Source organism: Gymnoscopelus microlampas (genome assembly GCF_963454915.1).
Source record: "Gymnoscopelus microlampas genome assembly, chromosome: 1".
NCBI classification, from domain to species: domain Eukaryota; kingdom Metazoa; phylum Chordata; class Actinopteri; order Myctophiformes; family Myctophidae; genus Gymnoscopelus; species Gymnoscopelus microlampas.
In genome coordinates this window covers 2,708,705-2,780,793 of record NC_139962.1, presented here as the reverse complement: position 1 = coordinate 2,780,793, position 72,089 = coordinate 2,708,705, and the positions used below count along the sequence as shown (strand labels likewise).

Here is a 72,089-nt window from a genome sequence, read left to right as displayed (position 1 = left end):
AAAAAAAAACTGTTCAAACGTAACTTTGATTCTTTTTTTTAATACTTTTGAATAAATTAATCATTTTTATTTTTCACTTCAATGTATATTTCGATCTTGGAGTACTTTTTTTTTTCAATTGAATTCTATTTATTTATTTCAGATTCAGATCAGATTTTTACGGATTCAAATCGTTTTTTTTCGGTTGCGGATTATAATTTTTCAGATTCAGATCTTTTCTTTACGGATTCAACTTGAAAAGTTTCAGGTTAACTTTTGGACCTGATTTTCTGTGTGGGCAGGCCCCCGGACCCCCGTGGCTTCCGTCGGGGGTCAACGGGGGTCCGGGAGTACACGGGGGGGCGGGGGGGGGGGGGGGGGGGTACTCCCGAACCCCGTTGACCCCCGGCCCCGTGTACCCCTGGACCCCTGTTGTTGACCCCCGTGGACCGGGGACCCCCGGCCGCCAAAAGGCAAGCTTTTCACTTGTAGATCTTCGATTTAAGTGTTTATAATTATAATTCCAATATTCACATAAACTCCTCATGTTTAAGCCTAACTGAATTATATATTTATGGACGTATAAATTAATTGCATATTTTTGGACAACTTGCATTTAATTTGTCGGCAATATTTGGCCACGCTTTCTCCCTGGATCTATATTTATTGCAGCCGTGTTTCCTTTCTTGCTTATTAATTATACATTTTACTTCCTTGTATGATTCCATGAGCTGCTGCAGTGCTGCTGCTCAGCCACAGAGAAGAACACCGCTCTGGTTGGCCTGTCACGCATGACAGACCACGCCCCTCTCAGTCGAAGCCCGCCCCCACAGAAGATCAGGTCCAAAAGTTAACCTGAAACTTTTCAAGTTGAATCCGTAAAGAAAAGATCTGAATCTGAAAAATTATAATCTGCAACCGAAAAAAAACGATTTGAATCCGTAAAAATCAGATCTGAATCTGAAATAAATAAATAGAATTCAATTGAAAAAAAAAAGTACTCCAAGATCGAAATATACATTGAAGTGAAAAATAAAAATGATTAATTTATTCAAAAGTATTAAAAAAAAGAATCAAAGTTACGTTTGAACAGTTTTTTTTCATGCATTCTGGGATTTGTCAAAGTTCAATTTAGAAATTCAAGACTTTCAGGTACATTTTAATTTTTTTTCAAGTTCAAATCTTATTTTTCCACTTAACTTTTAATTTTTTCACTGACACTTTTTTTGATAAACAATCAAGACTTATGAGCCTGATCTGCTTCCATATTACTGAGCTAAGGGCAACTCTCCCGTGCGCAGCCCCCACGTTAATGAGCTCTTGTGCTAGATCTTCAAAGCCCTCTCCATTCACAATATTAAAAGGCCTAATATCTTTACAGCAAAAGCTGACACATTTTTCTGTGATATTTTGTTTCACCTTTGCGGGCAAGGCTTTAGGGGCAGTTGTGAAAAACGATTCAACACTTGGTTGACTTGCCTCGACCGGCAGTCCAGATTCACACCGCTCTTTGTGCCTGTTAAGCGAGGAGGTCCCAGTGTTTTTGCTGCTGTGACGGAGCACAGTTTTGCAGCTTTTGCATTGTACAAAATCCAACTGATCATTGTTCTCGTCATGCACTTTGTCAAAATAGTTCCATACATCAGACTTTAGTCTTTTGCTTTCTTGCACAACTACACCATAATCACCAGATGCCAGTCTCCTTTTCACTTCAACAGAATCCATTTTTTGCTCCATTTTTCACCTTTGCCGCGCTGCTGTTTGTTATTGTCGTTTCGCTGACAGCTGACGTTCAGATCAACGCATCTGCCAGGTTATTGGCCAAGCCTAGGCAGGTCATGAGGGAGAGGGAAGGGCGGGCACCACACACACGCGCGCGCGCGCAGTCACACACACACACACACACACACACACACACACACACACACACACACACACACAGAGTCAAGCGCACTTTTAGCGCAGCAGCAGGCAGCTGCAGCTTACAACAGTGAGTGAACAGTGAGTAAGTCACGTCACAGACAGAAGATAACTTAACATTCCGCGCTTATTGTTGCTTTTTGTAAACACAATAGGCAACTAAATTAATACAAATTAATTAATACATACATTTATTTGTAAAAAAAAAAAAAAGTTTTATTTTGTTGCCCAGCGGCCCCAGCCCAGCCCGACCCAAAACCCGACAAATACGTGACGAATTGGACCCGGCCCGGCCCGTGCCGACGGGCCGGGTCGGGTCCCGTCGGGTTCGGGCAAAAATCTTAAGCTCTAATCAGTGGTGCTCCAACTTTTCCATGTCAAGGACCACCCAAAATTATATGTAATTTGGCCGCGGACCCCCATCTCAAAATATGTTGTTCCAGTGACCCCCCAGAAGCATCGGAGCTTTTTTGAAGTCATAACTTAACAAGGAAGTGGATTGGAGTCTAAATCTTCGTAAAATCATATCTCCTGGTGCTGTAGAGAAAAAAAAGATTTTTTTTTTTTTTTTTTTCTTCATATTTTCTCCCAAAAACGGCCATAACCGTTTTTGGCACACCTTGTTAGGATTATGAAAAACGGTCCAGGCCGTTTTTGGCACTCAATGTGTTAAAAATGTTCGCTTTAAAACACAAATGTTCACAATTTTCCCAGCAGAAATACAAGCTCATAGCGTGGCACTCTGTGCCGTGCTATGAGCTTGTAGATCTGCTATTTTTTGGAATAGCCAAAGAAATCTAAAATGACACAAGATGCTTTCCTGGTCTAAATAGGTTAAGCTGCTTGAGCTCAGTGTTACGCCATCTGAGGCTTGATGCCAAACCACTGGGTGAGGTTTCAGGAACAGAGAAGGGTGTCATATGCTGACCTTATCTGGAAGATGAGTTGTGTTTGTGGAGTTCACCTGCTGCTGTTTATTATTATGCACCTTACAAAAGCTCCAATACATCCAGAACAGCTGCTAGGATCCTGATGAGAGTGTGTACAGTAAATACATCACACCCATCATCTACTCACTGCACTGGCTTCATCTCCTCCCTGACAGAATACAAGATCTCTCTTTACCTATCAATGCATCCACAGTGGTGATTCTGTATCGTAGCACTTTGAGATTTGTTTCAAATATAAAGTGCATTATAAATAAAATGTATTATTGTTAACAAATTGAAACAGATTTAAAATTCCATGTATAAGATGCTTCACCCACAGAGTTTCAGCAACGACTTAATGTTCATTCCTCTTGGTTTCAGAGAAACACTTTGTCAACCGACACCGCAGTGCCCTGATTCAGAATGTGACCGAGGTGAGACCCATCCTGGATCTACTCCTTGAGGAGGATGTCATCACCAGAGAGGGCTACAATGATGTGAGGTCTAGGCCCATCACTCAGGAACAGATGAGGGAACTCTACACACTCCTGAAGTCCAGAGGAGCCAGAGACATTTTCTACAAAGCTCTAGAGGAACACGAGGCGTTTCTCCTTGATGATCTGTAAGTAATTTGCATTTCAATTCATGTTTAGACCAAACACTGCATTAGTAGAAGAGGTGATTTGTATGTATGTATTATTGATTTAAAAATATAACACTTTGTGTTTTCACTCCATCTCTTTGTTACGTTACTGTTGCATCCTGGGAGCCACAGAAAACATTGACATTGTATGTTTCTGTAAACGTCTGATAATTAACATTATGATGTTTCTGAACACATTTAATATTAATATTGAAGAACTACACAATTTAATAATATATTATAACTGATTCCTTACCTTGTGATAAATGGTCTTCTGATGAATAGGAAGGTAGAGCTTTAGAGAATGCTTTTTATCTTTATCAATAATAGATCCTCATCATCACCAATATTATCAATGTCAATATTATTTTTTTGCACAGATATGGTAATTAACAGTAGCCAGTGGTGAAAAGTAACTAAGTACAATTTTGAGGTACTTTAACTTAATTGGAGTATTTCCAATGTTCAATACTTTTACTTCTACTCCACTACATCTCAGAGGCAAATATTATACTTTAACTCCACTACAATTATTTGAAAACTTTAGTTACTAGTTACTTTGTAAAACATACATTAACCAGTTTGAAAATAGCAGATCTACAAGCTCACAACGTGTCGACACCTCGTGAGCTTGTAGATCTGCTATTTTCAAAGGATTTTATACATTTGGAAACTTGTGAAATGGGACATTGTGCATAATGAGTACTTTAACTCTTAGTACTTAAGTACATGTTGATGCCAATACTTTTTTATTTTTACTCAAGTGATTTTTGAGTACTTTTACCACCACTGACAGTAGTGTTGTTCTTTTCCTCTTAGCTGGGATTCTATGAACTGATAAAGCAGGAGTTCTGATGTCTGAGCTGTGGACTGCCTGTTCCTCCAGTCTCCTCCTGTACTTCCATACTTGTCCACCAGATGTCGCCTCATCTCGTCCCTTTGTAATCAACACATGTGTTGATCACCCATTACCTTCACCTGTTCTTTAGCCTGTGTCTCAGTGTCTGAACAGAGCTTCTTCATGGCCTTTTTTACTGTCTCTGATACTATAGCCTCGTGTTTAGGACCACCAGCAGAACCTCAGAAAGGAGGACAGGCACAGCAAGGACCCCCACATTGATATGTATTATAGCCACGGACCCCCTTCTCAAAATATTTAGTGCCAGGGACCCCCTAAGATTATTCCAGATTTTTCAAAATGTTTAGAAAATACAAGCTACTGTATGAGCTTGTAGATCTGCTACTTTAGAATAGAGTGTAAAATAGGTTCAAAGGGGTTAAAACTGATTTTGATGCTTTATTAACTCTATTAGCTGGGGACCCCCTTTATTTATGAGCTGGGGACCCCCTTTATTTACGGAACCAAATGTCACATAAAGTGAATATTATATAATATACCAGGTGTTCACTGTGTGTGTGAGTTGTGGTTGAATGGCATATGGAATAAATCAGTCAGGTGGTGGACCCTGTGAAGCTGTGTCATAGTGTCCTGTGTGTTCTAATCTAAAGTGATTACGAGCGTATATGAAAACATGTGGTGTTTTTTTTATTAGTTTATTGAATATTAAAATTCAAAAGGATAAAAAACACAAGAAAGCCCGTAGGCTTGTTTCAATTGTGGTCCTTTGAAGTGTCAGAAGTTAAAGGGATAGTTCACCCCCAAAGTGACTTTTTTTCTATGGATTAGTCACCCCATGGAGACTTGAATTGTTTTTGAGATGTTTTTGACAATAATTTGATGACCGGCAGCGCTTCCGGTATAGGAGACACAAAGAGTCTCCTTTGTGTCTCCTACCGGAACCGCTGCCTAATGAAACAAAAAATACAACATATCCAAGAATTCAAGTCTCTATGGGGTGACTAATCCATAGAAAAACAAATATTTTGGGTGAACTATCCCTTTAACATAAAAGTTGGGAAAGAGAAAGATTAGTAACTTTGAGTCATCTGAACGTGTGTGCATCGCCATGGTGACGTTTTCCCCTCCGGATCAGCTGGTTTTTACGAAGCCAAGTACATTTACTCAAGTACTGTACTTAATTTTTAGGTATTTTGACTTTACTGGGATAAATTTTCAGTACTTTTACTTCTACTCTTATTACATCTCAGAGGCAAATATTGTACTTTTACTCTGCACTACAATTATTTGAAAACTTTAGTTACTTTGTAGATTTTTATTATTATTACAAAACATACATTAACCACTTAAGCCTTATATACATTTCGGCCATTTTAAAATAGCAGATCTACAAGCTCACTGTGTCGCATCGCGACACATTGTGAGCTTGTAGATCTGCTATTTTCAAATTATGTTTTTGAGAATTTGTGAAAACTTGTGAAATGGGACATTCTGTATAATAAGTATGTTTACTTTTGGTACTTTTGGTACTTTAAGTACTTTTTGATGTCAATACTTTTACTCAAGTATTTTTTTTAATTCCAGACTTTTACTTGTAACAGAGTATTTCTACATTGTAGTATTGATACTTTTACTTAAGTAAGTACTTTTCCCACCACTGCAAACAAACGACAGACAGACAGACAGACAGACAGACAGACAGACAGACATGCGTACATACGTGCGTGCAAGTGTGTGCATGTGAGACAGAGAGAGAGAGACAGAGGGAGGGAGGGAGGGAGAATGTCAGAAGGCCCTACAGTATCTTGAGCAGCATTTTTCACTCTTTTGAAAAACATTGTAATTCTACATCAACGTGTTGTGAGCTTGTAGATCGGCTCTTTTCACAATTTTTTTTTTTTTTTTTTTTTTCAAAATAGTAAAACATGCGTGTGTGGGTGTGTTTCTGTGTGTGACAGGGTTAGTCAGGGAGTGCATGTGTGTGTAATGTATGTCTGTGAACCATAATGCACCATAATAACATGTAAAGCTTGGCTTGGAACACGATCTGCAGCTCAACCTGCTGATCTCAGCATGACACTAACACATGCACGCACGCACACATGCACGCACGCACCCACACACACACACACACACACACACACACACACACACACACACACACACACACACACACACACACACACACACACACACACGCAGTGTACAGACAGACATATTCATTAGTTAATTAACTGAGTTAAATCATTTATTTCTCCAGTTTGAACAACAGAATGATTTTTGTGTTTTGCTACTGAGTGAGTTTCTGCTGAAGTGTCGTCGACCAATCAGTGAGGTCCTTGCTGGAGTATTGACCAATACAATCCATGTTTGCTCTCGATGTCCATGCTCTCGATGACCATGTTTGGTCTCGAGCTGAAAAGTTTGGGAACAACTGAGTTCACGCACACACACACACGCACGCACGCACGCACGCACGCACACACACAGACGCAGGAGAGGTAGGATCTGTGTGTGTGTGTGTGTGTGTGTGTGTGTGTGTGTGTGTGTGTGTGCGTGCGTGCGTGCGTGCGTGCGTGCGTGCGTGCGTGTGTGCGTCTGTGTGTCTGTGTGCGTGCGTGCGCGTGTGTGTGTGTGTGTGTGCTGGGTAGCAGCTTGTAGACTCTGTAGGCGTGGCTGCCTCTCTTACAGCTCTGCTCTCTGAGCTCACAGACGTCCGGCAAAGAGTTCAGAGCACAGCGGAAGTTAGCCTTCCAGGTCAATCTTTAGTTAGTCTTCCAGGCATCTTTCCGTGGTTTTGTCTGCTCCACGGACGCTATTGTTAAATTAGTTCCGGTTTGTTTCGAGTGGGGAAGGATCGACGGACACGTGAATCCCGCCCACTACATTTGATTGGGTAAAGCGCGGCCTGCTTCCTGATCTGAAGGCACGCCCACTTGTAGGCCAGTGCGTACGCGATATGACGAACCCCCCCCCGACCGATTCAAACGCAGAGCAGAATCTGTTCTTGAGAGATTAGTGTGTGTGAAACGTTAACGTAGCAGAACCAACGCTGTGAGATGAAGCATGGTTCTCACCACCAATGATCCATGACACGCCTTCATGGTCTAGAGAGAGAGAGAGAGAGAGAGAGAGAGAGAGAGAGAGAGAGAGAGAGAGAGAGAGAGAGAGAGAGAGAGAGAGAGAGAGAGAGAGAGAGAGAGAGAGAGAGACAGAGATAGATAGATAGATAGATAGAGAGAGAGGCGGACAGGCCGACAGTGGCTCAGGGGTAGAGTGGCCCGCAAGGTTCCCAGTTCGATCCCGGACTCCCCCAGGGTTAGTGTAGAAGTGTCCTTGAGCAAGACGCTGAACCCCTAATTGCTATGAGCAGGTTGGTGCCTTGCATGGTTTCCTCCTCCATCGGTGTGTGTGTGTGTGTGTGTGTGTGTGTGTGCGTGCGTGCGTGCGTGCGTGCGTGTGTGTGGCTCTCACCCTGTGGATGTGCATGTTGCAGTAGGTGTTCTGTCTCCACCTTCACACAGGGTGTGTGTAGTGTGTGTTAATGTGGAGTGTGTGTTTCCCTGGAACTAAATATTTTGAGATCGGGGTCCGCGGCCAAATACATATAGTTTTGGGGGTCCTTGACAGGAAAATATTGAGCACCACTGATATAGATAGAAACATTGACCGGATTTAGGAGACATGTAGAATCAGCTTCAGGTCTTAATGGGTCCAGCCAGAATTAGCAAGAATGAAAAAGATGCACCTACAACAATGCCTTCATCAGGGTGACTGTGACAGGGTGACCAGTAGTTTGTTCCCACTTTGTGTCGTGAGCTTGTAGATCGGCTATTTTTGAATAGCCTGCCCTATAAGTTTAAAAAAAGAGTTAAAGTGGTGTAAATGATTTTGATGCTATATTAACTTATTTAGCTGAGGAACCCCTACCAGGACCCCTGGGGGTCCCTGGTCCGCACTTTGAGAACCACCAGTGGCTACCAAGTCAACACAGCTGTGTGGGAAACCACTGATTGGGTCCAAATTGGATCAAACCAACTCCTTGTCTGTGGACAATTGTTAAAGTCAGTGAAAGAAGAACAATGGACACTGTGAAAGCAAGACAATATGTTGACAATTAAAATGTTTACTGTGTGTCTTCCTATGTTGATGGTTTTATTTAATAAAGGGGGGTAAAAGTGACAAACTATTCTAAATTAACCTGTTTGGTTTGGTCTGTCTGGTGGGAGGAGCCACGTGTCTATATAAGGAGTGAGCTGGTTATCATTCTGTAAGTCAGCGTGTGAGGATCTGTTCTCTCTCTCAAGGAGGTGAGGTTGTGTTACTCTGAGTTAAAACCATGGTTTGTTTTTCTTATCATATACTTGATTGACTTAATCCTTATCATTAGCTGTGTTTTGTTTTGTCAGTCATGTTCATGTGGACATTTGATCATTTGTATTTGTTTTGTTTGAATACCGATCTACAAGCTCACAATGTGTCGCATCGCGACTCATTGTGAGCTTGTAGATCGGCTATTTTCAAATGGCCGAAGGGCTGAAGTGGCTGTGAATGTGAATGTATTTTTTTGTAATAATAATAATAATCAAAATCTACAAACTAACTAAAGGTTTCAAATAATTGTAGTGGAGTAAAAGTAAAGAAAATCGGAAAAGTAAAAACACCTCAAAATTGTACTTAAGTACAGTACTTGAGTAAATGTACTTGGTTACTTTCCTTTACTGTGTGTGTGTGTGTGTGTGTGTGTGTGTGTGTGTGTGTGTGTGTGTGTGTGTGTGTGTGTCACCTGAGCATGGGTCTTGCAACTTTGTTGAGTGTGCGTTGCTCCAAGCAGAGCCATTTATTAGAGAGTTACACCAACCCGGGGGCAGAAAACAGCACCGGTCACGTTGTTCATGTAAACTCTAAATAGTGACAAACGCTCATAGACTCAGTACATTCCATAAAGTCTAGTTCAGGGATTTGTCACTACTGGCATAAAGAAGGCTCTGTAGAAGACCTGTCCTGATGAAGTTGAACATAGGTGGTGTAACTCTCTAATATATGGCTCTGCCTCCAAGCATCAACATGTCACGTTTGTCCCTTCAGGATAAAGCTCTGAAATCTGAGCTTTTGTCACATTTCTTTAGCTGTGTTGATTATTCTATGAATGAACCATCCTTACTAGTTGTGCCTCGTTGTAAAAGTGACTAATAAGGCTTTCCAACTACATAAAATACAATGCTCATAGCAATAGGAGTCCCTATTGCAATGGTTCCCACACTGGGGGTCCGCAACTTTTTTGGGGGGGTCCCCCAGATGATTAGCTTAATGTGCAATATTGTTTCCTCACTCAACAGTAAACAGACCAACATACAGTATGTTGGTCTGTTTACGTATACCCTGTATGAGTATCCACACAACAAGGACCTTTTTAATACCTAAAAAAAAGAAGAAAAAACTAATAAGACCATTACTACGTCAAACTACACTATAAAAATGGTCAAACATTTGGCCAAATTGTCAAATATTACCTAAGAAAGAAGCAACAATTTTGAGAAATAGACGATCTACAAGCTCACAACACCTCGCAATGTGAGGAGTTGTGAGCTTGTAGATCGGCTATTTTCAATATTGTTGCCACAATAATATTTTCACAATAATTATGTATCTGTGGAACCGAGTCAAACTAAATGTAATGCCTCAACTCCTACAATTCCAAGTGCTTGTCAGGCTGGGGGTCCCCAGTTCAAATATGATTATTTTGGGGGGTCCCCAGTTCAAATATGATTATTTTGGGGGGTCCCCAGTTCAAATATGATTATTTCGGGGGGTCCCCAGCTGGGGGGTCACAGCCTGAAAAGTTTGTGAATCATTGCCCTATTGCCGGGGTTTTCAACCAGTGGTCCGCGGAGGTATTGCAGGTGGTCCCTGGCCAAATGTAGAAAAATATGTATATATTTATAATTTTTTTTTTTTTTTTTTACTTGTACTTTTACTGTTATTTGCTACTCTTGTTTCTTGTTTGTGAATAATTAACTTAAGTTGAATCTAACATTTCAAAAAGTCAAGTGACATGGCTGTTACGATGTAGACAATAGACATCCGGTTGCTGCTTATTAGTTTCAAGCAGACACGTGTGTACAGTGTATTGAATGAGTCTGAGTTTAGACTTTAGAGACTGTGGTATATTGTACTTGGAGGTAAACTTGCAACTTGCTACTGAAGTTGATCCTGGAGTTGGCCTGCAGTGGGCCACCATGGATCGTTTTGTGATAAGAAAAAAGCTGGTTAATACAGAGGCCATGGTGGTCGTGGAAGAGAAGGAGGGGCAGGATGCAGCAGCACAGGCAAGGCAGAAACGGTGAAACGTAAGAGGGAAAGGGCGACCAAGGCCAGAAGAAAATACACTGATGATTATATAAAATTTGGATTCACATATTGGTTCTACATTGACAAAGCATCAGGAGACGAGTTACCACTGTGTTTCTTATGCTCAACGCATCTTTCAAATGAAGGAATGAAGCCATCAAAACTGTTGCGACATATGAAGACACGTCACAGTGATTTGATGGACAAGACTATTGAACATTTTCATGAGATGCTGCGCATATTCCAAGGACAGCAGACACACATGAGAGAGACTGCAAAAGGAAGTGAAAATGCATTAAAAGCGTCATATCAGGTGGCGCTTAGAGTTGCACAATGTAAAAAGCCCCACATGATCGCAGAGGAACTCATTTTACCTTCAGCTATGGACATAAAACCATGATAAATTAAGTAAATGAAATGAAGCTGCAATGGCCAGTGATGTCAAAGTGCAGCTGATTGAGAAACTTAGATTGGCTGATTCGTTCTCAATTCAGATTGATGAAAGTACAGATGTCACAAATGATGCGCAGCTGTTGGCATTTGTGCAATACGAGGACAATGGTGCCATATGTGTCTGTGTGAAGAATTTATTTTTTGCACGCCACTGCCAGGGCACACAACAGGTACAGAAATATTCAAGGCTGTTGATGATTTTTTCAAAGACAATAACATTCCGTGGGAAAAGTGCATGGCATTGTGTAGCGATGGAGCCAGAGCCATGAGTGGGCACCATACAGGAATGCTCGCACACGGCCGAACGCGCCGCACCGGGAATAATATGGACACACTGTATGATTCATCGCGAGTCCCTGCGGCTTCAAAAGAACTAAGCACGGAGCTAAGCAGTGTGTTTGATACGGTTGTAAAGACGCTCAACTTCATCAAGCGAAAGGCATTGAATACACATCTGTTCTCAAACCTTTGTGAAGGCTTAGGGAGCGAGCACACGTCTCTCCTGTACCATTCAGAGGTGCGCTGGCTGTCCCGCGGGGCTGTGTTAGTACGTTAGTCCGACAGCGCATTCCTCCGACAGCGCAGCGCTCCGACGTTTCCAATACTAAACCCGCACCCTAACCGCACGCGGATGCCACATAGTCGGAGAAAAGGTCTGTCGGATTAACGCATGCCTCCCGTGTTAACCCGTGTGTTTCCTATTCATGATTTTTTTGTCTGAGCATAAACACAGTGAAGCTGCTGAATTCAACGACAAAGAGTGGTTAACTAAGCTGGCTTATCTCACAGATATTTTTGCTGAGCTCAACAAGCTGAACAGCTCCATGCAAGGAAGAGATTCAAATGTTTTACAGCCGTAAGAAAAATTGGAGGGATTTATTAAAAAGATGACAAGGTGGACACAGCGAGTGGAGAGTGGTAACCTGGCTATGTTTCCATCACTTGAGGATTATACTGACAGTACTGACATTAAATACATCATATATCAGTGGCCATTTGAGGAGGCTTGTGTCTCAATTTGAAAAGTATTTAGCAGAGTCTGACCAGTGGCACTGTGACAGCAAGTGGATCCTGCTCCCATTCAGTGATGCAGCAGCAGAGGGGTCAAGCTAACTCCCACAGTGGGTACATACACACATGTCCGTTCGCGACCGTTCTGCGCCCGTTTCATACCGTTTCCGTTCGCCGGAAGTTCCATCCACTCGCCGGAAGTTCCATCCACTCCCATGTTAAAAAAAAAACGGGACCTCGGTCCCGTTTTTTTTTTAACATGGGAGTGGATGGAACTTCCGGCGAACGGAAACGGTCGCGGAACGGTCGCGAACGGACATGTGTGTATGTACCCAGAGGAGGATCAGTTCATTGACATGTCCACAGACTCAAGCACACGTGTGAAACACAGCCCCTTTCAAAGTTCTGGATGAGTTGTAAGGCAGAATTCCCAGAGCTTACATCAAAAGCAATGAAGTGTCTGTGACCTTTTGCAACAACAACCTACCTCTGACTGTGAGAGTGGGTTTTCCACACTGACTTATCTGAAGAATAAGTCCAGGGCCAGGCTGGAGCCGGAGAATGACATGAGACTGTCTTTGTCCACCACCATTGTGCCAAGATTAGACAGCCTGTGTGCAACTCACCATGCCCAGAAATCACACTAACTGTAAGTGCAATTTATAAAAGTTATTGATGCTCAATTATTTAACGTTTTGCTTCAGTGATTGGAATAGCCTTGAATGAAAATGCTGCATTTTTATGGTTTTGTCAAGAAGTCATGAAGCATGTACCTTGTAAAATATATACATAAAAGAAGAAAAAATGAAAAAAACAAAATAAACTTGTATCAAGCCTGCTGTGAAATGTGTCTTCAGTGTTGCACATTTGTCTGTCTCACATCACACATGATTGACTGAAAAGGACTTGGGCTGTCCTGCTTGGTCCAGGGAAAAAAATACTTTTGTAAATAGTTGCATTCAAATGTGTCAGTATATCCAACAAAAATGTTGTGTTTTCCAAATGATATCCCTGCTCTATACTGATAATAAAAATGCTTTGAAGACTTTTTTTGTCCAGCTCTTGACTGTAGCCTGTGATAGTGTGATTAGTGAGTAACATGTACAAAAGAAAACAGAATCTTAACCCATGGAATGGTGCATGAACCCCCCACCACTATTGTGTGGGGTGGGTCTATGATGGACCCACCGACACAATAGCGGTGGTCCCCAGGTTGCTTTTAATCAGGATGGTGGTCCCTGGCCTGGGTCAAAATCAGTTGAAAACCCCTGCCCTATTGCATAAGTGTCACCTCAAACACAATACAGGAGTTATGCTGTATCACATGCTGTACATGTAACGTGTTATTTACTGTGATGTGCAGTGGCAATATCTCAACACCAGGGTGCACTTCTGAGTAAAAGTAGAGTACTAAAATGCATAGTGGGACCAAGTCCATAGACCTAGTGCTGTGAAATATACTAGTTATTATAATAACCACACACATGATAAAAGGAGTTTATAGCAGTAATGGAACACATATATTATATGCAGGACATAACTACCATTGTATTGTCCTATTTATTACATTCTTGCTTTTACATTTAGATACTCACTCACTATAGGCCTATGTAATTATTTCCCACTGTTTTTGTTACAAAGATGTCATGATTTTAGTGTGTTTTTAGGCATCATGTGGTCTTTTATCTCTTATCTCTCACAGAAAGATCCACTGTAATAAACATGACAAACATTATGTGAAAGAAAAGGTATATTACTAAACTAAATGTAGAAGAACACTTCTAGAATTATGGACTGACACCTAAATGTACCAGAAAGGGATCATTTTACAAAATGTAATGTTGTAGAGATAAGAGACACTGATGTAGGGCTGACATTTATACTGACAGTCTGTCCCTGTAAAACACATTTATAAGATGTCACATGACGGTGTCGCACACTGAAAATAACAGACCTACAAGCTCACAACGCGTCGTGGATGTGACGCCTTGTGAGCTTGTAGGTCTGATATTTTCAGCGTAATTCTCTGACGTATTAACCGGGCTTATAATGCTGTCTCCTGTCTCCTGTCTCCTGTCTCCTGTCCCCTGTCTGCTGTCTCCTGTCTCCTGTCCTTTGTCTCCTGTCCTTTGTCTCCTGTCCTTTGTCTCCTGTCTCCTGTCTCCTGTCTCCTTTCCCCTGTCTCCTGTCTCCTGTCTCCTGTCCCCTGTCTCCTGTCTCCTTGTCCCAGCTGGTGGTTGTAGATCTTCCAGGATGTCATGGATCAGTTCACACACAGAGATCACATTAGGAGCAAAGATGTGATCCACTTCCAGGACTTTGAAGCCTTCATGGTGCCACAGGCCCTCTCTGTGATGGATCTGGATCAGGCATGGTAAGCGTTGAAGATTACAATAACACTTTGTATTTAATTACATGTATAATATTTATTTAAGGATAAAGCATTATCACAGCATAGCAAACTAACCAGACACTAGACCACAGAAGCAGCATGGAACAGAGAACCAACATGTTAAAGTATAAAACATTATGTGTGAATAAATGAGTGCAGCTGCTACTGTGGTCTAGTGGCAGCACAAGGTTGGTTCTGATCTGTCCTCTGATTTGTGAGATTAGCTCTGGACACACACAGACAGGCAGGCAGGCAGGCAGGCAGGCAGGCAGGCAGGTATGAATGAATGAATGAATCTTATAATATGTGTGCGTATGTCTCTAGTTTGTGGATAGAAGCAATGGGTTGCTCAATATTCCATTCATTTGGCTTATGTTGTTTTTGTTGCATTCATTCATTCATTCATTCAATTCATTGAGTTATTTGTTTGTTTGTTTGTTTGCTTTTACTTTACTTATGTCGAGGGTTTATGCGTTTGGTGTCGGTTATGACAGTGTAGCTACTGTAGCAGGTGTGTGTGTGTGTGTGTGTGTGTGTGTGTGTGTGTGTGTGTGTGTGTGTGTGTGTGTGTGTGCGTGTGTGTGTGTGCGGTAGAGGATGGCATGAGAACACAGGATGTGGTCACAGAGAAGGCGGTACATCAGACAGTAGTGAAACCTTCTCTGCAGGTCTCTGTACAAACCACTCACTGAACTGACAATGTTCTGCTCTCTATGTCAACTGTAGAGGCAGCATATTATTGTGTCTCATCACCACACGTTTTATAATCCTAATCCTGTGAACAAATGCAAAACTGTTTTCACAATATCTGGCACTCAGCGGTTTTGAATAGGATCAATGCTAGTATGTTATACTGTGGTGTAGTCTAGTCTTTTGCTGAGGACACATACACACACGCATGCGCACGTTGTTCCTCATCGGTACGTTTGATGGTGACTTGAGGTTAATCAGGGCCGCCACGTCCGTGCATGTGCAGACATGTCAGGTAGGTGTTAATGTTCACAATAAGTTGAACACACTCTCACAGGCACACACAGAACATTACAGAACATTCTTTCTCCCCCCTCCAGCCCTTCCCCCTGCGTATACACAACAGGACCAGGCAAGACAGACTTAGAAAACTGTAAACGCATATTTTAAACATTTAGCTGAGGACGCCACATTGTGTATTCAGCATATACAGCGTCCCAGACTAAACCACTGTGCTGTGTTGTGCTGTGCTGTGGTTACATCTCCTGTTAATAATGGATACATTAACACTGACGACTTTAGTGTGCGGTGTGCGCCGAGGCGCCGACAGACAGAGATATTAGGGTTGTCAGTCCATTTGGTTGCAATTTAGCCTACATGTTTGATTGAAATTGATATATTTTTTTATTAGGCAAAAGAATGTAAAACAACACAGTTACATTTATAATAATTAACGTTCAGAGTAAAACATTTATAAATGAACACTGAGGACTTTAGTGTGCAGTGAGATGGAGGCAAACAGGGATATGAATGAAGTTACCAAAGTTCAGACAAGCCAATTGTAGGTGTTGTGTTTATTTTAAACGCAACATTTTAGTTTTCATTTTTATTTAGAGAGAGAGTTAGCAATGTTCAGCCTCAGAACATTTGATTTGTTATCTGAAGAATTGCAAAATAATATGTGTACATATGTATAAACTGTTCTTTCAGTAGCATTGGAGTTGACACAGTGAAACACTACACTACTTTACACACACATCTACACACAGTGGCCCTCATTTATCAACGCGGTGCAGCCCAAATAATGAGTGTACGGCGAGATCACCGCACCTTTCGGCATTTATCAATATATCCTGACGTGGGCTTCACCCTACCGTACGTGGAAATCTCACGTCTGGTCGGGACCAGTTGTTGACGTTGGCTGCGCCCGTTTATTCCATCCTAGACCTGCGGAGCAGCATTGTCTGACTGTCTGACAGGCATCTAGACACATAATCCACTCCTAAATGTGTATATCTACACTAATAAATAATCCCTGTAAAAATATAACATTTTATAAAGTAATTTAAACAAACTGCTTTAACAGTCATTCAGATAAGATTGTAGATCTGTCTGTATTGAAAATAGCAGATCTACAAGCTCACAAGCCAGCGACGCATTGTGAGCTTGTAGATCTGCTATTTTCAAAATATACGGGCGCTTTCTGCGAGAGCACTTTTCTGCGCGAGCACCGGTCTAACAGGCGGCGCTGCTGTTATATTTTCATGGCCACCGGGAGATCAGACATTTAACCCATGGTCTAACACACACTCATTCATTAATGTTCTCTCCAGGCTATCTCTCATTAATGCGGAGCGGGACGGGACTCGACCGTCCGACGGTCCGAGTCTCACTGGGAAATGGGAATAGCCTACATGACGGCTTTATTTTAGTGTAACTCGAACGCGCACTGCTCGGTATGGGTTAAATACATTAATATACAAAAGTATTCCATTCATGCCGATGTGATTGGTATCATAATACTAGCCTACGTGACAATACGCTACGGGCGTGTGTGTGTGTGTGTGTGTGTGTGTGTGTGTGTGTGTGTGTGTGTGTGTGTGTGTGTGTGTGTGTGTGTGTGTGTGTGTGTGTGTGTGTGTGTGTGTGTGTGTGTGTGTGTGTGTGTGTGTGTGTGTGTGTGTGTGTGTGTGTGCGTGTGAGAGAGAGAGAGAGAGGGGCGTGTGCGTGTGTGGCGAGCGAGGGAAACTCTTTCTTATTGGCTTTTCATGATGTCTTCTTTGGTCGTATTCTGGTTCTTCAATCTTCATGTCGTAAAATCGGGGCGTTTTGAGAATATTTAAGGGCGTGTTATTTAAATGACGCTCGGTTTCAGCCGTGACATTTATCAACGCTGGGACGAAATGTACGCTCGGATCAGCTGTGTAGGATGCGTTGATAAATGTGACTTTGACGTTGGTGTACGGCCGAATATATGGAAAAATATACGCCGGTTTATACGCTGCGTTGATAAATGAGGGCTAGTGGGTGCAAATAATCCCATTAACTATAACAATGCATATACTGTAACAACACATCTCCAGGCCGTCTGAGGTGTGAAGACTTGCCCGTGTTGGGGGAGAGTGGGTGAGGGCGGTCAATCTAACCAAAACATAATACCCGGAATGATGGTATCAAGGTGCAATATTTCATGGAACGGGAACCTTCTGAGAGCTTCCTGAGCTCTCTAGCTTCTATAGACACACCATTTATTCACTCCTTTCTGGCAGCAATTTCTGACAAAATGTCTGTGTTTCCACATCCATAGCAGGTTACAGATGATACATCCACTTTCATCACATTGTCTGATTTTGTCTTAGTGTCGATCTTTTCACTGTCATCACAGCTTCACAGTTTACTTTTGGACTGGGTGAACGTTAAGTCTTCTCTGCTCTGTGTGTGAATGAAGAAGTGCTTTGCATGCTTCAGGCCTGAGTTCTTTCAGAATCCTAGCTATTATCAGCCCTTTATTTCACATTTCTGAGGGAGGTTGTCTTTTCAGCAATTGATGCAATAAGTTTTTTTTAAAATTATTATTATGACTAGAGTAAATAAGAGCACCATTTATTTTTGTTTTTCTCCTCAGACATTTAGCAGCATTAGTAATAGTAATAAAAAAGAGCACATGCATATACAGTACAGTACACAACAATATTTACAAAAAGTAAATAATAATAATTAATAGGACAGTTGTGATCATTGTCCTCGGGGCGTTTAAGGTGTTGTGCATAGGGTTCTTACTCCTAGATTATCAACATGTTATTATAAAGCATGCCGATGGTGTGAGCTGTGTCGCAACTCTATGCATGACTCACATGCCCTCAGCAGACAGGGTATTCCCCTTTGGGGTGTGTGTGTGTGTGTGTGTGTGTGTGTGTGTGTGTGTGTGTGTGTGTGTGTGTGTGTGTGTGTGTGTGTGTGTGTGTGTGTGTGTGTGTGTGTGTGTGTGTGTGTGTGTGTGTGTGTGTGTGTGTGTGTGTGTGTGTGTGTGTGTGTGTGTGCGTGCGAGAGAGAGTGTTTCACTACACACACACACACAGATGTGACTCAATGTTAGGTTTTATTCATGTTATTCTTTTTTTAACTTAAGCTTTGTTTCCATGAACTCTCTCTCTCTCTCTCTCTCTCTCTCTCTCTCTCTCTCTCTCTCTCTCTCTCTCTGTGTCTTTACCTTTCTATCTCGCTGTGTCTTTACCTTTCTCTCTCTCTCTCTCTCTCTCTCTCTCTCTCTCTCTCTCTCTCTCTCTCTCTCTCTCTCTCTCTCTCTCTCTCTCTCTCTCTCTCTCTCTCTCTCTTGTCATGGCATGATTATAGCTTTGTCTCACATCTCTGTATTAAAACAGGTTGATCCAGTTGTCTAGCTGCATGTGGGTCATGTGGGGGAAGGGACACTACATTTGAACACATGTGAGTTTCAACAGTTTCAACTGCAGCTGTGTTTAACGTTAACTTCATATATATATATATATATATATATATATATATATATATATATATATATATATATATATATATATATATATATATATATATATATATATATATATATTATTCATTATAAATATTTATCATAAATATAGCATTAAAAGGACAATATCAGTCACCAGAACTAAGGACGGGTGTTTTCAAGGAATCTAACATGATTAAAATGGAGTTTGAAGTTACCATGACTCCCTCTCCCCCCTCTCTGTCTCTCTCTCCCTCCCTCCCCCCCCCCCCCCCCCTCTCTCTCTCTCCCCCCCCCCCCCCTTGCTGCTTCTTGAATACCAGGGGGGAGGACCCAAAACGTTAAATGCTGTCTTCTAATAGGTCGACTTGTAGAAACTTGCCGTGTTTGGTTGCTCCTTGGAATTAATGGAAGTAAATCCTGGGCTTTATTGTCTTATGATATAAAGTTTTTAACCAACATGTATGATTTGTGTGGGTTATTTGCTTCAACGAAGGGAGTTAATTTAGCCTATGCTAACTCGTAGAAGTCTATTTAAAGGATGCATATTGCGTAATAACATAAGCTTTAATGATTAAGACTTCACACACAAAGTATTCACGGGGCCCAGGTGTGTTTGGTGCCCGAAATACTAGGCGCCCACTGTTCCGAGGTCATCGGATTTGTGAGGTGCCCAGAAGGTTTAGGTGCCCACTGGACCTGTATGTTATGTATTTTTTTCTTTGTAGCCTATATCTAAACTGAATTGATATTCCAATGGAATACATCTCTACACAAGGATGAGGCTGTGTGAGAATCAGTGAGGGTACTGCATCAGGCACCTGGAACTGGTGGCAAGTAAACTGACACTATGGCAGCCAACCCAGGGCACAGCTAGGAGGGGAAAGAGGTGTACCACCTATAGACACATTTAGGCACGACGGAAGAGCTAACAACACTGCAGAGCTCAATAAACTGATGCTAGGTGTGGAGGGCAGTGATTCAAGTGTCTGGAGTTGGTGTTGGCTGGTCCACACTTACATTAGCACTGCAGCAACATCAAAGTGAACATTTGGCTGATGAAGTTTGACCTTAATGCAGAGTTATGCATGAGCCTGGAGATGGCTGGATGCAGGGGAAGCCATCTTGTTGTGACATGATACTGATAATTAATTTAGACACTTCATCTCAGGATTAACCATTTACCATTTATTAACCATTTATCATTTATTGCAATGATATTGCATTCAGTTTGGGGGTGTGACTCTGCTCATGTGATATTACAGATTACCTGCGAAAACATGTCACAGCTCTGCAATCACAAACCCCCCCGGAGCAGAGCATAAGATACAGTTATTAAATGAACATAACATTGAACCTTCAATGCATTGTTAAACTCCCACATATCATAGCACAATCCATAGAACCACAGTACAATCCACGGAATCATCCTATTAACAATAAGAACTAAATGCCACAGGGAGGAGGCCGTGGAGGAATTTTGACACTGACAGCTGACAAGCGGCACTGACAGCTAAAGATGTAGAACTAGAAAAAGTGCTCCTCCGAGCACAGGTCTCCGCCAGGTCAGGTAGGTTATTGTGGCCTCCTGGTGGCGCTATAATAGGCCAATGTGAAAAGGGTGGCATTTCTTCTTAGGCCTTTCAATGGGACACTGCATTCATGAGTTGAGGCATTTTGTTCCAAAAATGTGTTTTGCTAAATTAGACCTGCTGGTGGCGCTATAAAGGCCAATGTGAATGTGAAAAGGGGGGCATTTCTTCCTCGGCCTAGTGGGAATCTGCATACAAACTTTCACGGAAATTGCACATTGCATTCATGTTTTGAGGCATTTTGTTTAAAACTGACCAATCCTGCAAACTTTGGAAGCCACTGTAAGCCAAATAGGATGGAATATGAAATATCGGACAGATCCATCAGAATCACATGACTATGGAGATACTGTGTACCAATATGCGTGATTTTTGGACAGAATCTGAATGAATAATATCCAAAAATGTATTGTACATAAGTCGGCCTCCTGGTGGCGCTGTAAATGGCAGATGTGAAAAATGCAGTGCAGATGTTTTTCCTTGGTCTCTAGGGAGTGTGCGTGCAAAGTTTCACGCAGATCGGTGCAGTTATAGTTAAAAATGCAAATCGGCGTGTTATAGCGCCACCATGAGGCTGATTTGAAACATGTCAAGTGGCATTTCTTCCTCGGCCTAGTGAGAATGTGTGTGTGCAAGTTTATGGAAATGGCAAGCTGCGTTCATGATTTGAGGCAGTTTGTTCAAAACGGACCAATCCTGGAAACTTTGGAAGCCAACCTTAGCCAATGAGGATGGAATATGGGAAATCGGACAGATCAGGGTTGATCACATGACTATAGAGATACTGTGTACCGATTTGCATGACGTTTGGTTGAAAACTGTAGGAGTAATGGGGAAAAAGAGGTTTTGCACAAATCGGCCTCCTGGTGGCGGCGCTATAAATGGCCCATGTGAAAAATGTGGGGCAGAGGTTCTGAATTGGCATCCAGGGAGTGGGTGTGCACAGTTTCGCAGCGACCGGGTCAACGGTGCCGGAGATTAGCTGGTAACACACAGACAGGACACACGCACGCACACACACACGGACGGACGGACGGACGGACGGAGGGTAAAACATACTCTCTCGCCATGCCTTCGGCCTGGCGGAGACAATGAACAGTGAACAGAGGGCAGCTTAAATGAAGTGCCAGAGTTGCACTGAGGGAATGAGGGTGTGAGTGAGTTGGCTTGTAGCGAGTGAGAATAACGTGAGGTTGAACGTACTGACTTGTGGAAGTATGTATGAATTAGCTCATTAATGAATTAATGGCTTCTGCCTTCTGTGCCTACATGAACTATCGCTACGCTGATTTGAATTTATTTATATAGCATTTTTAGTGCTTTACAGATAAAAGAGCAGCATAGTAACCATACAGGTTAAAACAGTATACATGAAATCAACACATACATTCAATGGGTAACATAATTACAACAACAACAAATAATAACAGACAAGAAAGAACAATTAAAAACTGATGACACAAAAACTGAAAGAAGACAACACCACTAAGAAAAGGCCTTAGGTTTTGAGAAAGGATTTAAAGGAAGACACTGATCAGTAAAATCTTAAAATCTATTCTGAATCTTACAGGTAACCCGTGAAGTGCAGCTAGCATGGGTGTAATGTGATCAAGTGTTTTAGTGTTGGTTTACTACTAGTCTGGCAGCTGAATTCTGTACCAGTTAGTGGCGGGAAATAGCTTCTTCTTTTTTTTCCAAGTCCAAACGTGAGGTGACATGATACAGGATTTCCCTAAAGTCTGTGTCACAGAACTCACAACATTATTTCAGACGTGATACAGAGAAGTGGTTAAAGGGGAAATCCACCCATTTTCAATATTTAACTATGTCATTAATATAGCATAAAGGAGTTGTGTGGAAATAAGAAAAAAGTTCCCCCCTTTCTGTGTTGCCTTGAACTGGAGGATTGATTGTGGGTTTAACATTGCAAATTACAACGTGATGACTCATCATGTCCCTCATCATGTTTCCCCTTTAAACACTTTCTGTTCCTCATTCTCAACATCCATGGTCACATTGTCTAGTAGCTGACTGTTATAATGATAATCAACTTTATTTATATAGCACTTTTCATACATAAGAATGCAGATCATAGTTTACTGAGACACTACACTGTCTCTCTGTATTCTATGTATGTGTTTACCTTGTTTATTGTAAGTCACTCTGGATAAATTACTACGTTGTAATTGAATATGTTATTATTACATAGTAGACAGACATAGTGAAGTAGTGATTTAGGCATATTCACACTAGAAGTTTTGAGAACTTATAGAGCCTATTTTGCTCTGTCCTCCGTGACTCCCCTGAACAGTGAGTGTACCTGTAGGCTACCCAGCTATATGAGAGCACAGTGTAAAGAGTGTGAAAGAGGTATGAGGTGCTATTGTTAACTGACAGTACAAGGAAACCACAGCAACGATGACACACTGTACAATAACAACTTTGATTGGCTCAGTTGTGTCAATTCAACATGTGACACACATGTGATTGTGTCCGGGGTTTCGCAGCTTCCCTTTATTTCTTTAAGGGTATTTGTCACTGCACAGCACGTGTTTAAACAATTGCCCCTGCCCGCAAACGCACGCACGCACGCACGCACGCACACAGACACACACACACACACACACACACACACACACACACACACACACACACACACACACACACACACACACACACACACACACACACACACACAGAGGTTATGGTCTTCTGCTTTGTTGCAATATGGTGCATATAACGTTCGTGCCAATAAAACATTTTAACCGGAAAATATCTCTCTTGTGTTATCTCGCTCTCGCTCTCTCTCTCTCTCTCTCTCTCTCTCTCTCTCTCTCTCTCTCTCTCTCTCTCTCTCTCTCTCTCTCTCTCTCTCTCTCTCTCTCTCCCTCTCTTTCTCTCTCTCTCTCTTTGTCCTGGTGTCTCTCAACCTTATAGTCTCTCTCACTCTCATGTGTTGATCAAACCAGGAAATTGTCTTATCAGGAACACACGCCTCAGTGTTTTTCCACTGGTAGAAACACTTTATCATCCATGGACTTTGAACAAGGACTTTACTTTACAATATTGAACAACTAACAGACAGGGATCGTAATGACTCTTTAACTTGATGTGTTGAGCTGAATTAACCAGGTAAGGATCAATACACATGTTAATAAATGTGTGACTGTATGATATACTAGACATTATTCTCCTCTCTTTTAAAATGCACTGCAGTGCCTGCCTGCCTGCCTGTCTGCCTGCCTGCCTGCCTGCCTGCCTGCCTGCCTGTCTGTCTGTCTGTCTGTCTGCCTGCCTGCCTGCCTGTCTGTCTGTCTGTCTGTCTGTCACACACTGAAGTCAGTGACAACTGATGACTGAAGCACAGTAGATGCAAATAGGTCAATCAGGGTCTCAGAAAAGAAAAGAAAGCATAGAAAGAGAAAGAAAACAGAGTAAGGGGAAACAACTCCGTACTAATCTGAATGTCTTCATAAAGACAGGTGAGCAGTGAGTGAACACACACAACTAAAGCCAGATTTATACGTCGTCGCATGACGGCGGCGCACACTGGAAATAGCCGATCTACAAGCTCACAACATGTGGTGCATGATGCGACGCGTTGTGAGCTTGTCGATCTGCTACTTTTTGGCAGTGGTGGAAAGTAACATTTACTCAAGTACTGTACTTAAGTAAAATGTTGTATTTCCAATTTTCAGCACTATTACTTACTTCAACTCCACTACATCTCTGAGGAAAATATACTTTTACTCCACTACAATTATTTGAAAACTTTAGTTACTAGTTAACCACTAAGGTCTATTTGAAAATAGCCAATCTACAAGCTCACAATTGTAAGCTTGTAGATCTGCTATTTTCAAAAGATTGTTATACATTTTGAACTTGCACAATGAGTACTTCTACTTTTGGTACTTTAAGTATATTTTGATGCCAATACTTTTGTAAGATGGCAACCCTTTAAAAATATATTTTATATTTTATATTTAATTGGAGACAGGAGAGTTATAACTTTTGCATCGTAATCTGAAATATATAAATAACAAGCTGCTGACAGAATTTGAAAACCCCCAAAAAGATTACGCCCCTGCCTGTAACATACCTGTTTACAGGAAACAACCGTACAATAAAGCTCTGGTAGTGAGACTCCACCTCAATATTTTACATTTCTAATTTAGTGTCACATGTTACATCTACTACATGTAGCTCTGTCAGAGACAACTCGATGGATTATGTTTCTATGTCGGAGGATATTAAAAGAGATTTTATTAATTGATTGAATTTCCTATTTTCCTTGTGGGAATCAATAAAGGTCTATCTATGCTGCAGTTCTATGTACATGCTGTGGGCAATGTGCACCATCTATTGGACACATAGTGGAACTACAACCCTTGATCTCAGTTCTTCAACAGGCCTTTTTGTCAAACATGTATTGTTAATAATCTAGTCTAAAAAGGAGGGTTTTGAGGGAAGGCAGTATTTTGAAATCTATTATGTGTTTTATTGGGAGCCAGTGAAGGTTGTGGAGGACTGGGGTGATGTGGTCTCTCTGGATGGGGTTCTGGTGAGGAGGCGGGCAGCTGAGTTTCGCACGTAATGACGTTTCTTGAAAACTTTGGAGTTGGCACCGTAAAGGAGGATATTGCAGTAGTCGAGAGAGTAGTTTGTCTCTTTTTTTATGATCTCTCTGATCTCCATCATAGATGTCCAAGAACTCCAGAAGATGGGGTCAAAGTCCACAAAGTCCAGGAGTTCCTCAGAGTCTCCAGCATCCAGGAATGAAGACAAACCACCAGACTCAAGGTAAGGTCACTGCTTCTACTGGAAGACTACTGGTGATGATTCCATCAATATTACAGCAACATCACTGGTTTTACTGGAAGTCTACTAATGGAAGATGATTCCAAAAAATAGTATTGGTAATTCCAGATGTAACAAACAGATTGCTTTGTGATTCTAATGATTCCAGATGTGACCAGAGTCAAAAAGCAGCAGCAGCCAGCTGTTCTCTGGAACAACGTCCAGACTTCAGTGATGAGCCTGGACCTTCAGACTCAAAGTAAGATCACTGATCAGGAAACACAAGGTTGTGAAATAACAAACATGCTTCCGCCCAACTTTGTCTTTCATGTCCGTGTCCGTAGCGTAGCGGTACATGAGACTCGGGCGGAATGCAGTGATTCCGTGCCGCCACGTTAATATTGGAGTGCCGGGTTTATATCCTTAACCCAGCCAGGTTGTGCAGCCTACATAACTCTCTATGACATAACTCCATAACATAGGACAAGCTACTGTAAGTTTGTAGACCTCACTGTCCATGAAAAGGTGGCCGGGAGTCCCCCGGCGCAAAAGCGCTCGTATATTTTTGAAAATAGCAGATCTACAAGCTCACAATGCGTCGCGATGCAACGCTGGCTTGTGAGCTTGTAGATCTGCTATTTTCAATACAGACAGATCTACAATCTTATCTGAATGACTGTTAAAGCAGTTTGTTTAAATTACTTTATAAAATGATACAGTATATTTTCACAGCGATTATTTATTAGTGTAGATATACACATTTAGGAGTGGATTATGTGTCCAGATGCTTGTCAGACAGTCAGACAATGCTGCTCAGCAGGTCTAGAATGGAATAAACGGGCGCAGCCAACGTCAACAACTGGTCTCGACCAGACGTGAGATTTCAGCCTACGGTAGGATGAAGCCCACGTCAGGATATATTGATAAATGCCGAAACGTGCGGTGATCACGCCGTACGCCCATTATTTGGGCTGCACCGCGTTGATAAATGAGGGCCATTATGTGTACAATTTGTTGTAAATGAACACGGAAAAAAATGACAATCTGCAGACTAGATAGATAGATAGATGGATGGATGGATAGATAGATAGAATGACTGTACTCGTGCTGTTTTTACATTTCTGTCTAATCAATCAATCAATCAAAACAAAGTGCTATCAAAAAGCAATGCTGCTGTTGGTAGGACTGTAAACATACCCGGATGAAGCCACAACCCGACGTCCTGTTTAACACGAAAAAGTGGCCATGCCAACAAAGAAGTCCTTCTTTTCAGATTGAATGTTCCTCACCTGGTCCAACTATGGCTCCATTGTGAAAGGTTAATGGAAATAATATCAATCTAATAACGTAACTGTGTCCAAAAAAGGTTTCGTCCTCCACTTGAATGTTAAGATTGTTGAACATCTGGTTGAGCTCAACAAATTATGTTAACGTTTTAATGATTACTTAATATTTAACATACAATTTCGGATATTTACAAAACGTTTGTTCTGAAAACTAGGTTGTGTCTTCAGAGGATTTATCCCAACCTGTTCTAACACCAGTGATAACAAGAGACAAAGCAACCAGGAGTCTTTCATTTTCAATGAGTTGCTGGATGACAAGGAAAGACAGGGGCCCAAACTGAGGCTGATGATGAGGAAAGACTGGGGCCAAACAGGGTCTTTTTTGTTTTGCTAATATTAACAATGTTTAATTAGAAGTGGCTGTGGATTCTACATGCATTTTATGATTCAATTACTATAAATTAAACAGTGTTCAACACACACACACACACACACACACACACACACACACACACACACACACACACACACACACACACACACACACACACACACACACACACACACACACACATGATTTATTTATCAACTCTGAGCAGAAGTCATGGGATATATAAATGGTCTGGCTTTTCATACTCTCACTCTATTGAAGTATTCAACTTTTATAATTGTTCACAGAATATGATGAAAGTCAAAATATAGAGGTAAATAAATCAATACAATCAATGAAAGAATGAAAGCATACAGTCTATTCAAGGGCACAAATCCCATTACAACTTAGGGGGACAACAAACAAGAACCTTTCTCAAGAGTATTTGGGTGGGGGAAAACATGTAATATCACCAACATCGAGGTTGCGGTAGGATTTTAAACTCCAGTCAGGATGTATGGAATGATTATGTGTTTGTCAGATATTTAGTATAAAAAGGCCATTGCCATTTATGGGCCAAAGCCCTGGAACAAGCTCCCATTATAAGACAGGCAATGACCATAGATAGCTTTAAAAGCAAGCTCAAGACCCACTTTTTTTACTGTTGCTTTTAGTGGTTCCCTGTAAATGTAGATTTAGTATATCTTTCAAATGGGTAGAGTCTGTGTGGTTCCTTATTGAAGTGTGTACTTAAATAGTTGACAGTTAGTCTGTGTGGTTCTGGAATCCTTCTAAAGTGATGTAGTGATGTTTTGTTCTTGCTAGGCAGTGAGTCACACCGACACGCGCCACCTAGAATGCACACTACAGCGTTTTAAATCACTGTTGCACCTCCGTGTAAATCGGCATTTTGTTGTTTTCTGTTCTGACCGTTGCCGTGTAAACGTGGAATGGGGCTGATGATGAGGAAAGACAGGGGGCCAAACAGGGTCTATTTTTGTGCTTTTATGAAAAATGTTTAACTAGAAGTGGCTGTGGATTCCTCATACATTTTATGATTCAATGACTATAAATTAAACAGTGTTCATCCTCTCTTTCTACCAGGGTTCATCAGAGACCAGACTCTTCTGCACTCAGCTGTGTCTCCATGAAGAGTGACCAGTCCAGAGGTGGACTTATTGACTTCAAAGATGGACGGAACTCTACTGGTCAGAGGTCAGTAGAGAGTAAAACACACACACACACACACACACACACACACACACACACACACACACACACACACACACACACACACACACACACACACACACACACACACACACACACACACACACACACACACACTCAAGACTATGTCTCCTTGTGGGCTCAACAAAGAATTTGATGTTAAGCCATTTCTGTGATTCTTCTTTATTTTTCTTTTGTAATTCTGTTATTGGTCATTATATTTAGTAGTAAGGGCGGTTACACACTGGCGAATATGCGAATATACGCAAAATTCGGACTTGTTCCGAATAATTAAAAGACCCTTTTCGCTTCGCTTTTTCGCTCCATGTAAGCTTGCATTGTCTTTATAAGGTTTTTAAAAAAATGTATTATTCGCATGAAAAGAATCGCCCCGGTGTGTAAGGACCTTTAGTTTTCATGTGTCCATTTAGCTGTACATGGCATCATATGCAATATCATTGCATGTGAACTATACTGTTGGCCTTATAACCACCCACCCTGTAATCCCCTTATTTGGAGAATTGTTCTCTTGTTCTCATTGACAGCTTTACTGCCTCCTTTCTTCTTCTTCCCAGATCTATAAGCTCTCAGCATGGCACTATCCTACTCAGCCTGAGCTTGTAGATCTGGTGGGTCTGACCGTGGTTAATTACTACTACAGCTGCCTTTCAAATAGTGACGTTCCTCTCTTCTTGTATTTAACACACCTCTTTCATGTAATGTCATCAGACATCAGACCTGATGAAGACCCACAGTGGTCAAAACGTTGTTCTACCAATTTAATACATTTTCTACTGGGAGCTACAGTGTGTGGGACTTCCCTTCTTTTCCACTTAAACACAAACTCATTAATATGCCCACACGTTAACTGTGGGACTAAACTCGTCTGAGGATTCATAGCAAAACATAGCCTACAGATGACAAGTGCACAGCAGGGTTGCAGCAGGACATATGCCTGTTTTATTATTTTGTTTTTAATTCAGAGCCCTAATATAAAAGATGTTTGACTAGTAGTCGCTGTGGATTCAACATGAATTGTATGATTCAATAAAAATAAATCAAATCTTGTTCATCCTCTCTTTCTACCAGGGTTCATCAGAGACCAGACTCTTCTGCACTCAGCTGTGTCTCCATGAAGAGTGACCTGTCCAGAGGTGGACTTATTGACTTCAAAGATGGACAGCACCCTACTGATCAGAGGTCAGAATGTAACACACGCACGCACGCACGCACGCACGCACGCACACACACACACACACACACACACACACACACACACACACACACACACACACGATCAATCAACTCTGAGCAGAAGTCATGAGATGTATAAATGGGCTGGCTTTTCATACTCTCACTTTATTGAACAATTATACTTTTATCAGTCAAAAATATGCAGTGAAATAAAACGATACAAATCAATGAAAGAATGAAAGCATGGATGGTCTATTCAAGGGTACAAATCCCATTACAACTTTGTAACAAGAACCCCTCATCATCATCATCCCCTCCTCATCATCATCATCATCATCATCATCATTTTCAGTTGATTACATGGTCAATTGACAGTAGACCATCCTGTTTATCCATAGTCCTGAGTTTTTAAAGGAGAATTCCGTTCATTTTAAGTGTTATGTTTGATGTGCGTCAAATCACTTACCAACGTAGAAATGAAAATCGCGTGACTCCACAAATCCCCCTATCGACCCCCACCGTTGGCATGATAGTAGGATGCTGGATAGCCCAAATTCGCCTATTTTAACAAATGCAAAGTCTGTTTTTTTGCTTCTAGTACTCATTGTTGAGTCCCATGATAATGTAACAGGCGCTAAAACTCCGAGAAGCTAACGGCTAATAACAGAACGAGCTAATGCTGGGGCTGCTTATCTCTCTGCATGGCAGCCCCAGGTTGCCAGGTCGGGAGAGAAACAGGCAACCAGCATTAGCTCGTTCTGTTATTAGCCGTTAGCTTCTCGGAGTTTTAGCGCCTGTTACATTATCATGGGACTCAACAATGAGTACTAGAAGCAAAAAAACAGACTTTGCATTTGTTAAAATAGGCGAATTTGGGCTATCCAGCATCCTACTATCATGCCAACGGTGGGGGTCGATAGGGGGATTTGTGGAGTCACGCGATTTTCATTTCTACGTTGGTAAGTGATTTGACGCACATCAAACATAACACTTAAAATGAACGGAATTCTCCTTTAATGAGGTCTAATTTTGCTGCATTTATACTTTCTTAGTATCAGTTTAGATATTCCTTGTTCAGCATGTTTTTTGTGTTTCCTTGTTTGAGTTCCACTGTTTGTATGTATAACTGTGTTCAAATCCCTTTCATGTTTGCTGAATTTAAACTAATGCAGTGAACAGCACTGTCAACGCCAAGTGATGGCTGATGATAATATACCATTTTGGCAGTTGTTTTCCAACAAATACTGGTTGAAATCAAACCAAAGCTGTAAACACTAATAATGTATGCACGTTGTTTCTTTCATGACTGTAATTTGGGAATGTTATTGCTTTTGTACTTGTTTAGATTAGAGCTCCATGCATGTGATTATTTGTTTTAACTAAGTAGATATTTGTATAGAAAGGCCTAACCAGGGACAGGGGTCACAAATTAGCCTCGGCTAGAAAACCCCACATACAATGCAGCGGTTTTAAGTTTGTATAACTTTACATGATACATTGTTTTTTGTATTGTCACTGTCAAATAAACATATAAATACAAATAAAAAACGAATCTGAATATGAATCTGGCAGCGGACAAGTGAGGTGGTAAAGTCAGATTAGTTACGTTAAACGTTTCATTCTTACTAATGGCACATCTGTCTCTGTGTGTCATGAGTCTAATCCACCGCTCTCCAGCTAAAGCTGAATTTATACTTTGTCATAGGACGGGGGTTGTAAGCCGGCTATTTTCGTCGAGAACCCCCACTGTACGGCAAAGTATAAATCAAGCCTAAGTGAAATTCACCGGCAGCCGGTTCAAAACCATTGAGCAGGACACATGGGGGTGCGCAGAAACCAAACCTTAGGAAAGTGTGTGTATTTCAGAACTGGAGTCGGCTTCTATTAAATATAGTAGCTATATATAAAGAAAGTACTAAAGAAATAACTTTATTTTTTGATGTTGGGGGGGGACTTGTACCCCCTGTCTTTGTGCCCATGGGTCTATTCAATCAGTGAATGAATTGACAAATCAATGTACTCAGCCTTAGATCACAAACAAATCCTAAATATAACCGTTTTTCACTGTCAGTTTAATGAGGGGAATCTACAATAGAAGCTGATGTGGAACCTGAACCAACAGGAAATGAAAGGAGTGAATAAGTAAGAGGTGAAAAGAGGGAAAGGCTTAACTTAGACTTCTGATAATCTAGTCCTAAATCTATATACTGAGCTGATGTGTTGATAATTTGGAACTCTATGGTATAACCCTGCTTTCACACTGGCAGAGACTCTTAGAGACAAAGCAAATGAGTCATTCATTTTCATTTAGCGTTGGGCAACAAGGAGAGACAGAAGGACAAACTGCGGCTGACCATCCAAGTGATGTTGATCAATTCCAAAAAAGTGTAAAGTATTCTGCGGCACCCCAGACTTGCATCACCCCCGTGGTGGTGACCATAACCGTTTACTCCTCCAACGTGAATCCTTTTATATACACTCAATACTATGGCTCAACGAAGAATTTGATGTTAAGCCATTTTTGTGATTTTTCTTTATTTTTTATCTTTGTGTATATTTGTCATTGTCTCCGCCAGGCCGAAGACATGGCGAGAGAGTATGTTTTACCCCCTGTCCATCCGTCCGTGTGTGTGTGTGTCCGTGTGTGTCCGTGTGTGTGTGTGTGTGTGTGTGTGTGTGTGTGTGTGTGTGTGTGTGTGTGTCCGTGTGTGTGTCATCCTGTCATTCTATGTACAGCTAAACTCCGGCACCGTTGGCTTGATCACAGCGAAACTGTGCTCACACACACTCCCTGGATGCCAGAGCAGAACCTCTGCCCCAAATTTTTCACATGTTTTGCACTGATTTTGTCCTTTCTGTCCTCTTTATTATTATAACTTCTTGTATTGCAGTTGCTGCACTTATATTCCACTATTGGTCGTTATATTTAGGCATTTTTATTGAGGAGTTAGTTTTAATGTTCATATGTCCATTTATCTGTAAATGGCATCGTATTGCATGAACTATACTGTTGGCCCTATAACCACCCACCCTGTCATCCCCTTATTTGGAGAATTGTTCTCTTGTTCTCATTGACAGCGTTACTGCCTCCTTTCTTCTTCTTCACAGATCTATAAGCTCTCAGCATGGCACTATCCTACTCAGCCTGAGCTTGTAGATCTGGTGGGTGTGACCGTGGTTAATTACTACTACAGCTGCCTTTCAAATAGTGACGTTCCTCTCTTCTTGTATTTAACACACCTCTTTCATGTAATGTCATCAGACATCAGACCTGATGAAGACCCACAGTGGTCAAAACGTTGTTCTACCAATTTAATACATTTTCTACTGGGAGCTACAGTGTGTGGGACTTCCCTTCTTTTCCACTTAAACACAAACTCATTAATATGCCCACACGTTAACTGTGGGACTAAACTCGTCTGAGGATTCATAGCAAAACATAGCCTACAGATGACAAGTGCACAGCAGGGTTGCAGCAGGACATATGCCTGTTTTATTATTTTATTTTTAATTCAGAGCCCTAATATAAAAGATGTTTGACTAGTAGTCGCTGTGGATTCAACATGAATTGTATGATTCAATAAAAATAAATCAAATCTTGTTCATCCTCTCTTTCTACCAGGGTTCATCAGAGACCAGACTCTTCTGCACTCAGCTGTGTCTCCATGAAGAGTGACCAGTCCAGAGGTGGACTTATTGACTTCAAAGATGGACAGCACCCTACTGATCAGAGGTCAGAATGTAACACACACACGCACGCACGCACGCACGCACGCACGCACGCACACACACACACACACACACACACACACACACACACACACACACACACACACACACACACACACACACACACACACACACACACACACACACACACACACACACACACACACACACACACACACGATCAATCAACTCTGAGCAGAAGTCATGAGATGTATAAATGGGCTGGCTTTTCATACTCTCACTTTATTGAACAATTATACTTTTATCAGTCAAAAATATGCAGTGAAATAAAACGATACAAATCAATGAAAGAATGAAAGCATGGATGGTCTATTCAAGGGTACAAATCCCATTACAACTTTGTAACAAGAACCTTTCTCAAGAATGTTTGTGTGGGGGACATCATTATATCACGAATATCGAGCTTGAGGTAGGATTTTAAACAGCCAGCTGGAATGATTATGCGTTTGTCAGGTATGTAGTATAAAAAAGTCCATTTCCATTTTCAATGCATGATGAACAACATCATAAACAACATGCTGACTGCCTGCAGTACGCTACAATTACAATGTTAGGATCACAACACACTACTGACAGTCATCATGTCATGAGCAATATCTCTTTATCAATATCTACTGTTCATGAAGGTTAGGCTACTCACCACATGTTTGGGAAATAGAGCTTTACGCTCTGTGAAGTCATGTTCATGTACCTTCAACATCATCATCATCATCATCCTCATCCTCATCATCATTTTCAGTTGATTACATGGTCAATGGACAGTAGGCCATCCTGTTTATCCATCGTCCTGAGTTTTTAATGAGGTCTAATTTGGTTGGAGAATGAAAGCTCTGGCTTGAGACGGTGATGGGAACTCATACTGCAGCCTAAAGCCATAGAAACTTTATTACAGGAAAAAGGCGTATCTTACAAGCATTTTTACTTTCTTAGTATAGGTTTAGATATTCCTTGTTCAGCATGTTTTTGTCTTTCCATGAGTTCCACTGTTTGTATGTATAACTGTATTTAAATCCTGTTCATGTTTGCTGAATTTAAACTAACTAGACCATACCTGTCGGGGGATATGAGCACCATGCGCACTGTCATGGTCCTCTTGTTTCACGGATTTGGCATCACTAGTGCTTGTCTGACGCACATGATTTGGCAACCCGGGAGCCAGCAAACACAAAAACGCAAATAAACAGCGGACATTAGGGGAATTTGAAAAACGTGCTTTGGGTTTTCCAACATTTGTCAACACATATATATATAAAAAGAAAAAATATGTCAAATCTAATTATTTAGGTATCTATTATCTAAAATCTCATTAGATCCATCATACTTAGGGATGTCAATTCTGACGTGGGGGTTTAGTGAATTGGAATGCACTGGCTGGCTGAACAGGTGGTGCAATAGTGGACTGGTCAGTTTTTGCACCGGGGGGCTGTCCCTGAGATGGAGTTTTACGGACTGACTGAAAGGTACAGGGGTGGGCAGGCCATGAGAGGCAATAGTGGGCGTTACCTGAGGTGCACTGGTGGACTGACTGTAGGGAGTACTTGTGGGATGACCGCAAGGTCGTCTGGGTGAGGTTAAATATGTGTCCTTCTCAGGTGTGAGGTACTGGCTCTTTTTCTTTTTTAGACCTCATTGTTCCATTTCTCATCTCTCCTCATGAAACACAACAATTCCTTGTTCTAATTGTTTTACTGAGTTTCTGACGAGAGCCCCCATCTCCAACATCTTGCGATCTAGGTACTCTCTCAGGACTTCTTCACGGTTAATAGTACTCTCGCCCGCTTTCTTGAACTCACCCTGCACATGCTGTACATGATTTTCGGTTTTTAGCTTGTCCGTAACACATTCCCTGCCATTGACGGAGATCTCAGTCATTTCAAATCCAACACTTGAAATGACTGTGTTGGGAATCTTTGAACCTTCTGACTCTCACGCATTGCTGCTTGTCAGGCTGACATCTCGGAGTGGATGTCGACGCACCACCTGAAGCTAATCTGGACAAGGCCGAGCTGATGTTCCTCCCAGGGAACGGCTGTCCGCACCGAGACATGGCCATCACCATTAATAATGCTGTGGTGACGTCAACTCGGACTGTGAAAAATTTGGGTGTGACCCTGGACGACCAACTGTCGTTCTCGGCAAACATCGCATCGGTGACACGGTCGTGCAGATTCCTCCTCTACAACATCAGGAGGATTTGCCCCTTCCTTACGGAGAAGGCAGCCCAGGTGCTCATCCAGGCTCTTGTCATCTCCCGCCTGGACTACTGCAACTCCCTCCTGGCTGGTGCCCCGGCATCTGCCATCAGACCTCTGGAGCTTGTTCAGAAAGCTGCGGCTCGTCTGGTGTTTAACTGCCCCAAGTTCTCCCACACAACTATCTTTCTCCGTTCTCTACACTGGCTCCCCGTAGCTGCTCGCATCCAGTTTAAAACCCTGGTGCTAGCCTATAGGGCAGTGAAAGGAACAGCTCCATCTTACCTCTGGGCTATGGTCGATGTTTACACCCCTGCCCAACCACTTCGGTCTGCCACCACGGGGCGACTGACTCCCCACTCATGTCAGGACAGCAGAGTCACTGCCCATCTTTCGCCGCAGGCTGAAAACCCACCTCTTCAAGAAACACTACCATTCCTCTTCGCCTTGCCTACTTGTTGTTAACTAGTTGTACAAACTCTTGTTTTATTGTTTTATTGGATCTTGTTTATTCGATACACTTATTTGTTTTAGCTCTTCCTCATTTGATTCTCCTATTTTGTCTCATCTGTTTATGAAAGTAGGAGCTGATATATTGCACTTTTACTTTAGCGCTAGGTATACTCTTGGTTGCTTGCTTTAGAAGAGAATGCACTTAATACTTCTGGTGATTAGTAGTTTCGTTCCCTACCTATGTTGAATGCACTTATTGTAAGTCGCTTTGGATAAAAGTGTCTGCTAAATTACCGTAATGTAATGTAATGTAATGTAATGTAATGTAATGTAATGTACTGCATGGAGCATGCCATTTTAGCACCCAGGATCTGAAGGCAGGATGCTGTTTCGTCTACATCGACGACATTATCGTTTTCCCCTTAAGTCCCGAGCGGCATATGAAAGATCTTGATGCTGTGTTCGCCAAGCTTCATGTTGCCAACCTCACTCTAAACCTGGGAAATGTCACTTCCTAGAGATTTCTAGGAATGGGGCGCGCTGGTATTTCAAATTTATTCCTCACTTTGCAGACCTGGCTGCGACTTTAAATCAATTGAAGCGGAAGGGGGTGAAGTGGAATTGGACGGAAGAATGTCAGACAAACTTTGAAAAGCTGAAGCAGACTCTAGTGGAGAAACCATTGTTGGTCCAGCCCTAGCTCTGGTCCATAGCCTTAGAAGGAGTTCTCCTTAAGACTATGGGACTTTCGAGCCTTTGCGCTTGCACCACAGGCTGCACAGTAAAAAATAAAAAATACACTTTTGCTACTCACCAAAACAAAGACGGTTTTATGGAGTTGAAAGCCAACTCTACTAAGTGGGAACACTTCACATCTAAAATACACTTTTTGGCTAAAATGTTAAATATGTAACTGGAAGGAAAACATGTTTTAGTTACTCCGCTGCGCCCTCTACAGATCTTGTCAATAAAAAAAATGCCATTGCCCAGCCCGATCTGTCACTGCCATTCCAGGTGCATACCAGTAGTGTCGGATTGGGAGCCGTACTAACCCAGCAGGTGGACAGCTTAGAGAAGGTAATTGCCTATGCCTCTCGTGGACTCAGAGGAGCCTAATGCAACTACTCTACGTCCGAGAGAGAGTGTATTGCTGCGGTGTGGGCGGAGTAGAGTTCGATGTGTACGACCATTCTGCACTCACTTGGGCATTTAGCAACCCTAAGTCCTCGTCTAGACTCACTCGCTGGACATTACGCCTCCAAGAGTTCCAGTTCAACACATACTATAGAAAGGGTCACCTGAACATCGTCCCCAACGCCCTGTCTCGGCGGTGACTCCTACTGAACAGCAGGCAGTGTGTGCAGTAGTGGCAGTGTCTGGCAACTTGGAACTCCCCAAAACCCTGGATGATCTAGTCAAAGCACAAAGCGCGGATCCCAAAGTCAGAGATCTGCTGGATGGCTTAGGGTTGAGGACAGAGTACAGCAACTTGCTATGGGCCTGGTCTTCAAGATACCCTGTATTTGTCAAAATACTTCCAAATGTTGATGAAGTCCACGATCATAACACCAGAGGCAGCTCCACAAACCATGTTCAACCCAGATTTGGCTCAACAAAGGGAATGAACTCGTTCTCATGCTATTCATCAAAAATGTGGAATGCCCTACCAAAAGTAAAGGAGTGTAAAACCCTACTCACTTTCAAAACTGCCCTAAAGATACACCTTCAGGAGGCTGCAATTCGAAAATGGCCCCTGTCTAAGTCTTAACCTACAACCCTACCCCCCCCCCCCCCCTTTTTTCTTGTTCTTCTCTTGTACTTTTTTTTCACTCTTCATACCAGTACCAGTCAGCTGATTGTATGCTATTCTGTATAGTAGTGTGTATATGTGTCTGTCTCTTATATGTCATCATGATTTGTGTGCATGGGGATCTCATCTTAAACAAGCTCAGTGCTTAATGAGTCTTCCAGTTTAGTAGACCTTGTATTGTGAATTTGTACTTCCATGTACTGATGTTCTCATGTCTTACTAAATAAAGTACATCAATCAATCAATCAAACCAGTCAGACCAGCGAACGGATTGATTCAGGCTACAAGGAAATTCAGGGAATCTTGTATCGAAAGCAGCCAACCAGAGACATCAGACTGAAATATCAGGTAGTAGTGCTTGAAAGCCTTGTCCAATGTTTCCTGGAGTACCTCCATGAGTGGTCATCTAGGTAGGCTAATGCACATTATTATATTATTCCACCTGACGGTATGCATGTTATTGTATTTGTTGAATATATGTAAAATGTTGGAAACTATGAGAAATATGAACATTTCCTATTCACGTGAGCGGTAATGGGTCTGATTACGCTGGGTGATTGAATCATTGGTGCCTCCCAACTTTACAAATAAGTGTTGGGGAGCATTAAGCTACGTGCAGCTGAGCTACGTAGCTTAGCTACATTTTGCTGTAGCTTGCGGTAGTTTAGCTACATTCATATTTGTATACCTTTTCAAGTAGCTTAGCTACTTTTTGGGTAATTCTTTGTAGCTGAGCTACTCAATTTACAAGCTACAATTTTGGGCAATAACATGAAATTAATATATTGATTTTATTTTACCATTGCTGTGTTCTTGCCAGAAGAAAAGACTTGTACCTTTGAAAAAGCAAGGACTGTCCCTTCGTCTTCCATTCTGATTACTTTGAGGGCATGTCAGCACATGACAAGCCAACATCTGCCTCTGATTGGCCCTGGTATCACTCGAATGCTTCACAGTGTTAAACATGTAAGAACTAACTGCGTCACCATTAGTCTCGTGTGGCCAGACTGTCGCCTCCTACAACTTTTGAATGTTTCCGGTCATACAGTCTGGAGCACGGAAACTCTTTTGATGATCAAGCGATAAAGAGGAGGTGAAGCCTCCTATCTAATAAGAACTTTGTGAGACTGCTCATGTGTCGCGTAAACAAGAGATTCTGCCATGGCATCTAAAAAAATATAGGCCCAATTGTTCAGACAACGTTGATTGTTATAAAAAGAAAAAGAAAAGACTATTATGCAACATTCCAGGTATCTGGAATCTTTCAGAGATAACGTAACATTGTTTAGTTAATGTGCAAAGTGTCTTTGTTTTTTTGTACACCTAAATAATTAGATAATAAGTGCAGACAATAAGTGTCATTACAGTTTTATGTTTAAATAAGACTAGACTGTGTGTTAACATTGACGATCAAATGTCACAGATCCTAATTGTTTTGTTTAATTAAGTCTCTAGTCTTTCTTTACTTTAGGAACACATATGTTTACTAAAGAAAATGTCAACCTTTTTTAAATAGAACTCAGTTGAGAGGCATATTTCTGCTGGCATGTGACTTTTTTGTAGGATATTATATTGTCTTTCTTAATCAAGGGGCAAGTCTTAGATATTTACGATGAGGCCGACACGGAAGCTTGTAAATGGCCAGAGTGGCGCTGTTTTACCCTGCGCCGACCTGCGGTGTCAGAAATAATTTATTTTAACGCAAGTGAATGGGTTTTTTGACAAACTTTAGACTAGATTTTCTTAATGTAATAAAAATTGTCATAAATTCTATATGCTTCCAGTCGCTAGTTTAAAGTCTCCTTTCAATCATCAGGATATGCGTTTTGCTAAATTATGGTCCTAGTAGGCTATTCTCTAGGAGGGGCGGGATGATTTGATTGAAAAGCTACACAACCAATAGCATCCATTCCCCGCCCCCGCTCTTGATTGACAAGCTACCCAACCAATAATGGTCTGGTCTCATTCTGCAGGATATGACGCGATTTGACGCGATATTGAAAGATGGCGGACCTACAGTCAGAACAATCGGCTTCATTTTCGGTCTGTAGAAAGCAGCGGAGTGGCTCTGTCCATCTCATTTATACAGTCTATGTTCTTAATCACTAAGGGCCCTATTTTTGCCAGGGCCTTACTGTATGTACTATTTTTTTTAAAGTTTTCAAATAGTTCAAATAGCCACTCTACAAGCTCACAACGTGTCGATGTAGATCGGCTAGTTGAACTATTTAAACATGTTTTTAAAACATGGCAAAGAACTTTGGGAATAACGGGTAAGGCACCGCCGAAATTAGGGCCCTACATGTATATTCTCAATTTAACGCTGAAAAGAAAGTATTTGAACTACCTTCCTATGTAGCTGTAGCTTTACAAGCCACATTTCTCCAGGGGTAGCTATGTAGCAAGCTACTAACATGGTGAGCTACTTGTAGCTTTACAAGCTACACTTTCAAAGTAGCTTCCCCAACAATAGAGAGTGTGGTACAGGGGGGAGGGGGATCAAACAAACCTGTGTTCCAGTGTGAAAGGGTGGAAAAGAGGAGATCTCCTAGGCACCAGTTTACCCGTTTAAGACATTAACTCATTGAGTGCCAGGATTGCCAGAATTATTTCAGAATTGATTCTGAAAAGTGCCAGAGTTTTTTTCACAGAAAACAAAAAGTGCTTAGGAAGCGAGATACAGCCTTTTTCAGTTCTAAGTTAAACAAGGAGTGGATGGAGCTGCACACCTTCAGATGATGATATCTTGGGTTCTGAACATGTTTTAAAAAAAAAAAAAAAAAAAAAAAAAACATTTTTATGCTGATTTTTCAAAAACACGTGAAACACGTTAATGGCGCGTTGAGCCATAGCGCTAAGAACACGTGAAACACGTTAATGGCACTCAGTGAGTTAAGTTTAAGCGTAATAATAGTAAGCTACAGAACTTTCGAGCCCAGCGGAAGAAGGAACTGGTTGCTGCCGTGGGATATCTAGCGCTGGTTTTGTGAATGAGACGCCGGTCGGTGTGTTGAGTTTGATGGAGCCGCGGCCGGTGAGATACAACCATGCATCCAGTTCCTTTGGATTACAAATTATCGTGGTACCCCGAACATTAGACTACTTTTGCGCCGTTTCGTGCGGAAGACGTTTTCATTTTGTTTGGATTAAGGAACTTTACTTTTGCGGGAGCGCTGTAAGAAGAGGACGTTTGCGAGGACTGATTATTATTTAATGCCGTAGCGGTCTTCTAATACAGTGCGTGATTGTTTATTGTTTACGTTTGAATTGTTATTTGAGTGATTACAAAGGACTTACGGACTTGTTTGGGTTGGGAGTAGTCTCGCGTCACCAGACAACTATTCCACAATCTCTGAATGCTATATAGAGTCTGGAACTCCACTTCCCGAAAGCTGCTAATGGAAGCTACTCAGACCGGAAAAACATTCGACCAATCACGACGCGGTGCCCGCGGACCTGTAGTCCCAGTGGAAACAGAACCGAGGCGGAAGCATAGAGTCATAGGTAGTTTCATGTTATTTGTGCGAGGATTGTTTATCATTATATTCATATATGTATCATATATGATACATATATATATTTGTATATATATTCATACATCATCATATTTATATTATTTAACACTTGTTGTTTTGATTCCAGTCGGACTCCTTTGCGCCACTGCACAATGCTAAAACGGAAGTGGGTAGGGGAGGGGCTTCCGCTTTCCCCTTAAGCATGATCAGAGCTTCCGAGTCCCAGACTGTATGCCGGAAACATTTGTAAATTGTGGGAGGCAACAGTCTGGCCACGCGAGACTAGGTTGGGAGGGTCTTGTGGAAGTATTATTGTTTGTTGATTTGTTTGTTTGTTTATTTTATTTATCAGGGGGAGAGACAGGGACAGAAGTTATTCTCAAAGTGCTATTGTTTTGATTACCGTTTGATCTGTCAACCATCATTTTGTGGCTTCTATATAAAAATCTATTCAGTTAAAAACCTGTTTTTCCTTTAGTTAATAATTATCTTTTCGAATATAAAGGCCTATTGTTACAGGTGTAGTTCCAGACTCTATAGCATTCAGGAGGTGTAGTTCCAGACTCTATATAACATTCAGGAGGTGTAGTTCCAGACTCTATATAGCATTCAGGAGGTGTATTTCTAGACTCTATATAACATTCAGGAGGTGTAGTTCACACACACACACACACACACACACACACACACACACACACACACACACACACACACACACACACACACACACACACACACACACACACACACACACACACACACACACAGAATGTGCGAGAATGGATGAGTTCATGTTATCTAAAATAAAAAGACAGTAAGGCAATTATAGACCACATCAGACCAAATCATGTCAACTAAAATGAATAGTTCATTTGTACATTTGGCTCAGAGTGATAATCCTGACATTTTAAACGTTGAGAATCACTGGTCTAGTATCATTTTCGCATTACTCAAATGTGTATGCAGTGTAAACATGAAGAAATAGTGCAATAGTGTGAATTGAAAGCTTTAATTACACAAAGGCAATTAGTTAATAAAACATCTTTTACTTACTTACTTACTGCCCTTTATGCCGGCTTGCATTTAGGGCAGCAACAAAGGATATCCACTCCTGTCTTTTCTGGGTCAGCGTCTTTATAGAACCCCCAGGTGTGATGCAGGTTCTTCAGCTCTCCCTCCACTGTCCTGCGCCAGGTGTTCTTGGGTCGGCCTCTCTTGCGTTTACCGTCTGATGTCCAGTGAAGGGCAGTTTGGGTGATGTTGTCCTGCTCTCTACGGATTACATGTCCTATCCATTTCCACCGCTGCCTTATAAGGATGGTAGCCATGTTGTCCTTTTTACACAGGCTAAGAAGGTGTTGGTTGGAGATGGTTTTGGGCCAGATATTCGTTGTATTTTCCGTAAGCTTTTGGTGTGGAAGGTTGACAGTTTTTAGAGATCACTTTCTGCCGTTCTCCAACATTCAGAACCATAAAGCAGGGTAGACAGGACGCAGCTCTGGTATAGTCTCAGCTTGAACCAGTGGATCGCTCTTTGTCAGTCCTCTACCCTTTGACCTGTCCAGTATGGGTGACCCTACCAGGAGAATATTGCTCCCGCTGGCATAGCTCTATGGGTCACTGAGGCACGCAAGCCCCTCTACCACGGCAAGGTGACGATCCTCAGAGAGAATAAAACATCTACTGATGCACAAACTTGGACACATCATCAGTGTTGTTTCCTGGAGTCACTGGGTGTTTCGGGTCTTGCAACAGACACCCTCCACCAGGCGACCCGACCGAGGCTGAACAGCCTGTGTCTCCAAGTGTCATGATACTGCCCCCACTGTCTCTTGAGAGCTTAGGGTGGCAGGTGAGCTGTTACCAGCGGGTATTAGCGACACTAGGAGGCTCTGGGTACTGTGGGCTGCCTCCGGCCGGGCCTGGCTCCTCCTTCGTCTGACCAGAAGTGACTTCTGTGCGTTGTGTCGTCGTTACCGCTTGCCAGTCAAACATCTCATTCTGCCTTGATGGATTCTTGCAGGTTTTACCGCAGTCTGTAGCTTGCTTTTGGGTTCTTCCTCTCAGAAGAAGTGGTTTAGGCTGCCAACCCTCTCCACCCCGGGTTGCCGTCTCTCCGGCCGTCCTCTGTCTCTCCAGATGTCATCACACTCTTCGTGGTCGTCGCCCAGTCTGTTGGTCACTGGTACTCCCAGAGTATTTCAATATTATCCAATTATAGCAGTATTTGATCATGTTGACTCCATTACATTTCAACAGCATCATATATCCTGGAATTCCCTGTAGTATATTGTCTGTCATAGATGTGGGCATAACGCAGGCTGGTAGCATAATGGTTGTCTACTTCAAGGGTCTGTCCTGGTAAAACACATTCATGGAAGTGGCTAGCAAACACTGTTGTCTGTAAAATATCATGAAACAACAAGTAACACATTAGTTTACCAGTAGATCAGTAGCCTGAATGGTCACAAGCTATTAGGCTAGCTAGGAGGAATGGGGCTTGCCCATTAGTCCACAAATTCAAGTCAGTCTTTGGTCAGAAAACTACTACTACTGCCCTTACCTTACACACTGGTGCTACCAATGTCTGGTGCTACCAATGTCCCTGGTGAGGGCAATATTTGTTGACAATGAAAGACTGACTTGAATGTGTTGCGCAATTACACGCGGCTGCAACCACTCGAGTCCAGTCCAGAGTGTTTAAAAAGTGCACAGGTAAAAATGCACGCTGTCGTTCGTCTTGAGTTCAGCCCCTACAAGTTCATGAGGTGCGATGGCTTCTATACAGCCAGGAAATCGAGGAGGGAAGGTTACAAGGCTACAACTTGGCATAGGACCAATTTTCTTTGACATCAGGATAACGATTGGGGACTTTAGGCCACATAGTAACTAGAATGCACAGAGGTAGGAGGACGGGCAGGTGAGCACCGTAATCCAGGGAAATGGAGCACTATAAAACGTGTCCGGGACCGAGAGTAGAGCAGCGGAGGATAAGCTCGTCTAAGCTCCGTGTGTTGTTAGCATTGTTGTTAGCAGACGCCGTTGTAGGTAGCCTATAACTGAAGTTTGAACTGAGGCAGCAGCGAGCACTGTGGGGGCGGGGGGGGAAGGCTGGACTGAATCTCCATGACAACCCGCGAGGGTAGACCTTTGTGCTATGGGGGTTAGTTTTGATTACCTTGTGGCGGTCCGCCCCTAATGATTTTATTTTCACGTAATGTCATTGATTCACATGCCAGTTCACACCCCATTCACAAATCCTGTCAGCCAATCAAAGTCATTCAACCAAAGCAAGTTATCCACCCAGCATCACTTTGAATGGGTGCAGTACGTTAGCCCAACAGCGCATTCCTCCGACAGCGCAGCGCTCCGACGTTTCCAATAGTAAACCCGAACCAAACCCGCACCCTGACCCTAACCGCACGCGGATGCCACATAGTCGGAGAAAAGGTCTGTCGGATTAACGCATGCCTCCCACTTTGAATACTCACCAGGAAATCACACAGTGTTCAGCGTTCTCACGGCAGTGGGATAGTAGCGTCTATGCCAGCCCCTGGCCAGTGAGTACATGGTACCGAGGTAACTGAAGTAAGGGGAGACGTAGGTTTACTTACATGGAGTATGGGAAACACTCGCTCTCAAGGTCTTTTGAAGAAGCAATTTTACGTGACGCCGGGAATCTGTTTTTTTATGTTGGTATTTCTTTTGATTGTTTATTGACAATTTGGGATTTGTTGGGAATGTAACTGCTTTCTAAACAGGATTTATTTTGTGTTGGTTTGGGAAACAAACTATTTAACTGCAGCTTTTTGCTTTATGAACTGAACTATAAATGGAGTGTACTCATTCAAATCCTGACAAAGTATTTTTTTTTATTACATCAGAGACTCTTGGACTCTGAGGCGAAAACAGGTTAATTAATATATTGACTAAAACGGAATCTTTGTGTTGGGTCTCTTTCTTGTTAAGTTGTGTGAATTCAAACTGTTTGGTCCTTAACTGATACTTTTATTGTGATATTTGGTGTGTTTGTACATTTATGGGTTCATAGTGAAGTTTGGTCAAAAAACATTTCATTTAAATACATGTATTCATGTGGAGAATTGTTACAATTAAGTCTATTCAATATTGAAAATTGTCCGATGAAATGCCGGCTGGCACCCAAAAAATACAATGTAAAGTGTAATCCACTACAGCCTGTAGTCATGTAGTGTGGAAAGAACGTGAGACCGGCGGCAGCTGCGTCATTTAATGTAAAATCGCCAAAGTTGCCAAATATTACTGAACATATACGAAGGTCAGTGTCAGTAATCATCAGTAGTGTATGTATGCATCGTTAAGTGGTGGAAGCAAAAATAAAGCAACCAAACAAACAATTTAACACATGCTGTGGGGAAGCATGATGGCTGGTGGAAGTGAGAGACAAACTCTCTGAGCAGCATCCCTCCTCAAATGGCCACCCGTACACTGACACAATGGACACTGATGGAAACATCAGCAATTAGACAATTGGACCCAATTAGACAGAAGAAAAAAGAAGAAAAAACAAGGGGACTGTCACCAGACATCACTGTCCATGATGTCTCGATTGAAGCGGTTCCTGACAGCTGTCCCTAATGCGTCAGCCCATGACCATATATGGATCTCTAAGCCAACCACGTTCATCAAATTATGGAATCCTGGGTTGCTCGTCGTTATGCCCAAATGCGGAGTCCGATAAGGAGGAGCCGAGACACAGCCTTTTTAAGTAAGAAGTTGAACAAGAAGTGAATTGAGCAGCAAATCTTCAAATCATCATATCTTGGGTTCTGAACATTTTTTTCAAAAAAGAAAAAAAATGTTTTTCTTTTTTTTTGTCATGACGTCTTAGACGCCATGTGGCGCTCAGGGCGTCAGGCTACGTGACGTCTTAGACGTCATGTGTCACTGAATGAGTTGTTAAGTGTTCTGTGTGTGTGTGTGTGTGTGTGTGTGTGTGTGTGTGTGTGTGTGTGTGTGTGTGTGTGTGTGTTTTCTCAATGAAAGGAACAGGAGTACTGGTGGCGTGACTGAGGAGCCACACTTTGTTGATGTACAACAAGAGACACCCTCAGGTGCATTTGTTAAAAGAAATAATATATATATATATCTATATATATATATATATATATATATATATATATATATATATATATATATATATATATATATATATTCAAAGCACAGTAGACAGTTTATACTCTGGGACTGTAAACTGTTTTTTTTTTTCTATCGGCTGTAAGATGTTTGAACCTGTGTTTAACTTTGAGTAAATGCTCTGTTACAGTGGATGTCAGTCTGCAGGAGGTTTTCAAGCCCTATGTGATCAGTGTGACAGAAAGGTTAGAAGGTCAGAAAGAAGACACCACTGGACCAGGAACTGGAACCTCCTTCACCAGGATCTTCACACCGCTATATATCACAAAGGGAGACAGTGAAGGGGTTAATAAGCAACATGAGGTGTGGCAGCTTGAAAAAGCATCCAAGATGGAGAAGACCCTTGTTGATGAGCCGATAGAGTGCTCTGACATCTTCAACCCCTTACCAGGCACCGAGACACCCATCCAAAGAGTTCTGACAAAGGGCATCGCTGGCATTGGAAAAACATTCTCTACGTACAAGTTCACTCTGGACTGGGCGCGGGGTGAGGCCAAACAACACATCGATCTCCTGATTCTGCTGTCGTTCCGGGAGCTGAACTTGGTCAGAGATAAGCAGTACAGTCTTCTCACACTGATCCATGATTTCCATCCACCATTAAAGAAGGTCACAGCAGAGCAGCTTGCTGCCTGTAAGGCTTTGGTCATCTTTGATGGATTAGATGAAAGCAGAATTTCACTGGACTTCCAGAAAAATGACATTGTTTCTGATGTCACAGTGACATCATCAGTGGGCGTTCTGTTGACAAACCTCATCAAGGGGAATCTGCTGCCCTCAGCTCTCCTCTGGGTAACTACCAGACCTGCAGCAGCCAATCAGATCCCTCCTGAATATGTTGACAGGGTGACAGAAGTACGAGGGTTCACAGACCTTCAGAAGGAGGAGTACTTCAGGAAGAGATTCAAGGATGAAAAGCTAGCCGACACAATCATCTCACAAGTCAATGCATCAAGGATCCTCCACATCATGTGTCACATCCCACTCTTCTGTTGGATCACTGCTACTGTTCTGGAGGACATGTTGAGTAAAGATAAGACAGGACAGCTGCCCAAGACCCTGACTGAGATGTACAGCCGCTTCCTACGGGTTCAGACAAAGAGGAAGGAGCTGAAGTATAATGAGACACATGAGGAGAATCAACAGGAGACTGATTGGAAAGGTCTTCTGAAGCTGGGCAGGCTGGCGTTTGAACAGCTGGAGGGCAACCTCATGTTCTACCAGAAAGACCTGGAAGACTGTGATCTTGATGTCACAGACGCCTCGCTGTATTCAGGGTTGTGCACAGAGATCTTCAAACGAGAGAGTGTGCTCTTCCAGAAAACGGTCTACAGCTTCATTCATCTGAGCGTTCAGGAGTTTCTGGCTGCAGTCTACCTGCTACACTGTTTCACCGTGGGGAACATGGATGTACTGGAGCCATTCCTGGAAGATGCAGATGATACAGATGATGATAAAGAATATGGAGGTAATGATGATCCTGTTCCCATCCTTCCTCAACATGATCCTGATTCTGATCGTCAAAATGATCACAAAGTAGACAAAGATAATCATGATCCTCAAAAAGATCAAAAAGTAGACGAAGATAATCATGATCCTCAAAAAGATGATAAAGGAGATGAAGATAGTCGTGATCATCGAAATAATGACAAAGATGAAGATCAAAGCCACATGTCTCTTGATGAATTCCTGAACAAAGCCATGCTTAAAGCCCTGAAGAGTAAAAACGGCCACCTGGACCTCTTTGTCCGCTTCCTTCACGGCCTCTCACTGCAGTCCAATCAGAGTCTGTTAGGAGACCTGCTGGGACAGAAAGAGAACAGTCAGAGCAATCAGAGCACCATCAAGAACCTGAAGGAGATGAACATCTCTGGTGCCTACAATCCCGAGAGATGTATCAACATCTTCCACTGTTTGTTGGAGATGAAGGATGACTCAGTACACCAGGAGATCCAACAGTACCTGGAGTCAGGGGACAGATCAAAGGAACTGTCTGATACCCAGTGTTCAGCTCTGGCCTTCATGCTGCAGATGTCAGAGAAAGTTCTGGATGAGTTGGACCTGGACAAATACAACACATCAGAGAGAGGGCGACAGAGACTGATCCCAGCTGTGAGGAACTGCAGTAAGGCTCGGTTAGTATCCATTTGAATAGAAACATGTTATAATGGAGAAAATCCTATTATAAATTAATTTTAAACATATTGGCAAAGATGCTGTTATGTCAAGTTTCAGCTAAGCATATTTTGTCTATTTCATAGTTGGTTTCAAAATAGTTGTTTTGCTTTTGGACATGTAGTTAAGCTGCGGTGAAGCTGCGTGCGTGTGTGCTGAACTATGAACGCCTTAGGTTGCCCTAATAAAAGTAACACATTTAATATGGTCATTGTGAATCCCACAAGAATACAGCAAAACTTAGATTGTGTGCCGGTTACATGCAACCAATCTGAATAGAATATAAAATATACTGTATATATAATATAAAAAATATGCAATGATATATGTGTAATAATATATATGGAACAGGACATGTTTATGCCAGCCTCTGGAAAAGAGAACCACAGTTACAGTCTATCATATTCAAATTTACATGTTGAGGGATGATAGATTGCTTTATCATTTTACAAACACCTTAGGCTCAGATCACACATTCAAATAAACACACGCGGACAACTTTGAGATCTCAGTATTTGACTTGCCGGACAAGGAGGTGTGCTGACAGAAGTCTAATCACAACTGGTCTGCCCACCGACTCACACAAGCTTTATTACAACACAAGACATTAGGGTCGGCCCACAAAGTACTCAAAGTATCACATAGACAGGGCGGTACTTAGAAAGTACCCAAAGTAATAAGTACAAAAAGTAATCCATATCAGAGTATTCTCTCCCTGTCAGGTTAAGTACCAACTGGGGACTTGGAGAGTGGAGAACAGAGAGGAGATAACAGACCCTGTGGAATGGTCAACACCGTAACTCACATAGCCCATGTAGCCATAACATGACCACACAGTATTGCAAACTTGACACCTCGCCATTCCTCACTCCCAAGTCCTACCATATTAAAATGAATATACTCATATATCAAATTAAATGAACACATTAACAAAATGAATACACATTAACCCAATTACTTTATGTCAGCATACTAAACTTAAAAATCGGTTCCTACATTCCCTCCTTTTATTCATTTTTAATCTTCATATCAGGATCTTTATTAATCAAATCAACAAAAACTTCTTGCCTCCTCGCACAGTGGCCTTGGCTCTAAATCATTTATTCTGCGTCATCTTTGTCATGCAGGGCTCGAAGTGATATTATATTGTCATCCTTGAAATCCCTATCACTCAAAGCAACCGCAGCATATGTTTGAATAAACGCACCAGCAACCATACGTTGCACTACGGTTTTGAGGCAGGGAACAGCACAGACACATAGAACGCAGAACAGCAGCATAGCACAAAGAAGCATAGTAGCCTACCGAGTTTACACAGAGCTTGAATCCACCCTCCCCCCATTAGCGGTCAACGAGGGTCCATCTATTTTGAAGGGTCATTAAACGTAGCTGGCTTATCTCACGGTTCTGGGCAGCATTAGGATATGGCTTCGCAGAGATAATGTACGTGGGGTCTAAGATTCAAACTAACGAGCACACCCCTGCCCAATCTGCAGGTAGCTTTAAGTGTGCCTTCATTCCGCACAGCCAGAATACATTATCTAACGGGTATGTTCCATTCTTAGCGATCATAGACTCATCACTCACACATTCACATCGGTTGGCTGATATTGCCATTTTTATCCATTTCAACCCATGGACATGTTTTCCGAGTGAGATTATTCTTCACAGCCAGCATACTTGGTTACTTTACAGTGGTGTTCATTGATCTGACCCATATAGACAGAACTGGAGCGAGCATAACATGTGGGAAACACCACATTTGGATTCAGATGGACATACGGGCTTATAAGTGTACTTGTCATTTGTATTCAAACTCACTGTAGGTTTCACACGGCAGATAGCTTCTATCACGCATATTTATTAGAGTATCATTTAGCCAAGGCACACTGGTGAGAAGCAACTCGAGACATTGATATTCACGAACAGTCAGTGGAACAGCATGGAAAGTAGGGTGTGTAGCAGACGGGGGCATGTGTGTACAGACATAACAATCATCATTATCATTAGCTTTGGCGATTCCGTGAGCATGGTGTACCAGGCATTAAGGTGTAGTCGATGAGAAACCTTTTTGTCAGCATTCCTCCTTGTCCTGCGAGTCAATTTAATAATAGAAATACATGATACAGTCATAGAAAAAATATACATGGAAAATATAATAATAAAAACCACAACCGAAGTCCACTGGTGCTTCAATGTTCTTTCTAAGTGCAACAAGGATTTGTGAGTGGGGGTAAGAAATCTTCTTCCAACCTTAGATCTGACCCAGCTCTAAACGCTAGGCCCCATCTTTCCGCTGGGTGCTACCTCATCGCTTAATGTTCGACAGTGTCCGCACCAGGTTGTGTGACTTTTGTGGATTCACGTAGCACGTTCCTTGATCTTTATGGCAGTTGGCATGGCAACCAGGACCTTGTAGGGACCATCGCACCTCGGATTATTCCTTGATGGCTTTTAGCAGGACGAGGTCACCAGGCTCCAATCCTGATTGTACCTGCGGAGAGAGAGGAATTCTGACAGATTATTGGCACTTTGACAAGAGACCAATCAGCCAGCTTTTCCCTCCATCTACATCTTGTACTTCCTGAATTACGTTATCTTCCTTGATTGGGAGTCTAAACTCTTTACCATTAACAATTTCAAAAGGATTTGGGCCCTGTAATTTCTTCAACCTCAATTTTACAGTGTCATTCAACTTCTCACTAAACAACAATTGTCATGCAAAACTCAACAATTGTCATGCAAAACTGTTTAGTATAATTTTTATTTTTGAAAATTGTAAGTGTTAATTTGTTGGTGTGGAAATGCTGCTTAATAGGTGTACCTTGGTGTACCTTCCCTCCTGTTTAGCCATGACCATACATGGTCATGTCTAATTATACTTCAATTAATTAAGAACAGCACCATCACGGAGCCACTATAATGATTAACAAATTATCTTACTTCAAATATAAGTCTTAAACCTACTTGAAACACTTTCAATTCAATAATAACTATTCACTTATACAATGCTTGCACGCTTAAGATTTAGGGGATAAGACAAGGTTTTTCATTAATGATCACATAATGAGAAATAATAGAATGTCAATTGATTATGGTCTATAATGATAGATACGATTGCGGATAATGTCAAAAAACCTATGTATAGGACAAAAGATCACTATCACCCTCATATCAATTATTTTCAACTTGCGAGTGGCGGCCGTAGCCCTCAACCGGGTATATCATTAATATGGTCAGTATCAATTGACAATTCATCTACAAAAACCTCAGGTCTTCTGTTCTATGGAACTGGTGTGGTGCTTATCACGTAAAAACTAAGTGAGAAATGGGGCCTGAGACACTGGAGGCAGTCATAACAACAAAGATAAGTCTCATGGGAACAAATGTTTCGCTTCCTTGATAGTTAACACTTGCATAGGGGCATTGTTTCCCTTTCCTTCTCATTTTACTTGTCCCAGTTACTTAGTTACTTAAGTAAATATACCAGCTGAACTTGAGTAGAAATACTCTCCAGGCAAAGTGACGGGCCCATGTGCACCGTATCTATATGGAATGCATTACTTAGCCAGTGGGGCTCGTAAATTTAGGTACCCCCACTCTAAGTGCTTTAACACATTCCTCACGTGTGGAGGATGCAGCATAAGTGATGACCTGAGACGAAACTAGGGGAGTGATTATTATTTACTTCAAATAATACTTAAGGTTACATCTTTATCAGACAATTACTATAATGATAACATCACACTTGTGCAATATTTAACTTCATCATTAAGTATTTCTGAAAATCAACAACTGATCTGCAGCTTGTAGATCTGCCATTTTTGGAAAAATTGCCATTGCTTCTTTTAAATACTATTATGGTGGTGTAGATCAACACTACAAACGTCATGGCTTTATTATATTCACTTATTTAGCAGCTAGTTAAGACACACATGTCATTTCCAAAAATAGAACTATCTTGGCCTGTCATTTACTCTATTTTAGACCTATGATAATCAAAAACAAAAATTGATTGAATATAGTTTTAATAAAACTGCTTAAGTCCTTCTCTTCCCAAAGCCTGTGAGCCACCCGAGGCATAATGGAGTGGTCAATGACCCTGCAGTGTTATTGGCCACATCCATGATGATCCAGAAAGCCGCACACAAACTCTGGGCTACACATTAACATGTGATACTCAACTGAGGTACTGTAACAATGTACTTAATAACCATTAAGTGACGGCCTGTGCTACCTTGATCGAGGCGTCTAGAGTAAACACCTAAAGGCCTTAAATTAGTGCAATGTTCTTGCAACAGAACAGACGTCATCTAAACATCTTTCACATCATGTCCAGGGGGGTGTACTTGTACATCAAACCTCGCTCACACTAAGGAAACAGGAGTGGTTCCTCCCCTATGGGCCTCATACTGTTGCTGGGCAAGGCTTACTTAACTATGTAGACACTTTGTATCTTGTTTAAAATGTAACAACAACAAGGGGCAATTTAACAGTAGCATTACTATGGTAAAAACTAGTCCCCGCTTCTCTCTCACGTTACACAGCCGGGCCTTCACTACCACCGGCACACACACACCCGCACGCACACATACACGTGCACACACAGCATGCACACACACACGTGCACACACACACACACACACACAGCACGCGGTGTCACACACACACACACACACACACAGCACAGACTCCTCTAAACACCCACACACACAGCACCACACAGCAACCCTATTGGTTGGTATTTAAGTACAGTACTTGAGTAAATGTACTCAATTACTTTCCAACACTACACACACTTCTCTCTCAAGCAGTCGCTATCTCTCTCTCTGCCTGGTCTCTCTCTCTGCTGTGGTGGGGCATTGACACAGACCACAAAAAGTACTTTTACTCTCAGGGATTTTACTCATTCACTTATACTCACTCTCACAGGCATCTACACAGAAACACACAACACTCAATGGGGGCCCCACACAATCAAACTGTACTTTCACTCTCACATTTACACTATAATGATTCACACAGAATCTTTCCTATATTTCAGTACTTCAGGTAGTTCACACAGAATCTCACACCTTTCACATACTGTACTTCAGGTGTTCACACAGAATCTCACACCTTTCACATGTACTTCAGGTGTTCACACAGAATTTCACACCTTTCACATAATGATCACACAGAATCTTTCAGGTAGCTAACCTGATTCACACAGAATCACACAGAATCTTTCAGGTAGTCACACAGATCTCACCTGCCTCAGGTAGTCACACAGATCTAACCTGATTCCTATAATTAGGTACACACGTCTATAAGGAACCACATATAGACAATACCAGATATACAATCTCACCTCATGTCTCCACTTGAGACTCCTTCCTCTTATGTCTTCTATATCAGTGGGCACCTTACCATTATGTGGGTGAAACCTGAATTATGTGTGGTTATTATGATGTTCCGTTCAATGTGTAGAAATTATTTAACCACTATAAATATCTTGTTCTTATCGTAACTAAGTGTATTTCGAGGGTTTATTTAATGCATCACTGTATACTGGACAAATGTATCAAACCCTTAATTCACCAGCCCACACGACTGCCCTAGAAGACCACTACCTTATAGTGTCTTCCAGAGGGAATTTGCAAGACCCTGTGCTTCCAATTTCCGTGACAACCACTTTACACAAAAAATCACCAGTCCACGACTGCTCTGAAGGATCGCTCGCATCCAATCTAGACCGAACACCCCTTAGAATGAAATGGGGGTTATTCTAGATTTAGACTGAATATAGATACACTTAGGATCCCCTCGAGGGAATTGTCAGACCTTGTGTCTAGCTTCCCAACCCCTGTGACTTTCACTTAACTCATTCTTTTCTCAGTATACAATTGCAGAAAATAATATGCCACTCGTCACCATAACACAGCTACAGTGAATACCTCTTCCACAGAAATATCCACACTTGTCAATATCATACACAAATAATATTAACCACCAAAAGTGTCCACACAAGGAGCACCAAATATGTCCACACTAGGACCCTAACCACATGTTAGGCATATTTGTCAACATTACACTTGAGTAATATTCAAGAATGATCCACACTAGGATCAACTTACGTGTATGTTTATAGGTGTGTAATCGGGTTCAAATGCCGTCGGCCGTTCCTTGAAGATAAGATGTCAGACGAGATGACCACCGGCCTGGAGCCGAATTCAACGCTCCAGGATTTTTTGCAGGATACGGGCTACCGAGTCCTGGCTGCTTGCAGTCTTTCCCGGCGGCGTCTTCCTTCTTAATCTTCTTGGAACAGCTCTGACATCCGTGCTCGAATAGGACCAGTGAAATGATAGATTGCTTTATCATTTTACAAACACCTTAGGCTCAGATCACACATTCAAATAAACACACGCGGACAACTTTGAGATCTCAGTATTTGACTTGCCGGACAAGGAGGTGTGCTGACAGAAGTCTAATCACAACTGGTCTGCCCACCGACTCACACAAGCTTTATTACAACACAAGACATTAGGGTCGGCCCACAAAGTACTCAAAGTATCACATAGACAGGGCGGTACTTAGAAAGTACCCAAAGTAATAAGTACAAAAAGTAATCCATATCAGAGTATTCTCTCCCTGTCAGGTTAAGTACCAACTGGGGACTTGGAGAGTGGAGAACAGAGAGGAGATAACAGACCCTGTGGAATGGTCAACACCGTAACTCACATAGCCCATGTAGCCATAACATGACCACACAGTATTGCAAACTTGACACCTCGCCATTCCTCACTCCCAAGTCCTACCATATTAAAATGAATATACTCATATATCAAATTAAATGAACACATTAACAAAATGAATACACATTAACCCAATTACTTTATGTCAGCATACTAAACTTAAAAATCGGTTCCTACAAGGGACCTCTATAAAATTCACCCATTGGAGCAACCACAAACACGAACAGACTGTCGTACCCCCCCCTCTGTATGTTCCTCATAATAATAATAATTATTATTATTATTATTATTATTATTACCCTAATAATAATAATATTTTTCATGCTGTATATAAACTCATTGTTTTTGCAATAATAACATTTTCCCATTTAATCTGTAATTACAGACTTGTTGACTGTAACATCAATGAGACACACTGCGAGGTTGTGTGCTCAGCTCTCGGCTCTAAACCCTCCCACTTGGTTGAGCTGGATTTAAGTTACAACCTACTGTCTTCAGGAGTGGTGCAACTTTCTGAAGGACTGAAAAGTCCAGATTGTAAACTGAAGTCTCTGAGGTCAGTATTTTTCCTTTTCTTCAACTCTCTGTTGCAGATTTGTTTAGCAGTGGGTTAAAACATATAGGAGACTACAGTTAGCAGGCTTTGGGTTTGGTCTCTCTGCACCTTCAGTTCTTGCTCTGTTTATTATGCTCTAATTATCTTAAAATATTTCTCTCAATTAATTAAGGAGACAACAAATACAATCTAAGTACATCAGTCCCATCTCAGATGAGCTCGGGAACACTGGAAAACCATTGTCAATTAGCACAGTGTGTTGCTGCATCTAAAAGTACAAGTTAAGACTACCATACACAGAGAAAGCCATACATCAATAACCTCTAGAAATGCCACCGACTTCTCTGTACCCTGTACAAAACCGCTCTCAAAACCCACCTCCTTCAATATGGCTTCCCCCAGCTAATTGCACACCCCCCTGTTTCACTTTTCCACTGTTCTTATTGATTTTATTGCTTAGTCTTATCCTTTTTCTTGATTTTCTTTTGTTGTCCCCGCCCATGTAAAGCGTAATTGGGTACTTATAAAAGTGATTGAGATATTATTATTATCATCTACATTCAGGTTGAGATCCTGTCACCTCTCAAAGACAGACTGTGAGCGTCTGGTCTCAGGTGTCAGCTCTAATCCCTCCCATCTGACAGAATTGGATTTGAGCATCAACAAGCTAATGGATTCAGGAGTCAAGTTGCTCACAGATGCACTTAAACTGAATCTCAAACTGGTGACTCTGAGGTTAGTAGTCCTTAAAGATGGAGTGCCATGATATTTTTCAACCCTAAAACCTGATCATAAGGTATTATTATTATGTAAGGATTTTTTAAAGTTTCTATTTTTCTTAAACCCTACCTGTCTCTACTATATTGCATGTTGGTCCAGCAGTGGCTGATTACCTATCGTCACTGTCATTAAACCTTGTATAACCAAAACATGGATTTTCCATGGATCCAGTTTACTATTTAGTCACAAGCTCTTTCATTTATGAAAATTCATTGGTGAAAAATGTACAGACAGACTTAACCGTGGTCATCAGATTTGGTCTGCGCGGCACATTCCAGGCACATGCGCTGCCGCACATGCGCGCACGTTACAGGGAACACCACTCTAACTATTTTAGAGCAAAGACACTAAAATCTTCATATGTTCATCTCCATTCAGGCTGAGCTACTGTCTCCTTTCAAAGAGCTGCTGTGAACATCTGGCCTCAGTTCTTCCCTCCTCTAGTCTGGAGGAGTTGGACCTGAGCAACAACGAGCTTCACAATTCAGGAGTGCAGGAACTCTCTGCTGGTTTGAAGAGTCCACATTGTACCCTTAAGACTCTGAGGTAAAGGATGTTTTTTATATCTGTGTGGATCTTTACTTGAACAGCAGCAGCGGCTTGTTAAAGTCTTTAAGTCTCTACAGGTTGTCACATTGTCTGGTCTCAGAGGAAGGCTGTTCTTATCTGGCTTCAGCTATAAGCTCTAACCCCGCCCTGGACCTAAGAGAGCTGGAACTGGACTTGAGCTTCAACTATATGGGAAAAAAAGGAATGAAACTCTTTGCTACTGGACTGAAGACTCAGTGAGTTGTCTTAATTGGTACATTGTACCAATAGTACATTGTAGATGTATGCATTGCTCACAAGTTCCATTGGTAGTTTGTAGGAGACATTGAAGGTCGTAAGACAATCAGGGGAGGGGGGGGCACAGTAATAGACTTATGTGCACTGCCTGTCTTTCTCTGTTTGGCCCTGTGTATGCATGTTTTATATAGCACGTGACATGTGAATTGTTGCTTCTACAGATTGGATCATGCAGAAGAACATTGGGTTCAACCTCAACTCCTTACAAGTTGTGAGTACTGACTATACGGTTTATACGTCTGTGGCCCTGTATTCCACGAAAGATGCCTTACCCACTATTTAGTGATAAGGCGTGACCACGGTCCCTTTCTTCCGCCACCAGCCTTGTCCCTAAAATAACTGCGCTACCCCTTATATTATGCGTGGTTTGGGCGTTACATGATTCAAACCAATCAGCGTGCCAGGTGCAATTGCACTTAAGAAAGCACTCTCCACAAACGCACCTCTACAGGCAATACAATGGCAAAATTGTATTTTATTTCATAGAATCAATTAATATAGAGAACTTTTAATTATAGCAATAATTTGATAGCAGGTTTGCGAATAGCGCTACCCCACAAAACACACCTCCACTTGCAAAGTAGGCAGTCAGCTCAAGTTTTAACGGTAAGGGTGGCCAAAAGATATCGTTTAGGGGCAACGGAGCTGCCTTGTCCCTTAAATAAGGGAGAAGCTGTCGAGGAGCCCTAAACTTATTAGCCATTTTTTAACTATTTTTAAAAAACATTTTAAAATAGTTCAACTAGACGATCTACATCGACACGTTGTGAGCTTGTAGATCAGCTATTTGAACGATTTGAAAATGTTTTTCATAACAGTAAAACATAGCAAAGAAGTTTAGGGATAAGGGGTAAGGGGGCCGTGTCTAAGGCCCTCTGCAAGGTTCTGCTGATCAAATCTTACATGTTGTGGGGGATCGTGTCCCACATGTTTTGTAATGGCAACACTTCCTTTACTTATTGTCCCCTATTCTGTCCATTATGTTATATTTCAACACGTCAGTATAATATATCTAAGAGAAAACGTACCCCGAAAGTGCCACCCCAGAATTAACCCAAATAAAAGTAATGAGTAACATGAAACGGCAAATGTAATTTATTCCGTAATTCATTAAAAGTATACACCTCTATGTCATGTACTCAGTACTTCATAGTAAATAAGTTTGTATCGTTCTCTCCATCAGGTGCCTGTCCTCTCACACTGAACACAAACACAACCAACCGATCCCTCTCTCTGTCTGAGAACAACAGAAAGGTGACAAGGGAGGGCAAAAAACATTTGTATTTTCATCACGCAGACAGATTTGTGCACCGTCCACAAATTCTGTGTAGAGAGGGTCTGCCTGGACGCTCTTACTGGGAGGTAGAGTGGAGTGGAAGGGTTGCTGTAGCAGTGACTGACAGAGAAATCAACAGGGAAGGAAAGAGTGCTGACTGTCTGTTTGGACACAGTGACAAGTCCTGGAGTCTGGAATGTCATGGTGGATCCACCAACAGATACACCGTCCTACACAATAAGAAGAGAACTGTCGTTCCTGTCTGTCCCTCTGACTCCAACAAAGTAGCAGTGCACCTGGACCGTTCTGCTGGAACTTTGTCCTTCTACAGAGTGACCTCTGAATCAATGACACACCTGTACACCTTCCAGACCACAGGCCAGTCCACTTTCACTGAACCACTCTATGCTGGGTTCTCGGTTGAGTCCGGTTCCATAGAGTAAGTAGAACACACGCACGCATGCACACGCATGCATGCGCGCACGCGCGCACACACACACACACACACACACACACACACACACACACACACACACACACACACACACACACACACACACACACACACACACACACACACACACACACACTAGGGTGGCATTACATTTATTCAATGCCAAGACACTATTAATGTTGCAAGTTGCTATTGCTGCAGGAAATGACTAATTTACAATTCATTGTTTTCAACTCCCTTTACCATAGTATCCAAATAGTAAACCATATATATATATATATATATATATATATATATATATATATAGGCTACTTGAAACAGGATGTTCAGTTCAGGCCACGAAGTGTCAAGCTTCACGTAACGTAGTGCTCTGATCAGCGCTACTAGATTTTCAGTCCGCAAATCGACTACATGTGAAAGCTTTTTCATATTGATTACAATAGATAATGATCACTTGTGTGTGTGTGTGTGTGTGTGTGTGTGTGTGTGTGTGTGTGTGTGTGTGTGTGTGTGTGTGTGTGTGTGTGTGTTTCTAGACTCTCCTCTGATGGGGTTAATCCTTCAACCATGGACATTGTGAGTGAAAACGTTTTTTTCTACAGAATAATCACACAGACTGAACAAGGAAAGTTACTGATGGTTTGTTTCCTGACTGTTTTGTGTATTTCAGACCAGTTGTTCACCGAGTGTGCTCCCAAAACAGACAGCAGAACAGACAACCAATGAATACAGGTAACTCATCCTAAAGAGCTTCATAGACAGGAGGGATTTCTGCCCTTTCTGCCCCTCTATAAGAAGGTTATAGGCATTTGGGGCTAAACTTTTCTATCGAGTACACACCCCATGAAGCATTGAATTCATGGAGATGTTTTTATCGCATTCCTAAGCCAATAATGTTATAATACTGTACTAATGAAGATGCGTATCAGTAGGAGACACAAAGTAGACTATTTGCTCCTCCTTCCGGAGAGACTGCCAGTAATCAAATTATTGTCTCAGGAATGCGACAAAAAACTAAAAATCTACATGATTTCAAGGCTTCATGGGGTGTGTAATTGATAGGAAATAAGTACGTTTTTGGGGGGACTACTCCTTTAACTAGTTTACATAATTCAAGGGTGCTGAATCTGAAAAACATGGTTCCCAAGCAGTGTTGCACATTTTCAAATGGCCGAAATGTATTATAGGGCTGAAGTGGGTATAATGTGTTTTGTAATAATAATCAAAACCTACAAAGTAACTAGTAACTAAAGTTTTCAAATAATTGTAGTGAAGTAAAAAATACAATATTTACCTCTGAGATGTAGTGGAGTAGAAGTAAAAGTACTGAAAACTGGACATACTCCAGTAAAGTAAAAGTACCTAAAAATGCACTTAAGTACAGTACTTGAGTAAATGTACTCAGTTACTTTACACCACTGCTCGCTTCAGATTCGTGGGGTTTTTCCCCTTGATAATTGCTCCACATTGTATCTCCCGTTTCCACTTCAAGGCACTTGCTATCGTCTTTCTCGCTGTTGTATTCCAATAAATCCCATATACTGTAGGACTCTACTGCTTTCTCCCAACTTTTAGGCGTAGGCTTTGACTTTTTACAGGGGCCAGTTTCAAATTGCAGGCAACAATAAGTGCTCTTTCAGAGAGGTTTTCAAGGAGAGTACATTAGGGATTTGCACTCCTTTACAACTGTTTGTAGGGCGTTCCACATTTTAGTGGCATAGCAGGAGAACAAATTTAACCCCTTGTTTGAGCCCAATCTGGGTTGAATCTGATTAGTGGAGCTCCCTCTGGTGTTGTGATTGACGTTTTTGAAGTAGTTTGACAGGTACATGGGTGTCTTTGTGGTGTAGTGTATATTTTAGACCAGGCCCATTGCAGTTGTTTGCTGTACTCTGTCCTCTACCCTGAGCCATCCGACCTTAGCAAAATGAGCAGGGGTTAAATGAGCTGTAGATGTAAGGCCAAGCAGTAGCCTGACCAGTTTGTTTTGGGATGTCTGGAGCCTTGTTTTTAAGGCCTTTGTGGTGCTATGGTACCATGAGGTGCATGCATAGTCGGCATGGTTTGAAGGAAAAATTAAAAAAATAAAAAGTGATTACTCTCACTTCTGTTCAAAGGAAACAGAACCCTCATCAAGGCCCGGTGACTAGTTCCAAAGAACTGAAACCCTCATCAGAGCCACAGGGCTCTGGTGGAGATTCTTGCCGTCCATCAAGACAGTGTTGTTCCAAAGAACTGGAACCCTTACCTTCTCCGGAGCCATGGCGGGAGGTGACTCCTGCAATTCACATCAAAGAAGCGCTGCTCTCACTCCCCGGTTGACTGTCAGCTATGAACGTATGGTCGTCAGGAACTATGCTAGCCTACGGCTTCAGCCTGGTGCTTATGCTCTGCCTCATCCAATCCCTCTGCCACAGGACCCATTGCTGTCATGGCTGCCATGGTTCCTTGCCTCTACGCATGCATTTTTTTTTTCCTCACACTTCTAAGACCAAACGCTGGGGTCACTATATTAGACCCCCACATTTCCCACAGTGAATGACATTAATCCATTAATCCAGATTGACAGTTCAATGACAAAGTGGCAGTAGGCGGGCTCTAGACCGGATCTGAGCACTGATCAGTAAATAAAAAACGTTCTCCCGCAAGTCCACCATATAGTCGGCATTTGTGGGAGATTTATGACCGCACGATGTTGTCCGGGAGCAGATGCTAATTCCCGAGAGACTCCCAGAACTACCGGGAGAGTGTCTGTGATGTCTGTGGAGGCTAGAACAAAAAAGCATGGAGAAGCAGCTTTTAGCTATTATGGTCCTAACCTTTTAAACAGCCTGCCAAGGGATTTGCAGGTCTCTGAATCTGTGGACATTTTTTATGAAACCTTTTTTTATGAAATCTTGATTGATTAATTTATTGATTGATTGATTCATTGATAAAACAAATCTGTTTTGTGTCACAGGTTCCAGGTCCCCGGGGCGGGGCTGTTCCAGTGCAATCTGACAGGGTTGGTGTTTGAAACAACAAGGGAAGGAGAAGTCGTCTACAGTCCTGTTCAGCGAGAGGAATGGCTCCAGTCATCAGGAGGGACTCCTGCAGGGCCTCTGTTTGACATCCAGTGTCCTCAGAAGTATATCTGCCAGCTATACCTGCCACACTGTGAAGTCACACCCAGTGAGGAACTGCTCTTATTATTCAATAATTATTTTTCAAACTGATACAGTATAACAGACAGTACTATATATATATTGTATTTGATCAAAGTCTCTGAGGCATGGACTCATGGAACTCATGGAGTTGGTGTATGCATGTTGTTTAATAGAGAATCACACATTTAATTAAATAAGAGGTTTTGTTTACCATAAAATGAAATCAATTATGGTTCAAAAACCTTTCGCAGGTGATGATCTGTCTGTGGCCCACATCACAGTTGAAGGGATGAAACTCTTAGAACCACAGGAAGTGAACCAGACTCATCCATCCATCCATCCATCTTCATCCGTTCATTCAGAGTCGGGTCGTGGCGGTAACAGTTCCAGCAGAGATTCCCAGACTTCCCAGACGCATGTGGTTGTAAATGTGACCCACCCATCTGTCTTTGGGCTCCTGCGGAGGACTGACAACTACATGAAACCAACATGTGGTCAGGTTCTGCTGTTCCTCCAACCACCAAAGCGTCAGATACGGAAACTGAGTGTATTGCTGCTGCCGAGCAATGTGCTTCTCAAAGAGGTATAATATACGGCCTAGCAAATCAGAGAGTTTGAATATCTTTAGACTTATTATGCTTCAACATTAAATTGACTCATACCGAGCATTATGATGAAACGTTCTGGTCAAATTGTGTTGGTGTCATTGTAGGTGATGGTAGAGCACAAGAAGGGTGAATTCATCCAGACCGCCTCCAGCTGTGTTCTCATCCCAAACCAAGCCTACAGTCTGCAGTGTAGTTCATACAAAGCAGATCCTGAGGTATTACACATTAAAACTACAACCTGAGTTTAACGTATGTTAACAATGTGAATCAGGAAAACAGATATTGTGTGGAATTGTCCAATACTACAGCAAGTACTACTGCTAAAACTACTACCAATACTAGTATCATTACTACTGCTACAACTACATCCATAACATTACTGAAGTAACCTGGAATCCGAGGCTTGCTTTCTCAGTAAGAAAGCCTGGGGAACGTTGAACTGAAAAGTGGATAGAAGGGGGGCGGGGCTGCTGGCGGTATTCAAGCGGGAGGGGCTCACCCAGGTGTGCGCATCAATAGTGCCCCCATTAAACTACTACTCGGTGAAACAAACATAGACTGCATCAAATAACGTTATGCCAACAAAAGCTATTTTTGTGCAGTGCACATATCTCGGGCAATACTTTGATACATTTTTGCTGATATATTTAAACAGTTTGATCTATTTTTGGTTCCCATCCGGTCAGAAAAACACAGACAGAATCTGTCAGTTTAGCCACGGCCCAACATGTGAACTAGTCGCTCATTCTATCCACTGTTTCCAATAAGAGTTTCTCCAGGCCTCCAGAGTGGAGCAAGATTGGAGGGCTGGCCACGTTTACTGAAGTAATACAATATTAATATATTAATATTTATCCCTGTTTTAAGTCTAAGACTTATCATCTGAACTACGGACCACATTACCCTCCAACGTTTGAGGTCGACATGGGTCTCAAGGCAGAAGTTGTCTCATTGACATTACTGGGACCTGACAACAACCACGTCTGGAAGGGAGACATTGAACTGGAAGGTAAAGGAAGAGTTATTCAGTTTAATTAAATTATGGTATGTAGGGCCCTATTTTCGCCGGTGCCTTACCCATTATCCCTAAACTTCTTTGACATTTTTTTAACTATTTTTAAAAACATTTTCAAATAGTTCAACTAGCCGATCTACATCGACACGGTGTGAGCTTGTAAATTGGCTATTTGAACTAGTTGAAAATGTTTTTAAAAATAGTAAAAAATGGCAAAGACGTTTAGGGATAATGAGTAAAGCACTGGCAAAAAGGGCTCGTAGTATAATAACTTTTTCACATTCAAAAGTGATCTTTTCCATCATAACTATCTTGGCATTTGGAGAGATGACACATTCATAACATTGTGGTCAGAATTGGTCCATTTATACAGCAATCCTTTCTCATGTTTTGCATGTTGAGGTGATCTGTCTCCATTATGGACCATGGAGATATGTTGGGGGGGTCCCCAGATGATTGGCTTAATGTGTGCTACATTGTTTTCTCGCTTAAACAGTAAACAAACTAACATACAGTATGAGTGTATACAGGGTATCTGCATATTTATAAAGTTAGGATTTAAGGACTTTTAAGACATTTATAATATGGCTAAAAAAGACCATTACTGTGTCAAAAGTAATCAACAAATTATGCTATAAAAAAATTCAAACATTTGCCAAATTGACTAAATATGACCCAAGAAAGAGGCACAATTGTGAAAATAGCCGATCTACAAGCTCACAACTCCTCGCGATCAGCTATTTTCACAATATTTATCTGTGGAACCGAGTAAAAAAAAAAATGTAATTATTACAATTCAAAGTGCTTGTCAGGGTGGGGGTCCCCAGTTCAAATATAATTTCATTGGGGTTGCGGCCTGAAAAGTTTGAGAACCACTGGACTAACAGGCTCTTATGAGCCACAAGCCAGGACGGCTCCTAAAATTAAATTTGATCAAAGACAGATGGTGTTTTGCTGTTGTGCCTCACATACCTGGATTAATTGACTCATGGAGGCTTAGTTGTTATTAAAAAATGTTTTACATAGCAAAGTCTCCAGCAGGGAAATTAGATATCCTAGGAGGAGTAAGGATTTATCCACTTGAACCCTAGCGTCCTTATTCTGGGGTGACATGTAGCAAAAATAACCAATCTACAAGCTCACTAAGCGACGCATTGTGAGCTTGTAGATTGGCTATTTGGTTCAAAGGTAATAAAGGAGGGGAACTAGAAGACCCCTGGGGGACTCCTGTCAACAAAGTATTTAGGGTACAGTGGTGGACAAAGTACTCAACTCCAGTACTTGAGCCGAAGTATAGATACTCCTGGTCACATGGCCGCCGCCGTCATTATTGCCGCTATTGCCATGGTAACACTACTTTTCAAGCAAGTATTGCCTGGCAATACTACTTTCTTCATTTTTATTTTGTGGTGTCTGTCCATAGCGGACCGGCATAAATACACGTCCATATCCGGAGGCGGGGAATAAGAAGATCACCGTTCAGAGTCCGAGTTTACATTCTCAAACAATTCACTTTATTGTCAAAGTTCTCAGCAATCCATACATCCAAGTCAATTCAACATACGGCGCGTCTTGTTCACAGAACCTGGTTAATTCTTGCTAAACATGGCCTCTGCGTGGGTCCAGATTACAGGGCCCCGTTTCTCACACATACATCAGATTATATGCAAACAACAGGACCCTCCTCCTGACCCTTCACCAAACAGGTGTCTAGGAACAATAGAATCATTGGGCAGGGCCTTCTCAGTTAACACAATGGGTTACAATCTGCCTTAGTTTTAGTATATAACATTTATCTATCAAACTGTACTTTTACCCATGCTCACATTATAACATTATTATTCAACATTTTATTAGCTTCGAAATGAATCTAAACAGTGACATGTCTGACGTTGTATGAATGCTCTAAATGATAAAAGTTACTTTAAAAGAGACGCTTTTCTCCAGCTCAGCTCCTCTACTCTGGAGAGAGAGTCAAAATCCCTTACACAATGATGTCGTCTTAACCTCGGCTTAGACACAGAACGATCTTTATTTTACTAAAACTTAGTTCTATCCATCTGTAAATTTAGAAGAGATTATTATACCTTTTATAGGCTTATTCTACTTGATTCTTGAGTCAGTCTACTGATTTGGGAGAGACAACAGGCGTCAGGCTCTCCTGCATATTATTAGGCTCACTTAAGTTAACAAAAGATTCGGCCCGGGTGTGGTGTCATAGATTCACACTCAGAACAATAGGACAGGATGGCTGGAGGTAATTAACTCCACTGCAGCTGTTAGTCACAGACTGACCCCCAAACTAGCAACCTTTTGGTCTCTGCTTGTTATGGGACACTTTGACGGTTTCTGGGTTATAATGTATTAATAACATAATATTTTCATATTTCATAAGCACAGGACCCGATATGACACGACAATTTCATTTTGAACCTCTAATGAAAGCTTAATTGTATGTAGTGAAGAACTGACTGCATCAACAATACATCATGAATCTCTTATTATTATTATCACCAAGGACAGGTCACTCACGGCATGTGTCGCCATTATATCCTTGAAAAATAAATCACTTTTTATTTTTATAGACTGATCTATAGGTGGCAGCGGTGGTGTGTTCTACCGTGTTACGCTATACGTACGTAGTGTGACCTGCAGAATATTTTCGTAGCCAAGCGTCGCCATCCAGAAACCGTCCGAGAAAGCGTATCTGATACGCAGGAGGAGGGGCTGTGGGTGGCAACACTTCAGTTCAAATAGGCTTTGTCATGTGATAATGTGGGGTCTGAGGTGAAGGCTTATGTGTGACTATTGTCTTGAGGTGATAATGACCGCTGGCCGTTGGAGTTTTGAAGTAATTCACACATTAACTACTTAACAATAGAGCGGTTCTTTCATACGGCGACCACGCGCACATGTGTGCGTGTGAGTGCACGTGCCGTGCGTGTGGGAGCGAATAATTATAGTATGCCCTCCGAAAAAACCTAGAACACACCACTGCAGGCGGGTTATATGGCTCTTATACAGTATGTGCCCAAGCTGAGTGCTGACAGGTGGGTTATGAAGTGTGAAGAGTGTCTGTCTCTCTCAGGTTCCAAGACCAGAGAGAGACATCATGTTGCTGCTTGTCCTATTAAAATGGATCAAGGATGAGCAGCTAGTTAATTAATTTTGTATTGATTTGTAATTCTGTATGATTTGTTATAGTGAAGCAGCAGATCTAAAGGCTCACACAAACATGTAGCCTACTGTAATGCCATGACATGTTGTGAGCTTGTAGATTTGCTACTTTCGGTGTCTGCCGCTCGGCAACGTGATGCGCAACCAGACTTGAGCTGATGCATGAATGTCCAAAAAGATCAAATCTACAAACTAACAAGTTTAATGGTGATGCAAAGAGTTGTAACCTTATAGATCTGTTGCATCTCTAATGTAAATGATGCAAAAAAAGCTGTTTGATTGTGCTTCAAACCTTGACAAATCATGAGCTTTACTACACACCTGTTGTGCATTGATCTAATCAACTGTTTGTGGTAGAGATGCAGCAGGCAGCGGAGATAGATAGTTGCTCTATACTGGAGTCCTTTCTTTTAAAAATGCTTAAGCATTTAAAAGTACACACTACAAAGAATATTTTCTTTCCAATATTAATGCATTGCCATGCCAAAAAAAAAACTGAAAATATATTTAATAGTTAAAATAGCAGATCTACAAGCGGTGTGAGCTTGTAGATCTGCTATTTTCTCTATATTTGAAATAGAGCTTACGTGGTTCATACGTAATGTACTTTTTTCTCTTTTCCTTTTTTCCAGAAAAAAAGTAAAGTAGCCTACAGATATTCAAAAACTTAACATAAATACAGTACTCAAGTAAATTACTTTGTAAATGTCCAGTAGTGTCTAGTGTCTAGTAGTTAAATATGTTACATAACATTCACATATTAGGGTAGGTAGTGGTACCCACACAAAAAATACTTGCAGTAATCCTGGTCTCTATACTGCCTCCTTGGCACTGGGTGAAAACATGGGGTTGCAAAATCATGGGATAAAAATCACATTTTATGGGTCAGTAAAGCAGTTTTCATTGCTGTAAGTTAAACAGGGCATGACCCTCTAGCATTCTGCAAAGTGTAAATGTTAGAACTGCAAAAAAAACTGCAGAGGAATTAGAAGGAAGAAATATAAAAGTAACTGATACAGTACAATAGGGTGCCTATGCAATGTGTTTGCTTCCCTAAAATTGTTATGAATGTATTTGGATTAATGTATTCCTCTTATTAGATTATTTAACCCGTTAAGACCGGGAACGCATCTGTGTCATTTTAAGATTTATTTGGCTATTAAAAAATAGCAGATCTACAAGCTCATAGCGCGGCATCAAGTGCCGCGCTATGAGCTTGTAGATCTGCTATTTTTGAAAAGAAATTGCACATCTTTGAATATATATATTTAACTAACATTTTTTACTCAAATTGTTGCTTCTGGGCGGTCCCTGGAACAACATATTTTGAGATGGGGGGACTGTGGCCAAATAATTTTGGGGGTCCTTGACAAGTTTGAGAACCACTGATATTATAGCAACATAGTTTTTTTTCAAAACACTGTTAGGATTTAGAAGACATTTGTACTAGAATACCCCAGAAGCAAAGATTTGAGTTACAAATGTTTGCTTTAAAAATATATATATTCAAATATTTGCAAAAATGTTCAACATTTGATAGATCTATAAGCAGATCTACAAGCAGATCTACACGCTCATAGCGCGGCACCGATGAGCGTGTAGATCTGCTTGTAGATCTTCTTAGCTTGTAGATCTGCTATTTCTGGATAGCAAAATAAATCTTAAAATTACACAGATGCGTTCCCGATCTGCCTCATGTTTCTTTAACAAACTGAGGGTCCTCTCTAAAACAGGTGCATTTTATTTTATTGCTTTTACGTGTGATCATAAATTTGGATTTACATTATTATTGTAAATTATAGACCAACCAACTCATTAGGTTGCTTCTGAAGGTAACATGTTATATCTAATTGAATTGAGGTTTTCCAAAGGGGTTGAAGAATCTTTAAAAAAAGATTTACAATAATAATAATAATAGTTTAAAGAAAATGTATTACAAGTAATATTATTGTAAATTAAAATATCATCGAAAAATATGAATGTTTTAATTGTTATCGAGCATTGGTTCTCAAAGTGGGGTCCGGGGACCCCCAGGGGTCCTTGGAGGGGTTCCAGGGGGTCCCCAGCAAAATCTGTTACCTTGGCTATTAAAAAATAGCAGATATACAAGCTTGCAGCGCGTTCGTGCCGCACATTCCGCTAAAATGTGTAACTATATAAAAGAAAATGGTCGAACTAATTCAAAGTCTCTTGATATTCCAGGTGATGATGACTTTCAGACTGGAGATCAACTCAGGATGGTGCTGTTGGGGAAGACTGGCAATGGAGCGAGTGCCTCAGGAAACACTATTCTTGGAAAGAACATGTTTGAATCAAAATCCTGCCAAACATCTGTCAGCAGGTATTGCCAGAGAGCACGGGGTGTGGTAGACGGCCGTCCTGTTGTTGTAGTTAATACAATTGGTTTTTTTGATACAAGTCTGTCCCAGGACGAGGTTTATCAGGAGATCACAAAAAGCATCAGTATGCTGGCCCCGGGGCCTCATGTGTTCCTGGTGGTGGTACTTATTGGCCGAATCACAGATGAGGATCAAGAGACATTGAAGCTGATCCAGGAAATCTTTGGAAACAATTCCAAGAACTACGCCATCATTCTTTTCACAGGAGGAGAAAGATTACTATATGAAGAACGGTCCATTGAGGACTACATCAGTAAGAGTTGTGATGATTCATTTAAGAAGCTGATTGCTGACTGTGGAGGAAGGTACCACGTCTTCAGCAACCGTGATGAAAACAACCGTGAACAAGTCAGTGATCTGCTGATGAAGGTTGAGAGGATGGTGAAGAAGAATGGAGGGCGGTGTTACAACACAAAGAGAGAAAAGCAGGCTCAGAAACAAAAGGAGAACGTTTGAAAAGAGAAGAAAGATGAGAGAGATGAGAACATGAAAATGAGGATTAGAGAGAGTGAGAGAGAGAAAGAATTGGAGGGAGGGAGGGAGGGAGGGAGAGAGAGAGAGAGAGAGAGAGAGAGAGAGAGAGAGAGAGAGAGAGAGAGAGAGAGAGAGAGAGAGAGAGAGAGAGAGAGAGAGAGAGAGAGAGAGAGAGAGAGAGAGAGAGAGAGAGAGAGAGAGAGAGAGAGAGAGAGAGAGAGAGAGAGAGAGAGAGAGAGAGAGAGGAGGGATAGAGAGAGAGAGGAGGGATAGAGAAAGAGAGGGGAAACCAACAAGATGAAGGAAAGAAGAGGATGTTGGCAAGAAAGACAGAAAGAAGAAGAGAGAAGAGACATAATTTGATCAGGAAAGAGGAAAAAACACGAGAAACACGAGAAAAACATGATGTAAGCATTTAAAATCAGTCAATCACATGATTTTGTTCATTGTATTTTACATCACTGTACTGCCTGTTGTTTTACTGTCTGCATTTGAACAGTTTGGGATTAGATTAGATTAGATTAGATTAGATACATTTTGAAATGTCTCCCTCAGTCAAACAAAGCCAGATGTAAATTATACCTGGTTAACTAATAAAGATTTGTATTAATCTTGTTAATCTGTCTGGTTCATTAATGAAGTCCTGTATTCAATATTTTACACAAGTAGAAGTATAAACGTGTTAGAGAATAAGCATACTTAAAGTATCAAAAGTTTCAAACAAAAAAAAATAAGAAAATAGCAGATCTACAAGCTCACAAAGTGTCATGTTGCGACACATTGTATTGTGTAGTGTGAGCTTGTAGATCTGCTACTTTCTAAAATATCTATTTGAATAGTCTAAAATCGGTCTTATTTTGTTAATGCATGTTTTGTAATATTAATATAAAACTAGTAAATTACATTAACTATACTTTTTTTTTGGTAATCATTGTAGTGGAGTAAAAAGTACAATATTGTAATATCTTTCCAGAGGTACACTACATCAAAGGTATGTTATTCTAACATCTGTTTCCAATACACTTTGACTAATTTAGGCTAAAAGTAAACACCATGTTCATGCTCTTACAAAATCCATCAAAATGCTGAACATGACATCAAGAGTGTGTATATGACATGAGGAAATAGGTGATAATTTGGCTTAACAAATAGGACATACAGTAGCTTTATTACGGTATATCTTATTATAGCTAGCCTCTCAGAAGCCACCAAAATGCAGTACATTCACTTCCTTAAATGGTAAAGATTTTTACATCAACTTTAATGTTACATTTCAAACATGCATATCACTTTAACCTTGCTGTATATGGTTATACAAGTTATTAATGTTTGGACATGTGTGCATTATGCAGCCATGCTCATGCATGTGGGGTGTGGTGGGGAAGACAGGAGCCGGCTTCTAATTGACAGTTTGCCCACAATACAGTAGATTATGACAAGAGGAAGAAACCAACACTAGGCCTTTACAATGTTGTCTTCTTCCTCTTGTCGTTATATTTTTGGGCTGTGCACCATAAAGCCTCTTTATATTGATGCTGTTGCACCTTCATTATGGTTTCTATACACTAGATTGCACAACTGGATATAGGTCTATTTTTCATCAGTATGATTACACTGAATAATAATGTGTGTGTGTATATATATATATATATATATATATATATATATATATATATATATATATATACACAGTATAATATAATAAACTTTTACTTTTCAGGATTCTAAATAAAAAATAGCAGATCGACAAGCTAAAAACACGTGCTTTGCACCGCGTTTCGAGCTTGTAGATCTGGTATTTTGGATACTGTAGTGTGACACTGTAGTGTGATCAAGTAGTAGGGCATTAAATTACGGGGGAAAAAAACACAAAAAGTTAAAATATGGAGATAAGAGCTGCCCGACAGCAACGATATGCACATATAATACTGTATATGGGAGAGGGGGGGGGGAAATCTTTTTAAAGGGATATTTCACTTTCAAAAAAAATTTGGGTCATTTTATCGTCTACTCAGGCTTTGTTGAGCCCCCCAGACCGTTTTTAAGTTGCTTGATTCAGTATTTAGATATCTGATATTAATTATATCAG

At 41.4% G+C, this 72,089-nt stretch overlaps 1 protein-coding gene across 2 annotated transcripts; it reads left to right on the top strand.

The window, feature by feature from the left end:
* Positions 1-23,514: 23,514 nt before the first annotated feature.
* LOC311045311 (uncharacterized protein) lies at positions 23,515-70,035 on the top strand. Of its 2 annotated transcripts, none has more exons than XM_084057146.1 (21): positions 23,515-23,717; positions 25,286-25,385; positions 25,552-25,641; positions 28,143-28,253; positions 29,358-29,468; positions 33,085-33,195; positions 46,214-46,275; positions 46,488-48,492; positions 55,655-55,825; positions 56,390-56,560; positions 56,984-57,151; positions 57,232-57,390; positions 57,613-57,662; positions 58,635-59,166; positions 59,718-59,757; positions 59,852-59,913; positions 62,141-62,352; positions 62,579-62,910; positions 63,040-63,150; positions 63,803-63,944; positions 69,330-70,035. In XM_084057146.1, the coding sequence occupies exons 2-21, from the start codon at positions 25,306-25,308 to the stop codon at positions 69,980-69,982; spliced, it is 5,373 nt and encodes a 1,790-aa protein (XP_083913272.1). In that variant the 5' UTR covers positions 23,515-23,717; positions 25,286-25,305; the 3' UTR covers positions 69,983-70,035. The 2 variants fall into 2 exon arrangements, with proteins under 2 accessions (XP_083913272.1, XP_083913271.1); XM_084057145.1 differs by having other exon boundaries at positions 46,208-46,275.
* Positions 70,036-72,089: the final 2,054 nt, after the last annotated feature.

Bases quoted from the DNA above. Each gene is read 5' to 3' on its own strand.
- LOC311045311 (XM_084057145.1), top strand. From the start codon at position 25,306: ATGGGGTCAAAGTCCACAAAGTCCAGGAGTTCCTCAGAGTCTCCAGCA. The intron at 48,493-55,654 runs GTTAGTATCCAT...CTGTAATTACAG, and splicing joins AGGAACTGCAGTAAGGCTCG to ACTTGTTGACTGTAACATCA. The intron at 62,911-63,039 runs GTATAATATACG...GTGTCATTGTAG, and splicing joins GCAATGTGCTTCTCAAAGAG to GTGATGGTAGAGCACAAGAA.